Here is a 69,478-nt window from a genome sequence, read left to right as displayed (position 1 = left end):
AGGGTGTAGAGTCCACACAGGCACAAGACCACTCCCCAGCTGTCCTAGATCCCACTATCTATAGGCCTCGGGCTGAGAGGGGTCACTCAGCAGCCATCCTCCACTCTACCCCTCTGCTCACACATCACTTCCCCTTCCTTGTACCCATCCTCTAGACGCATGGCTGGGAGGGACTGCCCTCCACTCAGGAAAGCAGCTTTGAGGCACCTCAGTCTGGGTTCCAGCTGTGAGTGAGGGGTTTTCCCTGTGAGCTCCAGACTTCTCATGCTTACAGTGAGTGCACCAGTCATGTGGACTTTCAGGGATCACTGTGAGATTGTGGGGTGCATTGGGGGGGTATTTAAATTTTAGCTGTTTGTTTGGGTTTTTAAGATTTATTTATTTAGTTATGAATACACTGTAGCTGTCTTCAGACAGACCAGAAGAAGGCATCTAATCTCATTACAGATGGTTGTGAGCTACCATGTAGTTGCTGGGATTTGAACTCAGGACCTCTGGAAGAGCAATTGGTGCTCTTAACCACTGAGCCATCTCACCAGCCCGGACTGTTTGTTTTTCCAGATAGGGTTTCTTTCTGTAGCCTTGGCTGTCTTAGAACTAGCTCTATAGACCAGGATGGACTCGAACTCACAGAAATCCTCCTGCCTCTGTCTCCTGAGTGCTGGGACTAAAGGTATGTACCATCACCACCAGGTTTTTTTTGTTTTTGTTTGTTTTTGTTTTTTGAGACAAAGTCTCATATAACCCAAGCTGACCTCCAGATGACTAAGTGGCCCAGGCAGGCACTGAAGTTTTTATTCTCTGTCTTCTTCCTTAAAAAGCGCTGGGATTTCAGGCCGGGTCCACTACCTTATCCCTCTTGCTTTTATGCCAGCCTTCCTTTTGCTGTATGCTGCATTCATACACACAGAACCTGGGGCCTTGATTCCTTTGTTTGATTCATTTGATTTCTCAAACATACCCCGTCTCTCCTCACTGGGAGCGCCTCTAGCTGAACTACCTCCCTCCGTGTTTGCCTCTGAATCTGTGCCCAGTCTCCCAGCCAGCGTCCAAGTCAGAACTAAGATTCTGGGAGGTGTCACCTAACCTGGTTCACAGCATCAGGCTGAGCCTGCCCACGATTGAATTATTTACAACTCGCCTCTCAGTCTTCCCACTGGAGAGTGATCCAACTCTAGGATCCTGTGACACATCTCCCCACCCCCCACCACCCCCCACGGCCTCTGATATTCAAGCCAGCTTGCTGTAACAAATCACAGCAACAAAGGTAGTTGGCTCATCACTGCCTTGGGAATGCTCTGTCACAGACGATCTTCATTAATGGATTCAATTTACTAACTTAGGAAATGAGTTTGCCAAACTGGATCTCATGGAATATAAGAAAGAAAATTATGAAAAACCAAAAAAAAAAAAAAAAAAAGAAAGAAAGAAAGAAAGAAAGAAAGAAAGAAAAAATGAATCCTGACCACTCTGCTGCATATCTGAAATTCCACTGAACAGTCCTTGCAAGGAAATTAGCTACTGCCCAGGGTTTTGTTTTGTTGTGGGTTTGGTTTGGTTTGGTTTGGTTTGGTTTGGTGTGTGTGTGTGTGTGTGTGTGTGTGTGTGTCTGTCTGTCTGTCTGTCTGTCTGTGTCTATCTGTCTGTCAGTTTGTCTGTGTCTGTGTCTCTCTGCCCCCTCTCTCTCTCTGTTTATCTCTGTCTCTCTGTCTCTCTCTCACACTTTCTCCCTCTCTTTCACACACATACACAGAGAAAGAGAGAAAGAGAGAGAGAGAGGGAGAGAGAGAAGAGATTAAAATCAGACTCTGTGCATGGTATGTATGGTCTGCCACAGAGCTATAGTCTTAGCCTAAAGGCTAACTTTTCAATCCACTGTCAGACATTAAGACGTGAGCAATGGGGTGCTGGGAAAATGTGCAGCAGTTAAGAGTGCTTGCTGCTCTTGTAGAGGTCCCTACTTTAGGTCCCAGCACCCACACTGGATGGCTTACAACCACCTATAACTCCAGTTCTAGGAACCTAACATCTTCTGGCCTTTATGAGCAGAGACACACCGAGATACATACACACATAAATACAGATAGGTAGGTAGGTAGGTAGGTAGGTAGGTAGGTAGGTAGGTAGGTGGATAGATAGATAGATACGTTTTTAAAAAATTAAATGACTCTGTATTGGTAAAGGTATTAGACTTTAATCCAGCATTCTAGAGCTCTAGAGATAGAGGCATCTCTATCTCTGTGAGTTCAAGACCAGCCTGGTCTACAGAGCTAGTTCAGGACAGCAAGGCTACACAGAGAAACGCTGTCTTGAAAAACAATAGATAGATAGGTTAATAAAATTAAGCAATGGGCGAGTAAGAGGACAGTAAGTGAGTAAGGCTCTTGCTGCCAAGCCTGATAACCCCAGTGCCCACATGGTGGAAAGGCAGAACAGACTCCCACCAGTGGCACACATGCAGCCTCTCACAAATTATTAAATGTAATTAATTAATCAATTCAAAACCCTTTAGCAAAAACTAGTGTCTTTAGCTCTGGAAGAACTGAAGCTGAGACCTGGTGCTATGGTCTGAACATGTCTCCCTAAATTCCTATGTTGAACCCCAACCTCGGGGGCTTGATATCAGAAGGTAGAGCCTTACAGCAAGTAAGGCAGTCTAGATGGCTAAGCCCTCATGAATGGGTTAGTGGCCTTCTGAAAGAGATCCAGGAGGGCTGGCTAGCCCCATTACCACAAGAAGACATAGTAAGAGGGTTCCATCTATCAGGAAGTGGACCTCCACCAGATACTAAATCAATCAGTGCTTTGACCTTGAGCATTGGTCTGCAGAACTGTGAGAAATGTTTCCTGTGTATAAGCTTCCAACCCACAGTGTTTTATTACAGCAGCCTGAACAGACTAAGACACCTGATGTGGCTAGTGACACTTGGATAGGCATGCAGGTGATCCCTAGAAGGGGTCAGGAAGACATCATATGCTTTTAAAATAGCTGAGAAACCAAGACTTCACCACATCAAAAGTAACTGGGGAATAAAGATCACAGTCTCCCTGTGCCCACTCTTTTCTTTCCTCTCTCCCCCAGAGGCTGCCTCTGTGCCTCAATGAACTTCCCACGTGAAAAAAAAAAAAAAAAGTAACTGGGTTCAGACCACAGAACCCTTATGACAGGTCAGGTCTCTAACTCCCAGGAAAGTACTCTTTCCAGAACACACTCTACAGCTACAAAGCAAGCCTCGACCAAGAGGCTTCTAACAAAAGTAGCAGTGCCCCAGGACTCCAGCAATTGTGAGATGCACCTTGTGAAGTCAAAACTGCATGCAGTGCAGTCTCCCAGAAGCTCCTCGAAGGAGTAAGGAAATGGTGTCAGACCAGGAGACGAAAAGCCAGGAGGGCAGTCTCCGGATCGAGCCATGCCTGAAGCCATCACTCCCAGGGAAGCTCCAGAAAATAAATCTAAGTATTTTTGGTCTGGGTGTTGGTTGGTTGGTTGGTTGGTTGGTTGATTGGTTGGTTGGTTTGCCTTAGCCACTTTGGATTCACTGTTCTGTTTTGTTTTCTCTTATAAATGATATAATTAGAACTTGGGTCTGGGAGATGGGTCAGCAGGCAGATGTTCTAGCCACACAACCTAACATCCAGAGTTCAATCACTGGGACCCATGTTAAAGTCTGGTTCTCCTATGGTGAGAAGGAAGGCAAGAACAAGACGACCGCTGGCAGCTCATGGGCCAGCCATCCCAGAGAACTCAGCACAGTGTAACAAGAGAAACAAGTGAGACTTGCCCCCAACAAGGCTAAAGGCGAGGATAGACTCCCGGAGCTGACCTCTGACCTCCACATGAGCAATGTCCTTAAGGTCAATGCTCCCTAAAATGCTGCTGGTGGAAGTTAAAAAGTTCCTTGATGGGCTGGGCTGGGTAAGAGATACCTCACCACTTTAATCTCACCACTAGGGAGGCAGAGGCAGGCAGATCTCTGTGAGTTCAAGACCAGCTTGGTCTCCAAGGTGAGTTCCAGGACAGCCAGAACTACAAGAAGAAAGAGAAAAGGAAAGAAGGAAGAAAGGAAGGAGGGAAGGAAGGAAGGAAGGAGGGAAGGAAGGAAGGAAGGAAGGAAGGAAGGAAGGAAGGAAGGAAGGAAAAGGGAGAGAAAGAAGACAGGAAGAAAGGCAGACAGAAAGAAAGAAAGTAAGTAAGAAAGAAAAAAAAGAGCCCGGCAGTGGTGGCACACGCCTTTAATACCAGCACTTGGGAGGCAGAGGCAGGTGGATTTCTGAGTTCGAGGCCAGCCTGGTCTACAGAGTGTGTTCCAGGACAGCCAGGGCTACTCAGAGAAACCCTGTCTTGAAAGAAAAAAAAAAAAAAGGAAGGAAGGAAGGAGGGAGGGAGGGAAGGAAGGAAGGAAGGAGGGAAGGAAGGAAAAGGGAGAGAAAGAAGACAGGAAGGAAGGCAGAAAGAAAGAAAGAAAGAAAGAAAGAAAGAAAGAAAGAAAGAAAGAAAGAAAGAAAGAAAGAAAAAGACAGTTCCTTGTTGCCCACAACCACTGATTGCTGAGGGCTCTACAGACCATGCTTGGCTTCTGCTTGCATGATGCCCAGCAGTACACACAGAAAACATCAATCCAGTCAGTGACTCCCATTGTTCAGATTAGATATGAATTCTGGCTGAGCATCAAGCCCTACTGCTGCCCCCTGGTCCTCTGTCTCAAGCCCAGCTCTACTCTCTCCTCTTCCTAAATCTCAGCCCACAGCAACCCCAACAACAATGCTGACACAAAGCATTTGTACTTTCCAGCCAGCATGTGTCTCCTTCCACCCTATTCCTGCTGAAACATACTATCCATCATCTAGATGGCTTATGGATTCACTTGTTCATTTGTTTTAGACAGGATCTCACTTTGTAGCCCCAGATAGCCTGGAACCTGCTATGTAGACCAGGCTGGCCTTAAACTCCGGGGAATCTGCCTTCCAAGTGCTGAGATTCAATGCCAGGCCAAACCTAATGTGAAATACATGTTTGTTCGTGCGGCTATGCAGCATACTCTGGATAGCCACATACAAAGGCTGAAGATATACTTCTCACACACCATACACAAACTTTCTTTTTCTTTTTTTCTTTTTTTTTTTTTTTTGGTTTTTCGAGACAGGGTTTCTCTGTGTAACCCTGGCTGTCCTGGAACTCACTCTGTAAACCAAGTTGGCCTCAAACTCTTAGATCTGCCTGCCTCTGCCTCCTCCTGAGTGCTGGGATTAAAGCCATGTGCCACCATGCTCATCCCACACAAATTTTAATGTAAGAAAGCCACAGCCTTAAATGTAAGGTCTAGCATTATAAAACCCTTAAGAAATAAACATGAGACTTCATGACCTTGAGGCAAGCATGGTGGCATGCACCCATATCCAGGCCAGGGGACATAAAAGCAGGAAACTTTGTCTCTGGGTGAGAGAGATGGCTCATCAGTTTAGAGTACTGTCGCTCTTGCAGAGCCCAGATTCGATTCCCAGCACTGCCATGGTGACTCACAACCAAATGTAACTCTGGTTCTAGGGAATTTGTACTCTGACTCGGTCCACACATGGTGCAAATATGTAGGTAAAACATTTATACAAATAAAATTTTAAAAAATTTAAAGGAACCTTGTCTCAAAAAAGCCATGGTGGCTCACTCTTTTAATCCCAGGATTCTGGAGGCAAAGAAAGATGGATCTCTGTAAATTCATAGCCAGCCAGGTCTACACAGTGAGTTTCAGGACATCTTGGGCTACATAATGAGACCCTTTCTCAAAACACACACAGAGACACATTCATGGTTTTTATTAATGACAGTAAAAGCTGAAGAAAATTAATAAATTAGGCATCATTAAAATCTAAATCGGGGGTAGAAAGAGGTCCTAAATTCAATTCCCAGCAACCACAAGGTAACTCAAACCATCTACATTAAATAAATAAACAAATGAAATAATCTAAAGCCTTTGGGCTGGGGAGATTGGTTACGTAGGTAAAGTGCTTGCACAGCCATGTAAGGACCTGAATTCAGATCCTGAGCACCCATATAAAAAGCAAAGCTGGGGAGGCTGAGACAGGAGGACTTCTGGGACTGGCTGGATAACCAGCCTAGCCAATATGTGAGCTCCAGTTTTCATGTGCGCCTGTTTGTCTATCTGTCTGTCTGTCTGTCTATTCGTGCTTTGTACTGCAAAGGATACCGGCAAGAAAGAAAAGAAAGTAAGGCACAGTGGCACACCTTGTAGTCTCAGTTACTGAGGAGGCTGAAGCAGGAGGGTCTTTTGAGCCATTGGGGTTCAAAGACAGCCTAGACAGAGCGAAGAGGATCGGGAGTTCAAGAAGAGCCTTAGCTGTCTAGTGAGTGTAGGCCTGCCTGAGCTTCAACAGACCCTGCCCCCAGATGGGAAGCTGACTCAGAAAAGTGCTTGCCAGACCTCACTTTGACCCCCAGAACCCACATTAAAAAGCCAAGAATGTAATCCCAGTTCCAGGGAGTTTGGAGACAGGCCGGTCCTTGAGGCTTGCTGGCCCGCCAGCTTAGCATACTCAGTGTGCTACCCTGTGTCAAAAAGCAAGCTAAGGGCCTGAGAGCCTCCATTCTGGGGGAATCCAGCACCCTCTCTGGTCTCCGTGAGCCTCGGGTCTGCACATGGTACATAGACATGCATGCAGGCAAGACACCCACACACATAAAATAAAAATAAACAAATCTAAAAACTACTTTTGAAAAGTGGGGTGAGCAGTATCTGAGAAACAGAATCCAAGGTTGTCCTTGCACTCAGGAACCTCATTCTCAAATGCGCAACTGTGCGCACACACACACAAACACACACAATGAACAAACAAACAAAAAAACATGGGTAAAGGCACTTGCCACCAAGCCTAAAGACCTGAGTTCAATCACCAAGACCTGTGTGGAAGAAAGAATAGACTGTTGAAAGTTGTTCTCAGACCTCCATACTGTGCCCCAGCATACACATACACACAGACACACACACACAAAAATGTAATTTTTAAGCGTGTACTGCAAAACAGAACTCTATGCTGTCAGTAGCAACCTCACAAGTGTTGTTTGCCGTGTGTGTGTGTGTGTGTGTGTGTGTGTGTGTGTGTGTGTGTATGTGTGTGTGTGTGTGTAAAAGAGGTGTGTGCAGATACCCAAAGAGGTCAAAAGAGGGTGCCAGATCCCGTGGAGGTGGAATTACAGATGGTTTTGAGCCACCTAATGCCTGGCCAGGCTGAGGTGGTGAGACGGTCCAAAAATTAAACAAACAAAAAGAGTAAAATACTTGAGCAAGACCTAGGTCACAATTCTCATTTCAACGCATGTTTACTGTGTGGCCTTGAAGGTGTGCTACTGTCTTCCTCTGAGTCTTAGTGAATAATTGAGTCAATTTAATACCTGAGTTCTGATTACTGCAGAGACGTGGGAAGTGCTCTGAATGCTGCTGTTATTGATCATAATATTTAGGAGTCCCACCAAAGGGGTGGGGGCAGGCCCTTGGCAGCCAGCCCTGAGCATTCAGACATAAGGATACAAGGGACGTGGTTCCCAGGACCACCAGGTTCTGGTGACAGTGAAGGGGCTACAGCACCTAAGAAAACCCCCTCAGCCTGCACTCTGGTAACCTGACACTCGACTGACTGATTTCCTAGTTGAGAACTGTGGTGGGGGAAGGGGGAAGTCCCCGATCTGCACTTGAATTCCTTCCCATTCCCATACCTCCTAGGCCTACTCCTCTGAGCCCGGTCCCCAAAGGGCTCACCCCAGCGAACCTTGTGGAGGTGAGCTGGGTCATCTCTTTGAAGAGAAGGGTGGGGCCATGGCTGGTGACTTCTTTCGGGCTCAGGTTCTAGACTCCACCTCGGCCAGCAGGACTGGAGGTAAGCATGTACCCCCACGGTTCAAATGGGAAAACTGAGGTGGGGTGAAAGGCGAGAGAACCCCACCCGTGTGCCTGTAGAAGGGACTGTGACCCTTCCAACGCTTGGAGTAACCGGCAGGGTCTGACTTTCCTTTGGATCTTGAAGTCCCCCTGAGGCGATCCCGCAAGCCTGAGCCAGGTCCCGCCGCCATCCCTGAGCATCCAGACACTGGGATACTGGGGAACATCAGTTCCGGGGCCCGACTCTAAGAGCACCTAGGATGCTGCCCAGGGACGCTGAGTGGCTTTGAGCTAGCAGCTCAGCACCTCTGTTAACCCGGTCCTATGCCTCTCCGATCGGGAAAAAACTTTGGGCCGGGGTCCCCACTCCCGGACCTCGCGGAGCCCACTCACCAGCGCACCAGCTGCCAGCGGTTCTCCCCCGGCGCCCGGCGGCCCGCCATGCCTTGTCCAGCAGCTCCCTGCGCTACGGAGGCAGCCCCAGCTGCAGCAGGACCAGTGACCAGCGCGCTGGCTGCCTTGGGGACACCGCGGGACCCGGTGGCACTCATTCTCCGGGCGGCCGTGCGCCCCACCCTCAGGAGATCCGCTGGGTCACCGCGCTCCTCTGCAGCAGCGCGCCGGACCGCCCTGTCTCCTTAGCCTCTTTCCTGACCCATGGCCTCGCCCTGCTGAATATCTGGGTTTCTTTGGCGCATCGAGACAGAAGTCAGGTTCTCAGAGTCCCTTAGCCCCGCTGTGCTTTGCCCCATTAAACAATTTGCTCTACTTACCATAAACATTAGGCATTTAAAACAAAAACAAAAAAACTTCCTCAAATACCTAAAATAAAAGTGGATGTGCCCTGTGAACGATTGAAATATTATAATACAGGGGTGATTAAAACAGGACGATGCTATCGAGCCAGACACTGTCCACCCTAGCCCAGCCCCACCCGAGCGGCCAACCTTCTATCCACCCAGATTCTAGTCGTGGTCGGAGAAGGGCAGAGACTAGCCTGGCTGACCTGATCAGAAGCTTCAGGCAACCCAAACCTGGTTTAAAGGAGCTCAGTTAGAAATATCTGTAGAGACAGGTGTTGTAGTTTTCCCCTGTAATTGCAGGGTTCAAGGGGTAGAAGCAGAAAGGTCAGTAGTTCAAGGTCATCCTTACCTACATAGCTGGATAAAGGCCAGCTTGGTATACAAAAGACCTGTAAAGGAAGGAAGGAACAACCCCACCCCACTCCACCCCCATCAAAGAGAAAGAAAAGGAGGAAGAGGAGGGAATGCTTATAGAGATTGCACATTCAGGGAGTCCTACCAATTCATCTGCTTCCCATATTAGGACAAAATTTGTTTTCCTTTGTCTTGTATTTCTAAACTGCTATCTTGTTATATAGGCCAGGCTGCCCCCAAACTCTTGGCAGTGCTCCTGCCTCAGTCTCCAAGTGCTGGGATTGCAAGAGTGCCCCATCACATTGAGAAACCTTTGGCTTTACAGGGGAGAAACTGTACAGATGGAAGTACAAAGTCTGGTTCCCCTGTGAGATCCTGGAGCTAACCTTTCTTGTGCAAACATGCTTTATTGGGATAGATAAAACGTTGGACATGGAGCAGAGAGAATGGAGTTGAACAGTCCTTGCCTAGCATCTGCAAAGCCAGCTCTCCAGAGGCAGGGCACACCTACAATCCCAGCACCCAGGCAGTGGAGGCAGGAGGCTCAGAAATCCAAGGTCATCCTCAGCTACATAGCAAGGTTTAAGTTGAAGCCAGCTTGGGATGTTTAGAACAGAGGGGTGGGGGGAGCAAGGGAGAGGGAGGAAGGGAGAGGGGAGAAAGAAAGAAAGAAAGAAAGAAAGAAAGAAAGAAAGAAAGAAAGAAAGAGAGAAAGAAAGAGGAGGAGAAGGAGGAAGAGGAAGAGGGGGAAGAGGAGGAAAAGGAAGAAGAGGAGGAAGAGGAGGAAGAGGAGGAAGAGGAAGAGGAGGAAGAGGAGGAGAGAAATTTCCAGGGAAAGATGAATATAATGGATCATGCCTTTCATCTCAACACTCAGAAAGCAGAGACAGGGGAATCACTGTGAGTTCAAGACCAGCCTGGTCTATATAGTGAGACCCTACTTCAAACAAAAAAAAATTTTTCCAGGGATTGACCTGCTACTGACCTGTGCCATTCTGTCTATAGGTTCCACCTCCACTGTACATTAAAAACCAAGATTACAAATGTGGGCTCGATTGCATGCATCTGCACTTCTGGGTACTTAGAAGACTGAGACAGAATAGTTAAGCCCAGAACTTCAAAGCCAGCCTTGACAATATGTTAAGAGCCTCTTCTTCTTCTTCTTCTTCTTCTTCTTCTTCTTCTTCTTCTTCTTCTTCTTCTTCTTCTTCTTCATACCAAGATTTCATAAATCCTAAGGATTTATGGCAATCCACCCAGGATTCCCACAGCATCTTAAGTAAGCAGTGGCAGAAAGATCCGCACACCCACGTGTCAGGGCTACAGGAACACCATACAAGGGGAAGAGGGAAAGAGAAACAGACACAGTGATTTGGAACCAAAATGTCTAGCATGGGGCTGACAATTCCTTCTAAGCATCTTTTCTTTAATCTTGTCCAGAGAAATTAACATGCAGACTAAAGAAGCCAATTAGAAAGTCTAAAATCAGCTCCAAAGTAGGCTGTGCATGCATGTGTGTTGAATGTGGATGTGGTTATCCTGTAATCTCAGCACTTGCAAGGCTGAAGTAGAATTCCCTTGAATTTGAGGCCAGCCTGAGCTACTTTAATGAGTTCTAGGTCAGTTTGGGCTATGGTAAGAGGCCCTGTGTCAAAAGAGAAGGGCTGGAGCTGTAGTTCAATCTGGTAATGTTCTTGTCTAACAGGCACTAAGCATTTTAGACATAACTAGCACTGCATAAAACAGGGCTTCATGGCTCATACATGTAATCCCAGCATCTGGGAAGTCAGGGGCAGGATCATCAGAAACTCAAGATGACTCTCAGCTACATAGTGAGTTGGAGGCCAGCCTGGGATGCAAGAAATCTAGTCTTAAAGGGGGGTTTGGGGAGGGACAAAAAGGTTTTGGGAAGAGACATTAAAGATAGAGGAAGAAGGGAATTTTAGTTTTAAATATGAGCACGTCCTACTCTCATGAGTATATTTTAAAATTAGAGCCTGGGAGCATGAGGACCTGAGTTCAAATTTTCAGAATCCACTTACAAAGCCGGGTGTGGCCACGTACACCTGTAACCCAGGGCTTGGGATGGGGTGCAGAGTCAGGATGGCTGCCAACTCAGCTGCAGGTTGGGTGAGGAGCCCTCCTTCAGGGGAATCAGGCAGCAAGGGATAGGACAGGGCACCCTCTACCCAATGTGCATCTGCACACAGGAATGTATGTACACATAGAAACAGTTACACAAAATAATTATTTACAACATGTACATAATCATATGTATTACCTGGCTGGTGGAATTACTGCAAATTCTACCTTCTTTGTTAAAGATGTACAAAGAAAAATAACAACAGCCAAAAAAATGAGCTTCAAGTTCAATAAGAACTTTCCTCAAAAAGATAAGGTGGAGGGCTGAAGAAGAGATGGTTCAGTGATTAACAATACTGGTTGCTCTTCCAGACATCCTGAATTCAATTCCCAGCAATAGCCCTGGTACATCCATTGGCTCACCAAGCTCACTTGGGTGAGAGCACATGGTGGCTCACAACCATCTGTAATGGGATATAATGCCCTTTTCTAGCATACAAGTGCAGATAGAGCAGTCATATATGTAAAATACATAAATAAATACATCTCTTAAGAAAAACACAAGTTGGAGAGGAGACTGAGCAAAGCATCCTGACAACTTCTGGCCTCAGCATGTGCTAGCTCAAGCAAGCACACTCTCTCCCACTCCTCACACACTTAGCCCCTCACACGTAAGTGTGTAACAGTTGTCATGAAGAGGTTGCAGGATTGTGAGGACTCTATGTTGCATGACTTCTCCAGCAGATATATAAATCTCCTCACCCTAAAGAGGACACCAACAGACCAAAGAAGCGATCTCACCCAAGTCTAGCTAGTGAGCCAATAAATGTAGCAAGGCTATTTAGGTGACCATAAGGGTGGGATTACTTACAGATGCATGGGTCATGACTTGTGAAAGCTCACCTGAAGCTCCCTGCATCACTTGCAAACAGCTTGGCTAGTGGGAGAGTTCCTTTTTTTTTTTTTTTTTTTTTTTTTTTTGTTTTTTTGAGACAAGGTTTCTCTGTGTAGCCCTGGCTGTCCTGGAACTCACTCTGTAGACCAGGCTGGCCTCAAACTCAGAAATCTGCCTGCCTCTGCCTCCCAAGTGCTGGGATTAAAGGCATGCGCCGCCACCACCACCCGGCAGTGGGAGAGTTTCTTTGCCAAGGCAATTGTGACTGCTTCTACAACCTTAAGAAGTTTTGTGAATCTTGTAAGTTTCAGGAACTTCCTGAAGCTCTTAAATTTCTTTAGCTTCTTACATTTTATAAGCCTTTCTTCTGGAGGGAATGCTTCCACAACAGTATAAAAACATGAAGAAAAGTCACAGTAAAACTTGAAAATGTCATACTATAAAAATTATGTAAATCATGATGTTCATGAAAACCCTAGAAGAGGTGTTACATGTGCAGCTCAGTGATAGAGTGCATGCCCAAGGCCCTAGGGTTGGTCCTCAGCACCCCCCCAAAAGAAAAGAAAGATGAAACTTAACAATACACAAAGTAATACTACAGTAGCATTAGTGTAATAAGATAGCAGGAATATTCTTGTTGCTGTGCTTTTTAACCTGTCAGGGTAAAATTAGTAGCCATATCTTTTAATCACAGCACTGAGGAGGCAGAAGTGGGCAGGCAAGCCAGTGCTGCCTAGAGAAACCTCCATCTCAAAAGAAATTTTTAAAAATGGAAGAAGTGGTATACCTAAGGAGAAATGTACAATATGTGTAAATAAGTTAGTGGAAATTGGGAAAAGAAAGAAGACCGTATTTATACTGGATCACAGAGAATAGGAACCAGTTGTCCGAGAGCAAAGAAACTGACCTAAAACTGAGAGCTTTCAGGCAAAGGCAGACACCATGGGATCCTTTAAATGGATCTAAATCAAGTGAACTCCAGGTTAGGGAGGGGGTGTGAGTAAAAACAAAGTAAAGTGACGTATAGTGCAAAAATGGGAAAAGGTGAAGTGGGAGCTCCTGATCCTTCTGTCCTGAATGGAGGAGTATGTGGACAGGGTTAAAGTAGAAGGGATAAGTCTGAGGGTCAACTATGACCTAGAATACATATCACCATCATAATCATCACCACCATCATCATCATCGACATCATCACCACCATTATCACCATCATCATCACCATCATCACCACCATCATAATCATCACCATCATCACCACCATTATCATCACCACCACCACCACCATCATCACCACCACCATCACCACCATTATTACCATCATCATCATCACCATCACCACCATTATCACCATCATCATCACCATTATCATCACCATCATCACCATCATCACCACAATCATAATCATCACCACCATCATCATCATCACCACAATCATAATCATCACCACCATCATCATCACCACCATTATCGCCATCATCACCACCATCATCACCACCATTATCACCATCATAATCATCACGACCATCATCACCACCATTATCACCATCATCTTCACCATCATCACCATCATTATCACCACCACTACTGTCATCTCCTATTGACAAGCTAGTGGGCCAGGATTGATCAGAGACTCAGGAAAGTTAGAGCTGAATGCATCCAAGTCCTTGACACTTTGACCGTCACCACTATGGTGCTTTCAACCACAGCTGGGTTCGTATCTCCCGGAGGCCTGATGGTGCTGGAGTTGTAAGCTTTCTTTCCACTGGGTGGGCTAGGGCTGTACCCCTGGCTCTGCTGCTTCCCAGCTGTGGTGTTTTGGGTAAACACCTTTTCTCCATCTGCAGATAGGACTTATCTTTGCCATAGGAATCCTCAGAAGTTTAGAGGAGACTGCATAAAGTGCCTCGCTCAAAATACTGGCTACTCTGAGGTGGGTTATACACTTCTGTGTGCTTCTTCTTTTACTTAGCTACGAACTTAATTTCAAAAGTAGGAAAAAACTAAGTATTTAACAAAATCTCTGGCACACAGAAAGTGCTCCATAAATGTTTGTTATCAATATTATCATCACCAGTGTTGTCATTATTGTCATTGTTGCTGTGGGCACGGTCATCACAGAGTCCCCTTTCGTGATGTTCCCGGGCTTCCTCCATCCTCACCCTGCTGTGCACACAGCTCTGCTCTGTTTCTCTGTACCAACTGATGGGCTCTCCAAGGAAACAGCTCTAAGAAACCCAGCCCTAGAGCCCAGGCCCTGGCTCATCATGATGGTTTCCTGCTCCACTGACTTCAGTTTCTCTGAGGTGCTGCTCATTGCTTGGGTGCTTTTACATGGTATTTAGGACTTTTCAGGTAAATATTATGCAGGCAAATGTGTTGTGAATTTAGAGGGCAGCTATAGAGGACTCTCAAGTCCAGCAAAGAGCTTGGTTGGGTGCAAGGGCTCTGTAAGCAACACGTCTTGTCCCATGACTGCAGCCTCGATGGAACAGGGTTACCGCTCAGACAGCTGTTTGCTTTAGGTGCTGAAAAGCCAGAGTCCCAGGACTCACTTTTATCCAGGACAAGGAGAATATCTTGGAATTGGTCATAGCAATCCCCGCCACATGCCTCACACACATATACACACATACACACAGTACACACACATGCATACATACACACACACATGCACACACTACATTTGAACCTCACCTCACTACATTTTGAAAATTTTTATTTTGTATTTCATTTTATGTGCATGGGGTTTTTTTGCCCGTGTGTGTGTGTGTGTGTGTGTGTGTGTGTGTGTGTGTGTGTGTCTGTGTCTGTGTGTCTGTGTGTGTCTGTGTACCACTTGCATGCCTGGTGCCCATGATATCCAAAAGAGGGTGTCAGGTCCCCTGAAATTGGGGTTAGAGAGGGTTGTGAGTTGCCATGTAAGTGCTAAGAACTGAACCTGGGTTCTCTGGAAGATCAGTCAGTGCTCTCAACCACTGAGCCATTTTTCCAGCCCCTTAAATTTTTATTTTTATTTTTATTTTTATTTTATGTATATGGTATTTTTGCCTGCTTGAATGTCCTTTTCAGCTTATTGCAGAGGTACAATTCAGGATGGGACAGTCACTCGTCCTGTAATTCCAGCAATCCAGAGTTGGGTCGAGATTGCCACAAGTTCAAGAACAATTTGAGCTTCTGGATCAGACTCTGTCTCAAAGAACAGGAGGAAAAGGAAGAGAAGGAGGATCTCAGAGAAGCTAAGAGTTTTCTAGAATTTTCTAGAATTATTCAGCTAGAGGTAACATAGCTAATACCAGGGTTTCAGAGTCTTTCATACCATGTTTTCTGGAGACAGAAAACATCTCTTACACTTCTGATACCTCATACAATTGAGTATACTAGGTAGTTTATCATAACCCATATACCTGAAGGAGACTCTCACAGCTCAGGAATGCTGTCCTATAAGGGCAGGAAGGAGTTGAGAACAGGACCCGATGGCCTTCCCAACTAGGAATTCCTTAGGCATGACAAAAGCCAGCCTGCAGCAGAGCTATAAACTGCAGATGATATGAGCTTCAAACAAAACATAAGCACCTATTAAATACAAAGTGCCAGTCAAAACAGCTAAGACTTTCAATTCTTTGAGGCTTAGACTCTGTCAAGAGAAGCTAAAGTTTTTATTCATTGACGCCCAAGTTCAGTTGAGCCTCAGAGATTTACAAGAGAGCTGAGTGCAGTGGTGCATGCATGCAATCCCAGCACTAAGAAGGCTAAGACAGGAGGATCTGGAGCTTAAGGCCAGCCCAGGCTACAAAGTGAGTTCAAGGCCAGTTTGGACTAAGTGGCACAGCAAGACCATATTAAAAGAAGAAGAGGAAGAGGAAGGAAGAGGAGAAAAAAATCTTGAAAAGGTAACGCATACTCTTATACTCAGAACTCAGGAAACAGAGGCAAGAGGATCTCTGTGAATTCAAGGCCAGCCTTATCTACAAAGCAAGCTAGTTCCAGGCCAGCTAGAGCTACATACATAATAATACCTTATTTTTAAAAATAAGTTGAGGCCTTCTAGAAATTTGGCTCGGGAGGAAAGCAAATATTTGGCTTGTAATGGAGCAAGGTGATCCAGAACAATCTTCAGTCTGAGTCCCCAAAGCCACCTCCCCCTCAGCATGACAAGGTAGGGTTGGAACTGAGTTGCCTTTGGAAGCCCCGAGCCTCCTACCATTCACTCAGATCCCCTGCCATCAACCATCATGTGTCCAGGTGTCTAATGAGTCCCCACACTGTAGTGAGCACTGTACAGGTATTAACCCATTTAATTCCCACAACAACCCAATGATGCACTCCATACACCACCCTCTCTCTATAGAAGAGAAAGATGCTGATGGAGCAGCTAAGCTGAGCAGAGTAACTCTAGAGATCTGTTTACAGAAGAAAGAAGGAGGAGGGGGAGGAGGGGGAAGAGGAGGAGGAGAAAGAAAAAGAAGGAGGAGGAGAAGGAGAAGAAGAAGGAGAAGAAGAAGGAGAAGAAGGAGAAACCCAGCTTAACACCAGCAGTGCCTTACACTTTTTAGGGACTTTAGAATTTATAAAAGATCTTCTCTCGGTTCTGGGTAGCATCATGTAAGAGAGCAAGAGGTGAGGTGATTCACCCAAGGTCACAAAACTAGTAAGAGATCTGGCACAATTTTGCTGCCGCCTGGACCAGAAACAAATTTTCAGACTCGCCAGCAGCTCTGGAATACCCCAGCTCCTGGGTACCCTAGCCCTTCCCTGGCAGGCTGCGGGCGCTGCCTCACTTAGAGGGGCGGAGCGGATCCTGGCCTGCGGGCCTGGGCGCTGTCCACGGTGCTGATCGGTCGCCGCGTCCCGGTTCGCTTAGTCGCCTGTGGTGTCTCGGGCTCCCTCCTCAGCTCCCAGCCAGGGCCAGATCCGAGGATTCGGCTGCCCGCGGGGTGTGAAGGCTCGGCTCCGGGGGCTCCCCGAGATCCCAGGGCTTCCCCTCCCCCGCCCCAACCTCCCCTCCCCCGCCCCGCCCACGGCCCCTCCCCTTGCGCCCCAGGTCCCTCCCTTCCCCCCTTATCTCTCCCGCCCCCCGCCCCCTCCAGCTCGTTCGCCAGTTCCGGTCACGTTGCTGGGTGTTTACGCCCGGAGCCTGCCCCGGGCCCCCCACCTCTGCGCCCCGGAGCCCCCCGAGCCCCGGAGTCCGCGCCCCACAGCCTCGCAGCAGCTGATGGCGCCGCAGCCGGGCCGCGCTCTGCGGATCCGTGAGAGCAGCTAGCGCGGGAGAAGAGCTCTTCCCGAGACCCAGCGAGGCCCGGGCCGGGCCCGGCGGCTCTCTGGGGTCCGCAGGTGAGCAGGCCGACGGTGGGTATCTAGGGTGGGCGCTGGCCGGGTGGCCATGGTGATGAAGAGAGCGCCCGAGCTCCGGCTCCGCCTGGAGGGCTGCGCGGGGTCGGGCACCGCAGCGCGCGGGAGGCTGGCAGGACGCGGGCTGCTGGCAGAAGTTGTCCTCCGCCGCCAGACCCGGGCCCTTCCCGGCGTTGGCGGGGAGTCCAGAGCAGTCCAGACCACCACTCGCACCGTTATGCCTTCTCTTCGTGTCCTGGCTGGTCCCTGTTTTCCTTATGTTCTGTAGTATCCATACCCCTCAACCCTGCCCCCCACCCCGCAGCCCCCTGGCTCTGGGTGTCAAATTCGAGGCACAAACTACAGAGCATCAGGATTGAAAGGGGTGTCCAGTTTTTCCCGACACCCCACTCCCACGTACCTGAATCCTCAACAATGCTTAGGTTGGGGTTGTGGGATCTTCAGTGGAGCGGGGAGCCAGAGTTGAGGGGTGTCTAGGAGGAAGGACTCTGTAGTGCGGAGGATCACAGGTCCTTAGAGACTGTCTCTGCCACCAGCCCCCACCTTGCAGACAGAGTCCCAGACATTTGTCAAAGGCCAGATCTTGGTTCCAGACTCGTCCTCAGGAGAGCCAAGGACTTAGAGGGGGTGGCAGAGTAATTATTTTTTAATACATGTACTTACTTGCCCTGGTGATTCCCAGTAAGACTCAATTCATTCTCTCGGCTTCACTATTGGCTGTGTGGTTTGTTTCTTGCAAGAGATTCCCAGAGTCCAAACTGCCGGCAAGAGGGCTTTAAAATGCAAGGAGAGGTCAGACTTCAGGAGACAGAAACTAGGTGGAATGTAGAAAGCCAGGGGATGACCAGGGGTACAGGGAGTTTGTCTGGAGAGCAAGAGGTAGAATCCAAAAAAAGGGGTATGGGGGGGTTAGGCCGCAGCTGTAAAGTGTGGTTGGTTGCCTTGTGAGAAGCTTTATGTCACAGAGTGCGCACCTCAAAGTGTCTCCTAGGTGTCAGCACAGTTGTGCATGTCAGGCAAAGGGCTTCACCTCTCTGAGGTCCTGTTTCTCCATCCCTAGAGTGGATGTACTAATAGGACCACTGGTGTAGGGTTTGAATGAGTTAATGTGTACAGAGCTGGGAACAGTACTGAGAGGTAGTGTGTGCTGGTATGGTGCCTGAGTCTTCCTGCCTGGACCTAGAAAGGCTTCTGAGATCTGCTCTCCTCTTGCCATGGACCTCTGAGTCAGTCAGTGAAGGGGAATAATGAGTAAGAAAAATAGCCGGGCGGTGGTAGCACACGCCTTTGATCCCAGCACTTGGGAGGCAGAGGCAGGCAGATTTCTGAGTTTGAGGCCAGCCTGATCTACAGAGTGAGTTCAGGACAGCCAGGGCTATACAGAGAAACCCTGTCTCGACAAACAAACAAACAAACAAACAAAAAAGAACATATAGATTCTTTTATTTACTCATCCGTCACTTTGCCTCTCCCAGCTTGTAGATCTGCTTTGGCTTTAGAAAACAACCAAAAAATTTGGCATTTACCTACAGCCAAGGAGCTAAGGAGCCATGTATTCATAAAGAACATTGAGAATGGTACAGAGATATCTGTTGACCCGACAGATGTTTTCCCAAAGAGGAAAAGAAGCAGTAAGAGTGAAATTGAAACTGGGACATCAGTCAAGGCATAAGACAGGGCACATGGAAACTCCATGTGAACTGAGAGGGCTCCCAGGGGCCAGGCTGATCCTTTCCCAGACTGGCTTGAAGGAAGGATGGGACAGAAAATAACTGGGGAACATAGAACAGGCTGAAAGATGGAGACAGATAAGAAGTGTGAGCATCTCAGGGAAATCTCGAATTCACAGTGGTGAACGTATGGTGGTGTACACCTGCAATCTTAGCCTTAAGGATGCTGAGGCAGGAAGATTACGGTGAGTTGGAGATCAGCCTAGGTTACATAGAGTGTTCCTGTCCATCCTGGACTACAGAGTGCGACCATTTTAACAACAGCAGCAGCAAAATGTAATTAGTTAATAAAAATAGTTTCAGACTTTTTATTTAGTGGGCATCTTTTCTTACTTAAAAGGTTACCATAGTAAAGATCACTAAAGGGGGCTGGAGAGATAGCTCAGTTCAAAAACAGTTGGAGTTTAATACCAGATCTCAAAATGGCATGAGAGAGCTAACCCCCCCCCCAAAATCGTCCTTTGATCTCTACATGTTCACAGTGGCATGAGGGGACCTGCACCACACACACACAGTACACCTATGCACACATGTGCAATAAATTTCTTTTCAAAATAAAAGATCATTAAAAACAAAGCCAGCCAACCCACTGGGTGTGTATGTGTTACATACACTCATATTTTTAATGACAGCGCTCGGGAAACAGAGATAAGCAGATCTCTGTGAGTTAGAGGTCAGCCTGGTCTACAAAGAGAAACCCTGTCTCAAGGAAAGAAAAAATGAGAAAGAGAACAGAGCCACCACCCCTACCCTCCGTCATCTGAACCCCTCCCCGATGCCTGATCCTAGGGCTCTGTAGAGCAAAAGTTGCAAACCATTGGCTGAGATGACTAGGGTGGTAAGATTCTGCACTTCCTATGGTAAACTCAACCCAAATAACTATAAGAACTGAGGAGGAGAGACAACTAAGTTCCCTATGCTCCATGACAGTTGTGGGCCAATAGGACGGAGACATAGAGACCAGTAGGAGCTGAGTTGCACACCAAGATCAGGAGGCAGGGCCTCAGGGAGGCAGAATTGTTGGGGCCAGTAACATGGCTTAGCAGATAAGTGCACTTACTGCCCAGCCTGATGATGTGAATTCCATCTCTATCATGTAGGAGATAGCATGAATGTCCCTCAGTTGTCCTCTGATCTCCTCATGTATGCTATGGCATGCATGAACTTGACACATACATAAGTAAATAAAAATAATTTTAAAATTTAAGTCAAAATTGTGCCAGGGCCAGAAGGTTCCTATGCCAGCTGCTTTGCTGATGGTTGATGAGTTTTCTGCCAGCTTTCCCAAAGGGAAGAGATATCTATACCTTTCAGACCCAAGAGATATGTGTCAACAGTGTTTGGAATTAACTATACTGTTTGCACCTTGTGTCACAGATCTTTTTTATTCTTGGTGATTTTTTTGTCTTTTGGTTTGTTTGGTTTTCGGGGTTTTTTTGGGGGGGGGTTGTTTTTGTTTTTTGTTTTTGTTGTTGTTTGGCTAGTTGGTTTGGTTTGGTTTGAGCTTTTTTTTTTTTTTTTTTTTTTTTTTTCTGTTGCCCAGGCTGTCCTGGAACTGGATCTGTAGACCAGACTGACCTTGAACTCAGATCCACCTGCCTCTGCCTCCTGAGTGCTAGGATTAAAATTGTGTGCCATAACCAGCCTCAGTGACTTTTTTTAAAGTTACATTTTGTTGTATTTACTCTGTGTGCAGGGGGTGAGTGGGTGTGCATACATGACATGCGGTGACACGCCTGGAAAGGTCAGAGGGCAGCTCGTGGGAGTGGGTTCTCTCCTTCTACTGTGCTGATTCCAGGTCTTACACTCATGGCATCGAGGTGGGTAGCAAGCACCTTTACATACTTTCCAGCCCCTTGGTGAGTTGTTGTTGTTTCATCAAGATATACAATTAACATGGGAAAGAACTAGGAACACGAGGAGGGGAAATATAGAAGCAAGGCAGACCTCAAAGTGGCCAGGACAGTAGACAAGAGGCAGAGGATGTGAGGCTCAGCTGGGTTCAGGGAGAAAACAGAGCTGACAGCACCAACCCTTCAGCTGCTGCCTGCCTGCCGTGACTACATCTAGGACACAAGCTTCTGGTGCCCAGCGGTTCTAGGACTGCAAATATATCATGAAGACCTGCTGTTTTCCTGCCTCCCTTCTGACGGACTCGTGGCTCCTCAGCTACAGAGTTCCGGCTGTTCCTAGTTCCCTCTCCCCACTCCACCTCCTCCCCTCCCCAAACAATTCTGCACAGTAATGCCTAAGAATGAAGACTTGCCAAGATTGTTTGTGACCCAAATTTCTGCCCTAAGAAGAAAGAGCAGCCTGCCTAGTTGGAAGTGAATGGTCGAGCCCATCCAGGAAAGAACAGCTGGCTGGCTCAACCTCCTTTGGCCAGATTCCAGGCTCCAGGGCTATGTGGGAAGGACTTTCACCCTTCACCGTCATCCGTGTGTTAGTGAGTGGGAGCAGACATTTTCTCTCTTCCTCCTAGGGTAAGCCTTCATCCTGCAGGTCTGCACACAGCATCCACACAGATGTGAAAGTCAAGAAACTTGGGGTGCTGTTCCATGATACAGCATGCGTGAGGCCCTAGAATCACCGGTTCTTAGCCATGTGTGGGTGTGCACTCCTTGAGGTACACACAAGCCCATTCTTGGCAGTACAGACATACAGTTTCAGAGGTATACAGCTCGTCTGGTTCTCCTGCACTAGGACCCAGAGCATAAGTAGTCTACCTGACATCTCTTTCTTCCCTGAGGGCCCTTGGGGATGTCAAACTTAATTGTGTCTGTCTTGTTCTAGTGAACCTGCACTGCCATCAGTCAATGAAGTCCCCCCAAATCCACACACTTGTGCATTCTGCAGATATTTACCGAGTGATTCCTATTTGCTACGTACTGTGCTAGGCACTGGGGAACTGGGGAAAACAAAACAAGATTCCTTCATCTTCTGTTGCTAACAGTAAAAAAGGGAAACAGTAAACAAACGTTCCGTATGCTATATGCCAGGGAGCTCAGGAAATAGTGCAAGGGACAGGAGTGGGAAATGACAGAAGTCTCTTTATTTTGAGTCATTGGAGAAGGGAGGGAATGGGCCATGAGGTGAGACTGGTGAAAGGCATCCTTGCCTGAGAAGACAGTTAATACAAAGACCCACAGATGAGTAGGCTTAGGCCAGCAAAGAGGGCAATATGGGAGACCAAGAGACAAGAGCAATTGACCAGAGGCACATAGTGCAGGGTTTGATTAGAACTTGGGTTTCTGCCCCACTCTGGTGGTGCACACCTACAGTCCCAGCACTGTATGGGTAGAAACAGGAGATCACAAGTTTGAGGTCCTTCTTGGCTACAAAGCAGGACATCAGCTCAAAAACAGAAAAGGGCAGGCCTTCAAGAGGGCTTAGCGGATACAGGCACTGCTTCAAACCCTGAGAGTCTGAGATGAATCCCTGAGATCCTCATGGTGAACAGAGAATCAGGCCTCTGCAGCTTGTCCTCTGACCTCCACACCCATGTTGTAGCATGTATAATCAGTAAATGAATGTAATTTTTAAAAAAGAGTTGGGTGGTGGTGGCACACATCTTTCATCCCAGCACTCAGAGGTGGAAGCAAGTGGATCTCTGAGTTCGAAACCAGCCTGGTCTACAGAGCAAGTTTCAGGACACCCAGGGCTACACAGAGAAACCCTGTCTTGGAAACAAAACAACACATACACACAAAAGGGATGCCAAAGAGATGGCTCAGCTGTAAAAGGTGTATACCAGGTTTAGTTCCCAGCACCCATATCTGATAGCTCACAACTGCCACAGCTTTAGCTTTAGAACAACCAACAACCTCTTCTGGACTCAGAAGTCATCTACACTCCCACGTGCAGAAAGACATATGTGGTTGCACATAATTCCTGTCCGGAGACAGAGGCAGGTGGATCTCTGAGTTTCAGGCCAGCCTGGGCTACAGATTGAGTTCCAGGACAGCCAGGGCTACACAGAGAAACCCTGTCTCAAAAAAAGAGGGAGAAAAAAAGAATAGTGGGGTATGGGGCTTCATGCCTGCAATCCCAGCACTCAGGAAGCTGGGACACGAGTACTGCCGTGAGCTTGTGCCCATTCTGAGCTACATAGAGAGCACCAGGCCTGTCAGGGCTTCATAGCAAGACCCTGAAACCAATAACAACAATAGTCATCGTCATAAGTTAATTAAAATAAATGAAAAGGGATAGACTAGCAAGATGACTCAAGAGGTTAGGGCAATGGCCGCCAAGCCTGAAAGTATGATTTCCATTCCAGAACCCAGAGAGGTGGGAGAGAACCAGCTTCCTTCCATAAGTTGTCCTCTGACCTCACCTCACACACTGTAATGTGTGCACATGTACAAGCACACGAATGAATGAATGCAAAAAAAAAATATTTCTTAAAGAGTAAATAAAGCTATTAACTCACTGTTTCTAAGGAACAGAAATCTGGTAGATTTTAACTGGGTTTTCCATTCTGAGTTCATTTGAATGGCTCATCTGATAGATCAGATCCATCCATATCCATAATTTTAATTAGTTCAAAGTCAGTTGAGTAGGAACTGTAATTACATCTGCAAAACCCTTTCACCTTATTTCCTACCATTTTGTCTTGATGAGGTTTCTCCTGCCATCTTTCTTGGTTCTTATTTTTTTTGTGACAGGGTTTCTCCATGTAGCTCTAGCTGTCCTGGAACTCACTCTGTAGACCAGGCTGGCCGCAAACTCACTTAAGAGTCAACTGCCTCTGCCTCTGAGTGCTGGGACAAAGATGTGTGCTACCACCGCCCAGCTGCAGTGATATGTCTATCACTGTGTCCTCGGCTAATGCTCAGCAACTGTAGACAGATAGATGGATGGACCGACGGACGGACGGATGGGTAAAATAGTTGACCAAGTTAAGACTTAGCCTACTCACACAGAGATGGGCAGAGAAAGAAAAAAATTATATAATACTGAGTTATTTTTATACTAAGCACTTGATCTTTTTTGGTTGGTTGGTTGGTTGGTTGGTTGGTTGGTTGGCTGGCTGGCTGGTTGGTTGGTTGTTTTCTGAGGTATTGTCTAGTATAGTCCAGACTAGCCAGGAGCTCACTGTGTAGCCCAGGATAACCTTGAACTTCTGACCCTCCTACGTCTGCCTCCCTGAGTCTAGGATTCCAATTGTCATGTCCCACAATACCTAGCTAGTACTTCACATTTCTTGTCTCATTTAATTCTCACGGGTATTTTAGGACTGCTAGTTTATTTACTCACTAAAACATTTTTAATTTTATTTTGTGTATGGGTGTGAGTGTGTTTTGCCTGCATGTATGTCTGTGTACTCTTGAAGGCCATAAGAATGGGATCCCCTGAAACCAGAGCTACACACGGTTGTGAGCTGCCATGTGCATGCTGGGAAATGAAGGAATCCAGGTGCCCTGGGAGAACAGCAGGTGCATTAACCGCTGAGCCATCTCTCCAGTCCTTTTTACCTCCATTTGACATCAGGAAAATCTTCTCCCGTAAGTTAGCTTTCATGCTCCAAGCCAACACAGAAGGTAACTGAAAGAGGCAGGATTCAAACTCAAGCCTATGCTTCCCGTGTAAACATGGGTATTTTATTTGAATGGAAGAAACTGGAGATCTGTTCTCCCAGCTACCTGGGAGACCGAGGCTCTAAGATCACATGATCCTAGCTTACAAAGTTGAGACCTCTCAGTATAACATAACAAGACCCCATCTCAAAAATAAAAACCAAATCCCTGGTTCCCTGTCTCAAAACCAAGCAAACAGAGGAAGACTTGGCTGGAGAGCTAGCTGTACCCTGTCTGAGAGCTCTGAGGACTGCCTGATCACCTCAGTGTCAGTAAGCTTGGAACGGTCTATAGAGCTGGCTGGGAAAGTGACTGGCAAAAGCAGGATCAGGTGTCATTTCTTGGACATACACTTGGTCAGAAAACATCGAGTGCTTTCCATAGGCCAGAAGACCCTGTGCTGAAACAAAGACTGGTGTGTTGGGTTAGTGGGGCCAGGGGTGCCAGGGAAGAGGGCCTAAACAGGAGCCTGTGGAATTGAAGTTCTCAGGAGGATGTGCTTACAAATGAAAGTTCCACACAGAAGAGCTGTCTATCTCACTGGCCCCCTCTCTCACCATCCATGGAAATCCTCAGAGTGGGTGGAGTCAGGTCCTTCAGAAGTTTAAGGAAAGCCCAGCATAGTGATTCATGTTTTAATCCCAGCACTTGGGAGGCAGAGACAGAAGGATTGCTATGAGTTTGAGGCCTGCTTGCTCTACATAGTGAGTTCTGAGACAGCCACAGCTACATAGTGAGACTCTGTCTCTTCCTTTAGGAGGAGAGACTTGTGATGTAATTTCATAGTATAATGCTTGTCTAGCAGGTGCATGGTGTCCTGTGAAATCTCCAGCTCAGCAATAAATAAATAAATAAATAAATAAATAAATAAATAAATAAAAACTGTAAAACTTTGGGGGGGAGGGGCACATGCTTGTAGTCTCAGCTGCTCAGAAAGCTGAGGCAAGAGGATCATTTGAGCCTGGGTTTCATAATATAAGCTCGATTACCCCAAATAAACAAACAGCTTAGGGAGTGGCCGGCAGAGAAGAAATGAGCTCTAGGTCTTGGGCCTCAGGGCTCTTGACTCCACCTTTGCTTTTCCAGGATGCTAGCCACCCCGGAACAGTCACTGGGAAGATAAGGCACGGGGAGCTGGGAGGCCGGGCCTACAAGCCTGGCCATGAGTAGGATTCAGGCGCATGCTTCTCTGTCCTCATGTTTCCTTGGGATCCATAGTTTGGGTCTTCTGATCTTAACCCCTATTCCTCTCTATAGACTGACTTCACCTTTGAGCCCACAGGGGCATGTCAGTAAGCAGTTCTCCCTTCAGCTCCCCTCCCCTCTCTAGCCAGGCACAGCAATGCATACCTGTAACCAAAGCATTCCAAAGGCAGAGACGACAGGATTGTGGAGAGTTCAAGGCTGGCCTGGACTACCTACCAAGAACTTCTCTCCCTGTGAATTGAAGGAGCTTCAGGGCTGAGACGCATGTGGGCATCATAACTGAACAGATTTCAGGGTCAGCTCCCTTATTTTCCCTATGGAAAGCTGAGACCTCAAAAAGAGAGAAGGCTGGCCCTGCATGACATATCTAGTTAGTGAAGGCTAGACCCAAAGTCATCTACCTGTCTTTGCCAATTTCTGCTCCATTTGTTTGTCTGTGAGAAGCAGAAGAGGCAGGGAAATGTAGCCAACACCGCCACCTCCGTGCACCTCTGCTTCATCGTCTGTTAAGTGGGAATAACAACGTCTCTGAGGGCATGCTCACTCAGTGTCTGAGAAAGCTCGTACAGAAAACTGAGCGTGGCAGAATCCTCTCCCTAGAGACCAGAGGGCCTCGTGTGAAGGACACCACAAGATCTGAAGGTGGGGCAAGGCAAATAGCCTCTGAAGATGTGCTTCCACATTGTCTTCCACCCAGGTGGGGCCCAGGCCTGGGTTGCCATGGATACCGTGTCCCTGGAGCATCAGATCCAGAGCGTGCAACGCCACATCAGCTTCCTGAAAAAGGAGCAGATGGCCCTGCTTCGAGACCTGCACCTGGAGATCCTGAGGCTGCAGAAACGCTGCTCAGGTGAGGCGAACGCTGGCCCTAGGTGGCTGGGGTAAGGAGGGGTCACCATCACCATCACTGGTTTTGCTGGTGGGGCGCTCTCCTTGAGTTCCTGTGAGCCTAACACCAGTTCTGTCTTGTCTCTTTCCGGATGAGAATTAAGACTTGAGGTGGTGTGAATTCTAGGGATGAGCTGAATGTGACAGCATGTGACTGTAATCCTAGTACCAGGGAAGTAGAATTGGGTCTCTGCTATATCCTGATTCCTAGGCCAGCCTGGGCTATGTAGACCCTGTCTGTCACCCTCTCTTGCTCACCACACCTGAAAATTTTAAGGCTGAGGTAGTGGGTCAGACTTCCAGGAACCAATCCTAGAAGATTCCTGTCCTTTTTGAGTTCATTAAGCACTTATCATCCTTCAGGAATCCCAGGTGGAGAAACACATGTACCAGTGGATATCAGTGAGATAGGCAGAGTATAGCTCAGTGTTAGAGCGCTTGCCTAGCATACACATAAGGGCCTGAATTCCATGCCCAGCATCACAGACATAAAATAAACATACATCCAGCTGGGCGAGATGGGGCATACCTTTAATCCCAACATTCGAGAGGCAGAGACAGGCAGATCTATGTGAGTTCTAGACCAGCCTGGTCTACAAAGGGAGTTCCAGGACAATCAGGACTATTACACAGAGAAACCCTTTCTCAAAAAAAAAAAAAAAAAAAAAAAAAAAAAAAAAAAAAAAAAAAAAATCAAAAATAAAGTAATAAACTAAGCATACATTAGAAAATAAGAGGGCCGTTGAGAGTCCAAGATGATTATCCAGTTTGAGCAGGATGATGGAGACTGAGCACCCCCATGCTAGGAGGGAACATGTCATCTCCTTGCGGGCTGAGCAGCTTGCAGACATCCTGACAGGTGATGGGGAAAAGAAGTGAAGAAACCATTCCAGATATCGGCCAGCATAGCAAAGCCAGGAGGCAGCATAAAGCAGTGCTTAGAAGAGACTATGAGAAGTCCAGCTAGAGCCAGATCCTGGAGACCCTGACAAGTACACTGTGAATTTGGCCTGTCCCTTTGGTCAGTAGAGAATCAATGAATGGTTGGAGCAGCTGGATGCTTCTTCAGCAGCAGCAGAGGTGAACTGTGCCAGAGGCAGTCTGGTACAGACTGATAGGCAGAGCAGATAGGGAGGTCCTGGGGAGAGGTGAAGAGTTAGTGGGAAATATTTTAGAGGAAAGGGGCCCTCTGGTTGATTACATTTGTGAGCAGAGAAGGGCCAGGCAAAGAATGACTGGAAATTCCAGGCCTGGCCTCTGATCATGGACCTCTACTACCCAGGCCTTTCAAAGGCATGACTATGACCCAAGTGCTCATGTGTCTATAAGTGCAGGCCTTATGGGTGTCTGTTGACACGAGGTCTCACATAGCCCAGGCTGGCCTCGAACTCCTTAAGTAACCTAGGATAGCTTTGAACATCTAATCTTTCTGCTTCCACCTGCTGTTTGTTGTTTGTTTGTGACAAGGTTTCTCTGTGTAGTCTTGGCTGTCCTGGAACTCACTCTGTAGACCAGGCTGTCCTGGAACTCACAAGTGTTTCCTGAGTGCTAAGATTAAAAGGTTGCACCCCCAGACTCAATTTTTTATTATGAAAGTGATAAAACAAGATCCAGAAAAAAAATCATACAATATATGTTGGTGTCACAGCCAGGATTAAAACCAACATTGTGCCATTTTCTGATTGTGCTCTACCTGTCATTTGCCCAGAGCCTAGAAGACCTGAGTGACCCAAGACTCTTGGTTTCTCACATTAACACAGAACTTGAACAGTCTGGCCTCAGCCTCTTTGTACATACAGGCCCAGCTGTGGTATTCCAAGCAGACTCCTGGCCATCTGTCTCTCCAGTGACAGGACGGCCCTGGAGGCTGCTTTTTCATCACAATGACAGTATCAGAGGAAAAAGGACTAAAAATCTTACTGCAGGTCCTTCTCTTCTCTTTCTTCACAATTTTCCCTGATTCTAAGAACCTAGGTCCTTCCGTTCTGGACACAGGATAGTTCCCATGACAACATAACAGGCAAGATCATGGGGCTCTATAGTCCCCCTGACTGTCAAGTGAGTCTGGACTCAAGCCTCCTGGTTATTGATTAAGGAGATAAAAATAACTCTGGTCTTGTCTGGAACTGCCACTCTGGGGGCTGAGATGACTGAATCAGGCCCTCCTTCTGTTAGGGAGGTGTAGGGAAAACAGAGGAAATTGGGAAAGGAGATTGAAGGAGGACCCAGGAGGCCAAGCTGTCTGGAAGACAAAGATAAAGAACATGGAGCCAGGTGGTGGTGGTGCACGCCTTTAATCTCAGTACTTGGGAGGCAGAGGCAGGCAATCTGTAAACCTGGTTTACAAAGGAAGTCCCAGGACAGCCAGGGCAACACAGAGAAGCCCTATCTCAAACAAACAAACAAAACAAAAAAAGATGAAGAACATAGGATTTGGAGGTAAAAGTAAGTTCTGGGCTGGTGGCACAGCCTGGACAATGACAAGTGCCCTGTACTTTAATTGCTGGTCTAGCTGTAAACTAAATCCTCTATTTTTCTTCTCATTGCATCCTGGCACCAGCCCCCTGTAAGAGAGACACTGTTTTGTTCCTATTCTCAAAAAAAGAAAACTAAGTCTCAGAGAAGTATCCTTCCTGACCAGGGTCCTACCATGTACTCCTTTTATAGAATATATATAGAATCTACAAGGACTCACATCAGAAGATGGGTGAAGATGGGAGAAGTCAGTGTGGTGTCTCACACCCTTAATCTCAGCATTCAGAAGGCAGAGGCAGGGTGATCTCTGTGAACTTAAGGTTGGACTGGTCTGTACAGTGAGTTCCAGAACAGCTAGGGCTATTTAATGAGATCCCATCTTGTCTTAGTTAGGGTTTTACTGCTGTGAACAGATACCATGACCAAGGCAAGTCTTATAAGGACAACATTTAATTGGGGCTGGCTTATGGGTTCAGAGGTTCAGTCCATTATCATCAAGGTGTGAACATGACAGCATCCAGGCAGGCATGGTGCAGGAGGAGCTGAGAGTTCTACATCTTCATATGAAGACTGCTAGCAGAATACTGACTTCCAGGCAGCTAGGATGAGGGTCTTAAAGCCCATGCCCACAGTGACACACCTACTCCAACATGGCCCACACCTCCAAATAGTGCCACTCCCTGGGCGAAGCATATTCAAACTATAACACATCTCAAAAAAAAAAAAAAAGAAAGAAAGAAAGAAAAGAAAAGAAAAAAAAGAAAAAGAAAGGAAGGAAGGAAGGAAGGAAGGAAGATAGATGAGGCTGTGGATCCCACTTGGGGTTCTGTCTCCTAATCTTAAGCCCTGTGGTTAGTGGTTGAAAGAAATCTTCCCTAGAGAAGTTAGTGCCAAGGCCAAGGTCCCTTAGGCCATTTCATAGGCCTTGGAGGAAGGGAGAAGTTAGTCCCCAAGAGTCCTAGGGTTGGAGGCATCAGAGGACTCCCAGTGGCCCCAGGGAGAAGGTTCAGGCTAAGGTACTCTATTGTGTCCCAGCAACAAGTGGCCTCCCCAGAGAATACAGTTCTAGCAAACTCTGGTCCTTAAGAGCGTTTTGAGGAGAGAAGAGCAGACCAAGGGCACAGGCCTGACTGTAGGTACTGCTGAGCACTGTTCCCAGAGCTGTGCCACTTTCTTCAGGCTCAAAACTTTATCCCTGAAGGTCCATGCAAGTGCTCCTAGTAGGCCCTCTGGATCCCGGCTCCCTGCTGTCCTTTCCCAACATACTGTCTGAATTGAACCCAGAGCTGGAGCACTAAGTATCTGTCTATCACTGAGCTGTAAACTCCTGACCCCTCACTGTTCTGAGCTCTGGGAGTTGGGGCTGAGAATATCGATCACACAGTTTCCCTGAGAGATGGGGCATTGGCGGGGGGGGGGGGCACCAAAGAATGAGTGTAATAAAAATAAGTTCATCATGAGTGCCCAGGAAGAACTTGTTCTTATGTCAGAGACCTTGGTGATGGCATTCGTTAGCTTGGGTGGCCCTGAGGAGTCCCTTCCCTTTAACACCAAACCAAAGCCTGGTACATCTTCCACCACTAGGTGGCACTATCCTCCTTAAGCCCTTCTTGCATGGTGGTCAAACGGGGTTTGATCTTCAGACATTAATACAGGTACAATACTGGCCATGAAGTTAGTGTCACATGCGTTCAGTAAATAGCTTCTGCCTATTTCCGCTGCCTCCCGAGCCTCTCTTGGCTCTGCAGCATTCACCGATGAACTAAGTTTGCATGGGTCAAGACCCTGTGTTTACAAGAGTCCTCCATAAAACCTGGTGGCATATTACCCCTTAGAAAAAGGCAAATATTCCCTCATCCTCAAAACAAGACAGGCTCTTCTGCCCACAGATGTGGTCTCTGTTCCCAATCCTGGGCACAAAACCTTTGCCGGGAAGATCTCAGGGCCTAGAAACCCCAGGCCTAGGCTCTGCCTGTAGTATGGCTCTTTCTTGCTGGGATGTAAGGTAGCTATAGGTGGTGGCGTAGATGGTGCCTAAGGATCTGTCCTTCCTTTAAGGGAGTTGTGATTTCCTGACATGTACACCTACTTGTGCACACACAAACTCCTCTATTCTCTCTTCCCTAGAGCTAACCCACGACCTGGAGATGAGAGAGGTCCAGTCTCACCAGCAAGGTAAGAAAAATAGCTCTGGGCTGTGGTGGGAGGTGCACGAGGCCCAGAAGGTTGCATTTCCCCAAGCACTCTTAAAATGTCTTATATATTATGGGAATCGGACATGTGGAAGCCTCGAGTTTCTGGGTGTCAGTCAGTTCTCTACTTCTATCAGTCGAGTCCCAGGGATCAAACTCAGGTCATCAGGCTTGACAGCAAACATGCTTACCTGCTGAGCCCTCTTGTTGGACCAGGTTTGACTACTTACTGTGTTGTCAAGGATGGCCTTGAACTCCTCAACCCCTTGCCTCTCCCTCCAAGAGCAAGACTCACTTGGGCATGGCATTGTGCTACACATCTTTAATTCCAGCACTCAGGAGGCAGAGGCAGACATATCTGTAAGTTCTAACCAGCCTGGTCTACATAACAAGTTCCAATATATCCAGGGCTACAGAGGAAACCCTGTCTCAAAACAAACAAAAAACGAGGAGGTGCTGTAGCAGAAGTCCCAGTTCTGAGTGCCAAGACTAGGTCCAGACTTAATGTAGGAAAGAGGAAAGGCAGCTGGATGGCCTGGCAGCTGGGTGGCTGGTAGCTGGGAGGCCTGGCAGCTGGGTGGCCTGGTAGCTGGGAGGCCTGGAGCTGGCTAGTCCGGCTACCTCCTTGGTTCTAGCAATGTTCGGAGGATTCTGGTGGAATCACTCAAGAGAAGCAGAGGGGTGCCTGAGTTTTCAGCCAGTTTCTTCATCGTGCTATATCAAACTCAAGGCCAGCCTCAACTACACAGTGACACCCTGGGGACCATCTGTTTTGTGTTGAGATAACTGCCTCACCCTGTAGTCCCAAATGGCCTAGAACTTACTGTGTAGAGCAGGTTAGCTTCAAGTTTGTGGCCATTCTCCAGCCTCAACCTCCCGAGTGCTGATATTACTATCATAAACCACCATGCTGGTGCCAGAAGAATTCATAAGAATTGACAGAAACCTGGACATGATGGTGCATGCCTTTAGGCCCACCATTTCACCAGCAGAGACAGGAGGGACCTAGATGAGCTCCAGGCTAGCCTGGTTTATATAGCAAGTTCCAGGCCAGGCAGTGCTATATTGTAAGATCATTGTTTCGGGAAGGAGGGAGGGGAGGGAGGGAGGGAGGGAGGGAGGGAGGGAGGGAGGGAGGGAGGAAGAGAAAACCAAGAATTGACTCCCAAGAAAAACAAGAATTGACTCCCTGCCATGCAGATTTGTTAAAGTTCTTACACATCAGAGCAAGGAAGACTGGGAATTTCTAAGCTAAACTGTTGCAAGTCCTATGGATTCTTTCCTGCAGCTGAAGATAAGCTAGGGTTCATGGGAACTCTTAGACTTGAACTGATTCTGCCCACTTCTTCATACAGCACTCATGGACACTTCTTGGTGCCTCTGTGCTTGAAGGAAGGGCCACTCAATAATCCCTGACACTAGACAAGGAGGTACATGACTAAAGACATTTTCACAACTACTAGCTTTCCTCTGGAAAGGTTTTTGGGGTCACCAGAGCCCAAGCCACTGCTCTATAAAGAACATATCCCCTTTGCCTCTGAAATCCCAGGGTATAGATGGGGAGGAAGGTCCAGAAGGGGAGGGGCCTCAGCGCTGACCCTGCGTGATCGCCCAGGGATACCTCAGCAGTGCCATTTCCAGGACCAATTCCAGAGGTTCTGGGTTAGACCGCTCAGCAAAAAGAACTCACGAAATGGCATGTGTGCTCTGTGGAGTAAGGGACACCAGCTACCTACCACCTCCTGAGCACCCCCACAGCTACTCAGCCCCTGCTGTTGCCATGTTCTCAGATCACAGGGCTTTTGCACAAGCCGCTCCCCCTCCAGGAGTACCCTTCTGCAGGGGAGGGTCTGTTCATCCTAGCTCTCAAGCCTCTCCTGCTCCGAAGCCTTCCCCGATGGCATAACATCCTCCCCGCCCCCCTTAGAATCAGAATATTAACTTGTCTTTCTGACACATGTCACACTGGCAACCTGACATTTGTTTATGATTACTTACTACGCTGCGCTGTATGCTTCCTGAAAACGTGGGCTCAACACGGGGCGCGGAGAATCAAGGCCCAACAGACTGCTTACAAATTAACGATCAGTTAGGAAGGGTTTTGCGTTTAAAGTGAAGAATTAAACGCAGAGAGTAGAACATGGGTAAAGTCCCTGTGGCTGAATTTTACGCAGAAGAGCAGGGGTGGCTCCTGGGCCAGCTAGGATATGTTTCACGGCCTTAGGGGGGTGCCATCACCTTATTTTCCCTTCTCCACAGAGGAGGCGTCCCGAGAGCTGGAGGACAAGTGCCGCGCTCTAGAGTCGCAGCTGGAGGCACGGGCGGCGGCCAACGCGGAGCTGCGGCGGGAGGTGGCACAGCGGGAGGCGCTGGTGTCTGCGCTGCGCTGCAGCCTGCGCTCGGAGGAGCGCCGCTTTCTGGAGGAGCTGCGGCGCCGCAGTCACCGCGCCACGGTGCTGGGCACCGAGCTGCAGAAACACACCGAGGCGGCCGCCTACCTCTCCTGCCAGCTGCACGTCGCGCGCCAGAGACTCCAGGGCCCCCGCTCCGGCGCCGCAGCTTCGGAGCCCCGGGCCCGCCGGCGTGCACAACGGGCCCGCCGCCCTCCCGAGGCGGCCGCCAAGGGTCCGGGCCGGGACTGGGCGACCTGGGAAGACGCCGATCCCATGCCGGACCCCGCGCTCTTTCTCTACCCACGGAGGCCGCCGCGGCCCAGCGCCCGTGGCCCTCGCCCTCTGCTACGCCAGGAGCTGCCGGACCAAGATGCCCCGCAACCCGTGCCACACCAGGAGCCCCAGTACCAAGGCGGCCTGCATCCGGGGCTCAGCAAGAGCCCAGCCGCCACGCCCAGCGCCCCAGGGGATCCTGAGTAGGCGACGGGTTAGCGGTGGCAACAGGGAAAGCAGGCCTGGCCAGGCGGGATCAGGGATGGGGCGGAGTCCAGCCCGCAGATCCGCCCCAGCTCCGCCACACACTAGAGCCGCCCCCGCTTGTGTGTTTCCCCGAGATGAGTTGTCTTCTCCGGAGAGGGAGCTCCTTTGCAGAGGGAACACCAAAGCAATGCACCTTTTTTTTGTGGTGGACTGGTAGTAATGACCCTAATCTGTGTCCCCCCTCCACCCCAGCCCCTGGTGGTTGGGGGGAGTAGAGTCTTGTATGTCTCTGGAAAGCTGACAATCTCTTGTAGGGCGGGAGAAGGCTAGGTCTGCCTACAGGAAGGAACACGGTGGCACTTGGCACTGCTAGGCCCTCACGCGCCCCTTCCCTGCTTTCTTCTCCCTCTCCTTCCCCCTCCCCCCTCCTCCAGCCCAGTCCTGCCCAGCCTTTTGCTCGGGAGAGGCAAGCTTAGGAGCTGGCTCGTGTACTCGGAAGTAGTTACTCCCCACACCACTGATAAGTCCTTGAAGGTGAGCACCGAACACTTTAGAATCTATTTTAGAAGTCACGTCCTCTCAGAGCCGCTGTGTTCCTGGTGGCAGTTGACTTACAGGAAACAGTAAGGCTAGACCCTGGAAGCCAGTCGTGGAAAAGGAACTGATTGGTTCTTCCCAGGTTTGTCACGCAGAGGTTCAGGAGATTGGAGATAGGCAAGCTGGGGCTCAGATTTGACTTGGCAAGGGCAGAAGGGCCTCTCACCCGTCTGCTCCTGAGGCCGTTTTAGAGACTTCCCAGTCCTGTTATAGGTGCTAATCTTGCCAGCTTTCCGAACAGCTGGCTGCACCCGAAGGCAGGGAGGAGAGCCTGGCTTCTTGGAAGTGGCAGCTATCCATAGAAACTTCATTTTTCTGGGGAGGAAAGTAAAAACTGGTTAGTCCTTGGTGGTATCCATCCCTGGAAAGGCCTCTAGGCCTGTAAAACCTGCTGATAATGGGGTAGCCCTGTACTGTTGGGAGTGATAAACAGAACAGAATGGTGACACCTTCCCCTTCCCAATTCCCCTCAATATCAAAGGCAGGAAGCTTCCGTCCAGCTCCTGATCAGGCCCCATATCAGAGCCCCAGAACCCACTCCACCACTCTTGGTTTGACCTGCTTTGAGTCCTAAGTGCCTGTGAGGTCTTTCCTGGAGCTGCTGAGAGAAGATACCTCTCTTCTCTCAGACACTGGGCCCCTAGCAGGTCCTAGGCTCTGACTAAGGCACCACCCAAGGTCTTGAGGTGAGCAGTCTGTCTCTGTAGTTGACAAACTTCAGTCATGGCCACCAGGAAGAAAGAGAACTCCTGGCTCACATCGTCCATTTTGTAAGAGGAAGCAAAGGCAGTGAGCCCATTCTAACCTGATCCTGCACACAGACCCCTCCCTGCAGGACCGCTGAGGCCACTGAGCAATAGCTAGCCCTGGGCTGAGCTGTCTAGCTTCTGGGAGCTGGATGGCAGAAGTAGAACCCTGGGTCCTCACTAGGACCCCAGCCTCTACTCCTTCAGTCCAGTGGCAATACCTGCCCCACTTATCACTCACTGTCCTGCTACCCTGTCCATCAGGAACCTGCCAGTGTGAGGGACTTGCTGTACTCCCTTGGAGGTGCCCGAAGGACAGTAGGAAAGGAAAGCTGCTTTCTTGGGTCACTTGCATAGACCTACATCTCTTGCAACCATCCTTTTGGGGTGAACGGGGTGACTTTGTCAGGTTGACTTTTCTAGAGAGAGCTCTTTCTCATCCATCCACCCACTAAAAGCCATAGCTACCCCCAGCTAGCTTCCCTTTAAACTATAGCAATATCCCTCTTCCTTTTCTCTTCTGGGCACCCAGGGTGTTCAGCTGGCTCTGTCAAACCCCATCCCCAGGATCAGACAATAACCTGCCTGCCTTTCCTCAAATGACCCTGTCAGCACCTCCCAAATCCTGTTCTTCTGCTGACAGCGGAGATAATGATATCTGTTCGTGAGGTATTTGAAGAGCTTCCAGATGAAAGGGTCTAAGGACATCTGGGTACTAGTCAAGATCTTGAGGTTGGGGGTGGATAATGCAACTCTTCCATCAGTGAGAGAGTGATGGAAAGGCCTAGGCAGATACAGGATTCTGGTGTTATCAGAATACCCTCTCCTTCTTGTGGAAATAATGAAAGACTCCCTTCATTGGTCAACAGGCAAGGACTCCCTCAGGCTCCCGCTCTGGGACAGGCCCTGCCCTTAGCTTCAACTTCTTTTCTTCCTAGACCTGGCTATAGGAATCCACCTGATAGAAGGAAAAGTTCCAGCCACAGCCCAGGAATGACCCAGTGGCCAAGAAGAGAAAGGGCCATTTAATTTCTCTTCTTTGTTGTATACATCCCCATCGAGAGACTGAGATAGTTCATGTGGACCTCAGTCCTTAGAGGAGAGTCCCGCAGTGCAACTGTAGACAGACCCAGAAGGAAGAGCAGCAGTGGTGTTTTACAATCTAGAAGCCATCCAGGAACGAGTGAGTGATGCAGTCCAAGGTTCTGCACCCTTCACCACTGTATCCTTGCCAAGGCAACTTGTTCTTTGGGGAACCAGTTCTGGGCCAAGATGAGGCAGCTCATCCCTATACAGGCAGCAGGATAGATACATCCTGGATGGAGGTGGAAGGGAAAGAGGCCAGAGGGTGTGAAGCATCTTCTCCTTTGGGGGGCCAGGTTCTCCTAAGCACTCTTTCACACTGATGTGCCAGCCTTGAATGGGAGACATGCAGGGCAGTCAGATCCTGCTCCAAATTCTCTGTTGGCTGCGCTTTTTAATCCAATGCTTTTCAGAGTGTATTCACTCACCTACAGAAATAGAGCCCTGTGCTTTAGGGGTGACTGTCATATGCCTTATTCTTAATAAAACGTTTGGAAAACATGTAGTCCATTCTCTTGCTGAGAGTACTGTTGCTTACCTGTCTCTGTTGCAGCAGATGTAGGGTAGGGAGGTACAAGTGTGAGAGCGACAGTAGCTTGGAAATCTGTGGGTAGACTGAGTCAGAGGCCTGAGACCCAACCACTTGCCAACACTACTCCCAGACACACAATATGCTCTTTGGGGCACAAGGTGCTTGCTGAGGTGACCTGGCCCTCTGCCAAGGCCTGCCAGTCCCTCCATCCATTCCCTCCACCCCCAACCTGAGTAAACATTGAATGAATGGGATCGTGGATGAGAGGTTTCTGAGCAGGCTAGAGAGGAATAGGTTGGAAGGATCCCAGGCCTGGTTTTGGCCTGTTTGACCACATTGTTCCCCCATCTGATGGAGCTTCAAGGAGCCCAGCATCCGGGAGATAACCCCTTTCCCATCCTCTGCTAATGGGAGTCATTCAATAGGCACAGCTTCAGGAGTTCAGCACATCTGGTACCACACTGTCAATGTACATCTATGCTGTGGACAGCTAGAATACGCTCTGCATCCTGAGCATGAAAAGGACCTTGTTTCTATGTATAGTCCTCCCCTCCTGATAATTGGAGCCATTTCAGTCTATCTGGGGGATGGGAAGGGGAAGGAACTGATCCCATCATGTGGTGAAAGTAAAGTAGGTTGCATTCTCTGGGTTGAAGATGGGCACAGGAGTCACTCCAAGACAATGAGTCAGTCATGGGACTTTTGTTGAAACTGTCCATTCCATCTTAGGCACTGAGGCTGTAGCACTGAAGCATATAGGATTGTTGGCAAGGAGTTGGCAAGCTCCTGAGCAGCTAAAATGGTAGGCTGTGAACTTTGATGTATAGCGTGTCATTTGCCACAACAAGGGGTAAGGGATCCAGGAAAATAAGGACATAGACTGGGGATATGGCTCAGCTTGTCGATTGCTTGCCTAGCAAGCACAAAGCCCCAAGTTAAAGCCATAGCAGGATGTAAACTGGACATGGTGGTGCATGCCAATAGTCTTAGTATCCAGGAGGTAAAGCAAATGATCACAGGTTGAAGCTCATCTTGCAATACACAGTGAGTTTGAAACCCTCTGCTATACACAGGTCCTGCCTTTAAAAGGGGTTGGGGAGCCAGAGAGATGGCTCAGTGGCTCAAGTCAAGTACGCTCTCCCAGATGCCCTGAATTTGAGTTCCAGCACCCATGTCCCTGGTAACTCCAGCTCCAGGGGATCTGACACCTTTTTCTGGCCTCTGCAAACACAGCATACACACACATAGTCACATACATGAATAAAGATAAATAATACAAACATTTTTTTTTGAAAGTGAAATGAGGAGATTGTTGATAACAAAGTGATCTGTCTCCACAGATCTGAAATCCCTTACACAGGAAGGCCCCTCCCTCACTACATAGCCCTGGAACTCACTTTGTAGTCCAGGCTGGCTTTGAACTCACAGAGACCTGGCAGCCCCTAGTTCCCCAGTGCTGAGAGTAAAGGTATGGGGCACCAGACCCAGCTCATATTTGCTTTTATCTAATCAAGATTGATTTGTGGGTTTTTCTCCTCTTCTTTATCTTTTATTGTACTGGGGGTTAAATATAGGGCCTGGCATAGGTGCTCCACTATTGAGCTGTAGTCCCAGGCCATTTTAATTCACAATTTTTATTTCTATTCATTTTTAATTAGCATTTATTTAATGGTGGGCTTGTCTTGTTTTTGTCTTGAGTCTGGGTGTCACTGTGAAGCCCAGGCCTCTATTTATTCCTGGTTCCTAATCTCTTGGAACGGTGTGGTCTAGGGAAGAGAAGACTCAACTCTGGATAAATCTGCCCAACACTGGGCATCAAGTAGAGTGTGAGAAAATCAGAAAAAGAAAAGGGGGAAAGGAATTGTCTTAGGGTTGATACCTGGCACCACCATGTGCCCAGGCTGCTTGGTTAAAGCCAGTTCAGAGCCTTGGTGTGAGGTAGAGATGTGAAAAGTCAACATCAGATAATGCTCAGATATCATCGTATAAAATGTAACCCTCTCATTTTACAGATGGGAAAACTGAGGCCCAGGACTTATCCCTGCTGACACTCCTCTTTTCCTGGCAGTTCTTCATCTTTTCTTCTTGATCCCCAAGTTCAGAACGAGAGTTAAGGAACTCATCCTGTAGTCCAGGGATTCTGGGGTCTAACCTCACCTCTCCAGCTGCCTGGGGAGCTCCACTGGGAAAGAAGGGGGGGAGTGGGTGAGACCAGCTGAGTAGGTGCGTCTATCATAACAATAATTAGGAAGGTAGGAGGCTTTGAGAAGACTAATTATGTGGGCCAGGCTGTAGCCTAGATAAACTTCCATCTGTATTTCTACAGCAACTTTGTGTGGGCCCCAACACAGGGAAACTGAGGAGCCCAGGCATCCCTAAGGCAACCCAAAGAATGGAGTTGTGCATTAGGACCGAGAAGGACAGAGGAAGGACACCACCAAGGACATGTGGTGGGTCCTAGGCTGCTGACCATGTTTATTCCTGGTTCCTAATCTCTTGGAAGGGTATGGTCTAGGGAAGAGAAGACTCAACTCTGGATTGGCCATGAGAAGGCTAAGGGAAGGGCTGCTGCTGCTTTTTCCTCCTCTTCCTCTTCTTCCTCTTCTTCTTCCTTCTCTTCCTCCTCCTCCTCTTTCCTTCTGAAATAGGGTCTCATGAAGTCAAGGCTGCTCCATCTTGACCTGATCTCCTATCTCCACCTCTCAAGTGCTAGGATCTCAGGTGTGCACACCTGAACACTTGGGCTAGGAAGGGAACTTCTGTTGGCAGCCTGTGTGGACTCAGGCTGGTGGGCCTCAATCAGGCATTATGAAAATTAGCCAAAGCTCTAGTCAAAGGTCAATAACGCTGTAATACACAGAGGAAATATCTGCAAGGAAAGTCAGGTATTATAAACAATGGTGGATCAAAGGTGGCACACTGAGCCAACAACAAAATGCCCCCCTGTGAGTCTCGTAGAGCCTCAGAAGGACTGCTTGGCCTTCCCTACACCTGGAGAATCCACTTTGCCAACAAACATGTTGAGCACTTAACTTGCATCAAACTCAGGGAAGATGCTGGGGATACCCAAAGGCTAGCCTGTGCTGTACCACAAGATCGTGTCTCCAAGGTGGGGTGTGTCTGTATATGCTAAGGGATCCCCTGGTTTAGGACTGGAGAGACAGTTCAAAAGCTTTTTTTTTTTTTTTTTACAGGACTCAGGTTTGATTTCCAGCACCAACATGTTGGCTCACAATCATCTGTAACTTCAGTTCCAGAGAATCAGATAGCAATTCTAATCTCCTCTGGCTCCTGCAAGCATGTGGCATACAGACAAGACATACATGCAGGTAAAATACCCACACACACATAAAATAAATAAATTACAAAATAAATAGTTTAAAAAAATAAATCCCCTGTTTTATTCTCTCAAGAGTCAAACATGTGAGTTTGGCCAAGCCAGTTCAGTTTATGCCTTTGGTCCTAAAGTTATCACTATTATTATTGTTACTAGTTTGAGAGAGGGTCTTATATAGTCCAGGCTGGCCTCAAACTTTCTATGTAGTGAGTTCTGACTCTTGATATTATGCATGTGAGCTTCCAGCCACAGTTGTATTGTATTAGGTACAGTTCTTCAAAATTCTAGAATTTCCTGGGAAATCTGTTCTCTGACATCCACTAGTACCCCTCCCAATAATAGATAAATTTAACAGTTTTTTAAGATCAGAATAGAGATGATGACATATGTTGATCTAACAAAAAAAAATGTTAGGGTGCTGAAAATGTTGGGGTGGTTCAGCAGTTAGGGGACTAGCTGCCCTTGTTTTGAGATAGGACCTCAGTATGTAGCCTTGGATGCCATCAGAGATCCATCTGCCTCTGTCACCCTAGTTCTGGGAGCAAAGGCATATGCCATCATGCCTGACTGCACTGGCTGCCTTGCAGAGGGCCAGGTTTCTTGTCCCAGCACCCACATAGTGGCTCACAACTGTTTATAAGTCCATCCCAGGCAAAACACTCTAAAACATAAAAATAAATAGGTAAATAAATACTATAACTAGCCAGTTGGTGTTGGCACACACCTTTAATCTCAGCACTCTGGAGACAGAAGCAGGTGGATCTATCTCTGTGAGTTCAAAGTCAGTTTGGTATACAGAGTTTGTTCCAGGATAGCCAAGGCTACATAGAGAGACCCTGTCTTTAAAATTCCAAATAAATAAATAAATAAATAAATAAATAAATAAATAAATCCCTTAAAATTAAGAAAGAGAATAGAATATAGAAAAAAGAAAATATGTATACACACTTATGGATACATACTTTATATGCTATATCTCTAGAAAGATATAAGAATTAGTAACTTGAATGGGGTGGTGCCGCCCCATCCCTTTAATTCCAGCCCTTGGGAGGCAGAGGCAGGCAGATCTCTGAGTTTGAGGCCAGCCTGGTAAACAGAGTGAGTTCCAAGACAGCTGGGGCTATACAGAGAAACCCTGTCAAAAAAACAAAAAAAAAAAACAAAAAACCAAATGAACAAATGAACACAAACAAAGAACAAAAAGAAAAAAGAGTCAGTAAGTTGAGTTGTTTGAATGGGAGTGAACAAGAGAGGAAGGAAGGAAGGAAGGAAGGAAGGAAAGAAGGAAGGAAGGAAGGAAGGAAGGAAGGAAGGAAGGAAGGAAGGTCGGTCCTGAGTTCAATTCCCAGCAACCACATGTTGGCTCACAGCCATCTGTAATGAGATCTGGTGTCCTCTTTTGGTATGTGTGAAGAGAGCAGAGAGTGGTAGGACACTCACATACTAAAATAAATCTTTTTAGGAAGAAGACAGAAAGAAAGGAAGGAAGGAAGGAAGGAAGGAAGGAAGGAAGGAAGGAAGAAAGAAAGAAAGAGACAGAGAGAGAGAGAGAGAAGAAAGAAAGGAAGGAAGGAAGGAAGGAAGGAAGGAAGGAAGGAAGGAAGGAAGGGAGGAAGAAAGAAGGAAAGAAAGACAGACAGACAGACAAATTTCCCCTCTTGGTTCTCTTGCCTTTGCCCCTCAGGTGCTGTGATTTCAGGTGTGCACCATCACGCCTGACTTGTGTGGTGCTTATCTCTTATTTATTTATTTTTAGAAAAGTTTTCTTGAAGCCCAGGCTGACCTCTAATGCACTGTGTAGCAGAGTTTCTGATCCTTGTGACTCTGGGATTACAGCTTATGTCACTATGCTCCCTGCTCAGTTAAGAGGCCAGGCGTCGGCATGTGCTAGGCTATCAGTCTACCTGCTAGGCAGCATCCCTAACTCTCTGTTCGTTTTACTTTTGGGATTTTGAACTACATGAATTTCTTATCTGTGTAAAATTTTAAGTAAAGTCAGCTGTGATGGTGCATCTCTATAATTTATGTAGTGAATTCCAAGCCAGCTTAAACTACAGAATAAGACCTCTTCTCAAACAAGCAACCAAAGAACAACCTCTTCCCAGAAGCACCTACTGTGTGCCCTGAGCCTTGCCTGAGGATCTTCATTCTGCAGCTTTGCACAGGACATTGCTTGGAGCTTTCCAGGTCAGCAACTGCACACACACACACACACACACACACACACTCACTCACTCATATACACATGTGCACACATGCCATATATACATACCTATAATTAAAAGTAAAAACAAAAAACACAGGGGAAGGGAGATGGCTCAGTTAGTGAAGAACAAAGCCAGGCACAGGGATAGTCCTCTATAATCCCAGCACCCAGGAGATGGAAACTGGAGAATTCCTGGGACTTGTTAACCAGTCAGCCAGTTTAGCTAACTGCTGAGCTGCAAGTTCAGTGAGAGAGAGAGAGACCTTTAAGAAATAAGGTGAGAGCCGGGCGGTGGTGGCGTACACCTTTAACCCCAGCACTTGGGAGGCAGAGGCAGGCGGATTTCTGAGTTCGAGGCCAGCCTGGTCTACCAAGTGAGTTCCAGGACAGCCAAGGCTATACAGAGAAACCCTGTCCTGAAAAAAACAAAACCAAAAACCAAACAAACAAACAAACAAAAAAAAAAAAGAAAAAGAAAAAGAAAAAAAGAAAAAAAAGAAATAAGGTGAGGTGAGGGACACACACACACACACTCTCTAAATAAAAATGTAGTCAAAGTTTCTAAAAGGAGGCAGACACCTGACCTACACACAGACATGTATATAAGAACACACAAAGAAACATGTATATATACACATAGCAAAACACGTGAGATTCGGTGAGATGGTAATGATTTTCTCAAATTCTCTACAAGGGACAGGAAAAGGTTCTTAGGGACTCACTTCTAGTCCAATTTGGTGTCAGGCCCACACACTACCTTGCTTCCCTGCCGTTTGTTTGTTTGTTTGTTTGTTTGTTTGTTTTGAGACAGGGTTTCTCTGTGTAGCTCTGGCTGTCCTGGAACTTACTCTGTAGATCAGGCTGGCCTCGAACTCAGAAATCCGCCTGCCTCTGCCTCCCAAGTGCTGGGATCAAAGGCGTGCACCACCACCTGGCCTCGAACTCAGAAATCCGCCTGCCTCTGCCTCCCAAGTGCTGGGATCAAAGGCGTGCACCACCACCGCCTGGCTGTTGTGTGTTTTCTTGAGACAAGAGTCTAACCAGGTAGCCCAGGCTAACCTTAAACCCTTTATATTCTTCTCTCCTTGCCTTCTGAGTGCTGGGATGATAGAAGGAAACACTGTGCCAGTTCCTGCCTGATTTCTATGTGCACCCAGGAATAAGGTCTTGGTCATATTTCCAACTTTCTTGTCCAATAACCTGAAATCACTTCTCCTTAGTCCTGTTTGGTTCTCTTTTGCCCTCATATGACAGTCAAGAGGATCTTTCTGACACATAACCACTTCTCTCCTCCCTTTCCCTTCAATGAAAGATTCCTTCTTCTATTGGCTACAGTTCTCACCATCACCTGTGTGACTCTAGTGCAAAGTGGGCTTCCTATTTTACTGTATTTTGACAGTGTGTTACTATGTAGCCCAAGCTGGTCCCAAGAGTCAGGTCCTCCAGCCTCTACCTATCAAGAATTGGGATTACAGGCCCTTGTCCTCACACTGGATCCCTACAAGGAAAGCAGATTTAACTTTCCTTCGCAACTTATACAAGGGTGTATGTAGACTGCTCCCATCTCAGCTTCAGATTGCCAGGTTCCATTAAACCCTAGCAAGTGTAAAGACTGTGCTTAGTGCTTCACAAAGGACTTCTTCAACTGTGCATGAAAGGTTTACCCTGTCCCCTCTCTGCCTGGACAAATTTAACTGTCTAGATAGACCTGATTTAAATATCACCTGAGACTAGGGGTGTCTCTCAGTGGTAGACACTTTTACCATGCCAGAGGTCCTGAATTCAATACTCAGTAGGGCACACACACAAGTAACCAACCCCCTCAGCAATCACGGACCTCATTCTTTATTCCCCACCCAACCAAAAGAACTGAAAAAGAAATAAGAATTACAGTAAGAGCAGATCTATTGATCTAATCTAAACTTGTTCTGTGACCTTGGCCCTCATTGTCCTTCACTGTAAACCAAGATAGTGGCCTGGAAGTGAGAATGTGTGTGTGTGTGTGTGTGTGGTGTGTGTGGTGTGTGTGGTGTGTGTGGTGTTTTATACAGACAGGGGAGAAACCCGTGGTGCTCCGTCCAAGTTTTTATAGTCTGCTTCTGACAATTTATGCTTATTTGCAACCTGCACACCTTCCTCAATAATCCAAATACACTCTAGTCCCTTCCCTTCAGTAGAAAAGAGCCCACTCTGTGAGGAGGACACCAAGGGTCGTGGTAACAAATCTGCCATAACGACGCGGTGTTTTGGCAGATTCTCACTAAGAAGCAGAGGGTCATTGGGGGAGGGGAACAGTGAGCGAAGGCAGTCCTAGACCAGTCTCCACCCAAGGTCACGGCGCCCGCCCAACGGGCGTCGAACCTAGAAAACGTCTCCCGGAAGCCCCGCCTCACCAGGGGGCCGAGGCTTCTCGCCTTTGAGCCCTGACGCGTTGCCTTTAAGGCTTTGGAAGAGTCACTGTATCCGTGGACTGACTACGGAGTGCTTGGTGTTTTGTCCCTCGTCGACTTCCGTGGGCAGGCCGGGCGCGAGGGCGGGGTAAGGGAGCGGCGGCGGGGTCAAAGGCTAAAGCGCGCACCACGTGGGCCGGTGACTCCGTCCTTCCCGCAGCGGCCGCGGCGCGCAGGGCACTTGGGTTAGTGGCGCGGCGTGCGGCGCGGATAGGCGAGCTGGACGCCGGCTCCCGCCATGGTCATCAAGACGGACGAGTTGCCGGCGGCCGCCCCGGCCGACAGCGCCCGGGAGCACGGCTCGCAGGCCGGCGGCAAGGGGCGGCCGAACGCGGCTGGTGAGTGAGTGGGCCGGGGGCAGAGACAGCTGGGCTAGGGCTCGGGCCGAGTCGGGCCGGAGGGCTCGGGACTCGGTGGGAACAACCGTCTTTCCTCCGAGTCAGTGTGGGCGGTGCACTGGGCCGCCCCCGCCCTGAAGGTCACCTTCACTGGCACCCCCGGCTACCGCCCGGACTTCGCACGTGGGGGCCGTGGAAGGGCACCCACGGCGGACACGCGCGCAAGATCGCGGGGACACGTGCGCGCACACGCGGTTTGGTCTCAGGGTGCGCCGCCGCCGCAGACCGAAGGAATCGGCGGCTCCACCCCCTCCGCGCCCCTGCTTGGGGAGCTCTTGGGGCTGGGGGCAGTGACACTTGCGGCCCAGCCTCCTTCTGGTTCTCTTGTCCTAGACGTTCCCGTGCGGCAGAGCTGCAGCACTGTGAGTGAGGCTCAGTTTGGAGCTGCCCAAACTTGGACTATGGGAAGAGCGCAAGTTGGGGTGTGTGTGTTATGGGGGGCGGGTTGTCTCAGTTTCATTCTTAGAGACAAGGGCTTAACCCTAGGTCATCAGGCTGTGGTCTCAGTTCTTTTAGTTATTGGCCTCTACTTGATCTGGGGGGGTGGGTTCCTGCCTATGTGTGAGTGTGTGGGCAAAGCCTAGCTGTTTGTCAGGGGGAGGTGTTTGTGCCTGAACTTGATCATTAACCTGCCTTATTGCGAAAAGTGGGTCAGCCTAGAGCTGCTGTTTTTTTTAAGGCAAAGGTCATTAGTGTGGAGTGGAGCTCCCAGCTCTCCCTCATGGGGGCTGTGAGGCCGTGGCTTTGGGAGTGGCAGAGGCTTGTCTAGGGGTGGGGCCTACTTCTCTTGTACTTCGCCTGTGTCCTTTCTGTTATTTTCACCAAGTCTCCGGCTCCAGCCTTGAAACTGGAAACCCCTTTCTAGGGCCTCCTCACTTTTCCCCATGACCAGACTGGTCCTTCCTACCCAGGATGTCAGTGAGTGCAGACCCACCTCTGCTCTCTGCTTGTCTCAGCTCTTTTTCATCTTTCTTCCTGGCTTCAATGAGGGGACTAGGGCTACCACGGGAGTAAGGATGGGCCTGACGGGTCTAACACTTGCTAGACTGTTATCCATCGCAGTGGGTTTGCCTTGCCCAAGACAAGGCCTGAGCTGTACAGAGCAAGAAATGCTGAAAAGATCATGGCCCTGAATCCATGGACAGGCTGGGTAAGAGAAGCTTGGAGCTGGCTATCTCCCCTCCATCAAAGAGATCTGAAGAGATATGAAGCAGCTTGTCCAAGGTCATAGTGATTTCATTGCCTAGGGAAGCATTTGGATTTCCAGTTTATGGCTAGTATGCCAAACTACCCCAGCCCAACCTAGAGGAAGCTGAGGTGGACATGCTGGTTTATCATGTATGTGATTCAGGGAACCTGGGAACTGGAATGGTAGAGGACTTTTGGTGAATGAAGTTCCCTTCTTAACTATGCTGAGGGACTCTTGTGGGTGGGGTGGAGTGCTAGGTTAGGATCAGAGCATAGTTCTTCATCTTGGGGACACAGGGCTTTCTACTTAATAGGACCTTAGCTTCTGTGTCCCAGAAAACTGGTTTAGATAACTGAGACTCAGTTTATGGCCATCTTGGATGTGTTAAAGAGAAGAAATGTAAATGGAGCCTGCTCCTGCTCCCCCTGCCCCCCACCCCCTGCTGTCCTCTGGTAAAGTTTTGGCATGGGTATCAAAGTGCAGGCCCCTGACCCTCAGCCCCTATTCCTAGAGCTCTCCAGTACCTTTGAGGAGGGGATCAAGGCAGGCAAGGGTCAGTTAGCTCAGGAATAAAGTAACGTTTAGGGGTTAAGAGAACAGGCAGGTTTTTCAAGTTCACAGTGGTGTGTCAAGTTCTTTCTGCACAGGGGAGGGCTCCCTGAGTTGGGCGTGGAAACTGAAGGGGACCTGGCAGACTAGGGGGAATTTAGGGCCTTATAAGCTCTCCAGCAGGATCTGAAAGTTCTTCTGGTTGGTGTCTGAGAAAATAGTGAACTACACTTGGACCTTGAAGACCTGTTTCTGGTCTGGAGAAACAGGAAAGAGGGAAACAGGGTCTTCTATAAGCTGTCTCTCTGCCTCTGTCCACTTGTCTTGAAGCCCTGGGTTCAAGGATGGGACAATGTATCTTTCGGGGTTCAACTTCCTGTTCTAGCCTCACCGGCTGATTCCTTAGCTAGGGTGTGGCCTGGCCCTGACATAGTATCTAAAGACTCTGTGTCAGACTGGAGTGGCATACAGAGGCTAGGTTACTCAGACCCCTTTGTAACTCTTGCCTGTGACCATCTCTGGCTAGTGGAGTCTCTGTTTAGACTAGGGAAGGGCATGTGTTGTCTTTCCACTCTGATCTCTCCTAGAGACTGTAGGAGTAAGTTAGCACATGCACTAAGGGTCCCATTCTGCAGAGGACTGCCTTTTTATTTCATTTCCCTAAAACCTAGGTCCTCAAAGGACCCCTAGGATCTGAGTGCATGGGAGTAGAGACTTCGGTGATCTTACGGCCTTATGCACCACCTGGGCTGAGTCCTTAGGCTTCCAGGAGGAAGGCTCTGCTGTAGCCTGGTCCCTTGGGGAGCATGACAATAGACTGTACTCAAAAAGTAGTACTCAGAGGTTGGATTTGGGATTCTGACACACATAACTTTTCCTAGACTTGTGGAACATTAGTTTCCTTGAGTGAGATGGGGTAGGTGATTTGAGTATGGTCCTTCTGGGGAAATGGCCGGGAGTGAACACTGGCTTAGTGTGAGCTGGAGTGGAGGTGGTGTTGGCATCCTTTAGCATTGTTACCAGGCTGCCTGCTCCCCTCCCAGGATTAAGATGTGTTTTAAGAGGGGGTTAAAAGGAATGGTGCTCTGTCTGGATCTGACCCTTCTTGCCTTAGGTCATAGTGTGAGGTTTAGAACCTGCTAGGGCTGAAGAGAAGCCAAGGGTCTGCTTAGCCATTCCTGGGAATGGAGGGACCTGGAGTGAGAGCCCTGCTCCTCTTTCCACCCCCATGCTGGTTAGTATGGATGCCAGAGCAATCCTTACTGGGCCCTGGCAACAAGTCAGAGGCCCCACGAATGCGCCCTGGCGAGGCTGGGCATGCTGCTTCTCCACAGTGTGATGGCCTTCAGCCTCTTGCTGGCAGCTCTGTTTTTCCCCAGGGGAGACATTTGGTTTTCTCCTGGTGGCGCACAGGCTTCTGGGAAGAGAAGACGTAGTCTGCCAGCTTCTTAGTGCAGTTTGAAGTCCTGAGGCTTGGGTGCAGTTGTCCTCTGGGAGATTGGGGGCCCATCCCCCTCTCACTAGAACCAGTGACTCTCAGGAAGAGGCCAGCTGCCAGGTCACCTGCAAGGGGCAACAGAAGCCAGAGGCCTCAGCCAGTCCTTTGCCCTAAGAGGAAGGCAGGGTGCTCTGTCGGTAGCTGGTGGACCAGGGGTGGCTATCTGATGGCCTGGGCCCAGGTCTGTGCCAGCTGTTGTCAGCAGCTGGCCGAAGCGGTCCTGCCTACCACCCGTGTAGGTGGAGCTGAGGAGAGGACCCCCTTGCTGAGCTCTGTTCCTGCCAGCTTGCCCCCTATGCCTTCTATCCAGAGGGGCTCAGGTACCCCAAGTGCTGGGTTCCTCTGCTCCTCTACTGGCTTTACTAGCAGTGACCCCTTTTCTGAGGTGTGTGGGAAGGTGGGCCTTAGTGCTAGCAGTAGTTCTTTCCAAGGTCCTGAAGCCAGTGGGGCCTCCTGGTCCTCAGTTGTCCTTCTGCCCGACCTTGAACAGAATGAGAGGCAGGGGGAATGTGCCCTTCCTGGGGCTGCCCCAGTAGGCCTGGCCCCACTGAAACATGAAGCCAGCTGGAGCTCCAGCCCTGAGCCGACCAGCTGCATTACCACAAGGATAGAAGCAGAGACTGGAACAAGGGACAGAGGCAGCACTGGGCCTGGGCCTGGTCATGGGAGCTGGCTGCCTTATTGCCATGGCAGTCCTGAGACTCCAGAGTCAAGAAGAATACAACTACTGGCTGTACCAGGTGGGCTGTGGGGCTGTGTGGACCCAGTGACTAACCAGAGAAATCACTTGTCACAAATCCTGTGGTGAAGAAGAGGCTTTCAGGTCCCCCTGGAGGGAAGAAGAGAGCCAGGACTGGCTTTCCTGGAGGAGAGGAAGCCCCTGGGAGTGTTCTCTTAAAATCTGACTATCCCAGGATCCAAGTCCCTTGACTTAGGAAAAAGGGCTGGGGTTTACTTTGCCTTTCCCCTCTAACTCCCTTGTCTTCTACTGCAAACATGCAGAACACAGGCTGTCTATTAAGGTCAGGTTTAACTGCCTACTATGTACCTTCATTGATCAAAACTGGGTCTCTGTATTGAGTGAGGGCCTTTATAGCTCTGCCTCCATTCTAGGAGATTGCCAACTTGGAAAGTCATCTCCAGGGAACCAGTAAGGGGAAGCTTCTTCTATGTGCACCTTAGGTTGCTTTTAGCATTGCTTTCCCCTTGTCTGCTCTGTCTTTAGAGCCAGACAAGGGTTCATTTGGGGTGAGTTGTTCATTTTTTTTTCTTGTTTTCTTGTTTTCTTTCTTTCTTTCTTTTTTTTTTTTTTTTTTTTTTTTTTTTTTTTTTTTTTTTTTGAGACAGGGTTTCTCCACATAGCCCTGGCTATCTAGGAACTTGCTTTGTAAACCAGGCTGGCCTCAAACTCAGATCCACCTGCCTCTGCCTTCCGAGTGCTGGGATTAAAGGCGTGTCCACACTGCTATGCCGTTGTCCATTTCTTAAGGGCTAAGGCCTCCCCACCTGGGGCTGCTGGGTTACTGAAAGGGATATTCTGTGTGTCTTGTGGTTCTTGGGTGATAACTCCTGGTTTGGAGAGGGTATGATGTGGTACAGATACTGTTATTGGAGGTCCATAGTGGCTAATGGCATGAGCTGGTGAACCTGGGGTTCACTTTAAACCTTTCTAGGCCTCAGTTACCTTTTTTGGAGATGAATGAGTTGGCACTATAGCTGAAATCCTAAAGGTCCTATTTACCTACTGTTAAGTTGAGGGATACAGGAAAAGGGCTGAGGCTTTTCTCAATGTCCCTGTGGTGCCTATCTATTTTGAGTCAGTCTACCTCCTTGAGGCCCTTGATTTGAGCCTTTGGGGTCTTGTACCCTGTTACCCTCCTGATGGCAGGATAGGAAAGGGACCCTGGAGTTTGGATGGGCTGGGCTGACATCTAGAACAGGGCTGTTCTGTCTGGAACAGTCCTGTTCATAGTTGGGATGGTGGGGCTACAAGCCAAGGGGGCCATTCTGGCTGACAGGTGTTGGGGCCAAGCTCTCTGTTTACCAAGTGGATATCCAGGCAGACCTGTGTTTAGCTGGAGGGTTTCTGAGAGGAGGTCCTTGGCTTCCCAGGGGTGGAGGAGCATCTCTTTTGTTCCCCTTAGTGCTGGCTGGTGTTGGGGTGGGGGAGTAAGGTTGTCACCTGCTCCTCTTTTCCACAGCATGCTAAATTGGGTGTTGCACACAAATACTGGGCTAGATTGTAGACTAGCATTAATTGATTTGATATCTTTTCATTGAGCTAAAGTAAGGCAGAAAGTAGAACAGAGCTGCTGATGTGAACAGCTATTCACAGTAGCAGAGTGGCTGCTCCTGGAGGCAGTTATGGAGCTGGTACTTCTGCCAGCCCAGGTCATTTGGGAAGGCTGTGGAGAAAGTTTATATACCTAGAACTTAATGAGTTGGAAGGGCCAGGTGCAGGCAGGCAAATCTCTGTGAGTTCAAGGCCAGCCTGGTCTACAAAATGACTTCAGGATAGCCAGGACTACACAGAGAAACTATGTCTTGAAAAACAAACCAAGAGTTGGAGTTTGCCCCGGTGGATCAGTGGATATCATGGGGATAGAATGATCCAGTAGAAGATATGGAATAGTTCAATAGGGGTGTTTGTGTGTGTAAGGGGGCATAATCAAGAACACAGAGGTGAGAGGAAGGCAGCTAACAGAGCAGAGACTGGTCTTAGGTGCCCTAGAATGTGGGCCAGGCCACATTTGAGTCATCAGTGCTTTGTCAGAAGGTTCAGAAATCATGCTTTTGATGTTGAAAACTGTACCAAGGCCATGGCTGCACAGCCCCAGTACCTAGGAGTTGGTTGCAAGGAGAGAACAGGGACTGGTTTGTCTGGGATAATAGATTCTTTTCTAACAAAATGAGCCTTTGGTGCTATGTAAGGGGAAGTTATGTGTTAGTGGTAGTTGACTTGCTTGAGAAGCTTAAACCAGGCTACCACTGGCCATCTGAGCTCACAGATGGAGGGCTTTGAATCCATGTAAGAAGTGAGGTAGGGGGCTGGAGAGATGGCTCAGTGGTTAAGAGCAGTGACTGCTCTTCTAGAGGTCCTGAGTTCAATTCCCAGCAACCACATGGTGGCTCACAACCATCTGTAATGGGATCCTATGCCCTCTTCTGGTGTGTCTGAAGAGAGCAATGGTGTACTCACATACATGAAATAAATAATTCTTAAAAAAAAAAAAAAAAAGAAAGAAAAAGAAATGAGGTAGGAGGGGCTGACGTCAGCCTGTAGCTCAGGATCACTGGAGAGAATGGATCATTGGCTAGAAGAGAAGGAGATGAGGAGAGGCCTTGTTGCTGGTGAAGGTTGGAGTGTGCCATTGTGGCCCTGGAGAGGAATCCTGACTGCTGTGGTGAGGAACAGTGCATGAAAGGGAGGGCACAGAGTGTGGAAAGGAGGTGGCAGTGGTTTACACGTATGCAGTGAGGGGCTGGTCTCTAGTGGATCTGTGGAATAGATTTACTCCCCAGCTGGGTGTGTGAGATAGAAAGCCCCACCCGCCTAGCTAGGCTCATCTGACTCGGCTCTCACCTTTCCCAGATCCCCCCTCGGTCATGCTGTTGAATGGTGACTGCTCAGAGAACTTGAAGAAGGAAGAAGGGACATCTGAACCACCTAGGGAAAATGGGCTAGATGAGGGTGAGCCTGGAGATGAGACCACTGGACAGGAAGTCATTGTCATTCAGGACACAGGCTTTTCTGTGAAGATCCTGGCCCCTGGCATCGAGCCCTTTTCCCTGCAGGTAAGATGGAGGAAGATGTGCTGGGGACCAGGTTTGAGTCTGAGTCTGCCGCTAGAGAGGAGGATGTTGGAAAGCTAAGCCTTGTCTTTGCGTGTGCTGGACCTGTGGGCAGGAAGCTGAGTCCTGCTTAGCACACTAGATGAGGCTAAGTACAGGTCATTGCCTTATGTCTGTCTAGAGGACAAGCACCAGCAGCCACTGGCAAGGCCAGAGCCATTTGCTCTAGAGGCCTTAGTGTTGCTTCCCCTGCTTTTTCCTTCCTCTGGTTAAGGAATTGCTCTTGGTTTCTATACATAGTTTAGGCCTGGGCCAACCTCTGTCTAGTAAGTTCATATATGTATAAGTATGTACATAAACACAGATGCAAATAAATATGGTATTCCTGGATAGGGCTTGGAATTTAAAATTTAAAACCCCAAAAGTAGCAAACTGCAGGATTTATTCTAGGAACCCAGGTACTTGGCCTGCTAGCAAGGAGGTATGCTCTTGTACCTACCATATAGTTTCTTACCAGAGTGACCTTTCTCCCTGGCAGGTGTCCCCCCAGGAGATGGTGCAGGAGATCCACCAGGTGCTTATGGACCGTGAGGATACTTGTCACCGTACCTGCTTCTCACTGCACTTGGATGGCAATATGCTGGACCACTTTTCAGAGCTACGCAGTGTGGAGGGGCTGCAGGAGGGTTCTGTGCTCCGAGTTGTGGAAGGTTGGTCTAGACTGAGCTGGTGGCTGCCAGAGGAGGGCCCCAACCCCAGAGTTAGGCCAGATATCCTAACAGATAGATACCTTACCATTGTCTCTGTGCTCCATCTGGTCGCGTGGAGGTGGTGCTGACTTAGAAGGCGCTACTCAGGCTGCTTAGGCAGTCACACCCTTTCTTTCTATTGCACGGCCCACAGTCTAAAGACTTGAGTCTCCATTTTTAAAAATCTAGCCAGTTCTAAACTAGGATTGAAATAAACCTGTCAAATTCTGGAAAGTTAAGCATTGCCTCTTTTGTAACCCGAGAAAGTTTTGTAGCCCTCCTTTTTGTTTGCTTTTTTGTTTTATGTTTTGAGACAAGGTCTCATGTTGTCCTGGCTGTCCTAGAACTTTGTTTGTAGATCAGGGTAGCAACCTACCTTCCTGTGCCTCCCAAGTACAGGGATGTTCCTTGCTCTTGACAGGAGTATCAGAGGTTTGCAATTCTGTAGCAGCTCAGAGGGAATCCCCAGGAATGTCAGCTCATTAAGAGCATATATGGAAACAGAGCACAGTGCTTATGCCTGTAATCTCAGCGTTTGGGCAGCTGAGGCAGGAGAATTGCTGTGAACTGGAAGTTTACCTGGGCTACAGAATAAAATCCTGTCTCGGGAAACCAAAAGGGAAAATAAAGGAGTAAGGGAAGTTTGGCAAGTCTACCACAGCTGACTCTCAGTCGATTGGAGAATCACTTGTCCTTGCAGAAATGGTTAAAATTCACAAAACACACACTGTAGGGCAGTGTCAACTCTGGGGTTCTTTGGACGTCAGGTCCTTAGACAATCCCTAAGGATCACGCGTCTGAGGCTGTGGAGCCCTAACAGCTCCACAGGACTGGGAGTGTCTGAACAAAAGCCATGGCTTTAATGGGTTTTCCAGGTCCTGAGTAGGCTTCAAGAGCAGATGGTAGAATGTTCTTTGCAAACAAGGATCCCACTAACAAGAAGGGGAGTATGTGTGTGTAAATCAGAAACCCAGCTTAGGTGTTTATCTTGGTGGAATTTTGGGATTTTGTGGTGACAGTTTAAGGCTGGTTTTCAACTTGATATGTAGATGAATTCTTGATCTCCACCACAAGGGTTGGGAGGCTAGTGAGGTCCCACCATACATAGCTGGCTGACAGGAGAATTAAAGATGGGAACCCTAATTAGAAAATTCAGGGTCTGGGGATGTGGCTCAGCAGTTAAGGGCATTTCCTCTTCCAGTGGACCTGGATTCAGGTCCCAGGACCTACATCAGGCAGTTCACAATAACCATAAGTCTAGTTTCAGGGGTTCCAATGTGCTCTTCTGGCCTCCATGGGCACTCCACTCCCCATATGGCATACAGTAACACAGAAACATACAGAGTCACCCACACTTAAAAAGTAAAAACTTGAGCAGACAGTGGTGATCTCTCAGTGTCTACTACTGGCACTTAGAGACTGAGACTTAAGGATCACTGTTAGATCTAGGCCAGCCAGGGCCACGTAACCCTGTCTTAAGCTTTGTCACTTTGCCTCCACCCTGCAAAAACAAAAAATGGAAGTTTTAAGCTACCCTAGCAGCTGTAGATTCAGCTAAATTCTACACCTTTCCAGCACCCCAGCACTGTAAGGAGAGAAAGGCTGGATACATGGCTCTCTGCCTGTGATCTCAGTGCTTGGGGGCGCTGAGGCAGCCGTAGCACTGTGAGGTGAAGGGTAGTCTGTGTTATGTAACTTTAAGGTAGCAGGCTTCTATTTTCAACCAACCAACCCTCCCACCCCCATGAAAACACTGCAAATCTTGTTGCAAGTCAGGTTATTCTAATAGGCCATAGTAACGCTTTCCCCTCTTTCTGGCAGAGCCTTACACGGTTCGTGAGGCCCGAATCCACGTGCGCCATGTCCGAGACCTCCTCAAGAGCTTGGACCCATCTGATGCCTTCAATGGAGTTGACTGTAACTCCTTGTCCTTCCTGAGTGTCTTCACTGATGGTGACTTAGGAGGTGCGGGGAAAAATTGGCACATGGACTTGTATAGAGGGACAAAGGCCTGAAGGGCTGGGGAGTGGCGGGTTGCTGAAGTCAAGACAAGCCAGGGATACATTAAGTAACAGAAGTAGTTGATTCCTGGCTGACCACCAGCCTTGGGTTCCTCAGACAGTGGGAAGCGGAAGAAAGGCTTGGAGATGGACCCCATTGATTGCACACCACCTGAGTATATCCTGCCAGGGAGCCGGGAGCGGCCTCTGTGTCCCCTGCAGCCCCAGAACCGTGACTGGAAGGTAAGACTTTAGAAGCATCAAGGAAGTAAAACCCTGGTGGGAGGATCCCAAAAGTCCTCATGTTTGGCCATTTGTGCAGCCCCTGCAGTGTTTGAAAGTGCTTACCATGAGTGGCTGGAACCCACCTCCTGGAAACCGCAAGATGCATGGGGACCTCATGTACCTGTTTGTCATCACTGCTGAGGACCGGCAAGTCAGCATCACTGCATCAACAAGGGGCTTCTACCTGAATCAGTAAGTCTCTGCTGGTCTTCCACGTGCCATGGCATGTCCCCATATTCTGAGTCTAGTGACAAATTCTTATGGCACCTGCTTAGTGACTCCTCTTCCTTGCAGGTCCACAGCTTACCACTTCAACCCCAAGCCTGCCAGCCCCCGCTTCCTCAGCCATTCCCTAGTAGAGCTGCTCAACCAGATCAGCCCAACCTTCAAAAAGAACTTTGCTGTGCTACAGAAGAAAAGGTAACACCTTTGCCACCGTGCCCTGCCCTGCCCTGCCCTGCCCTGCCCTGCCCTGCCCTGCCCTGCCCTGCCCTGCCCTGCCCTGCCCTGCCCTGCCCTGCCCTGCCCTGCCTCCAGGCACAGGCTGGACCCCACACCAGCACCTCGCCTGAAGAAATGGTGTCCCGGTGCCCAAGAGTCCCTGGTTCAAGGGGGCAACAGCCCCAGGAGAGGTGCCCATTTGCTGTGTCTGACTTCGGGTTGGTCTCTGTGGGTAGGAGATGCCAGAGCAGTGAGGGCCTCAGAGAAGAGGAGCTCACAATTGGGCACTAAGCTTGGAGGGGTATCCCACCTTCCATTCCCCTGCCTGCCACAGGGTCCAGCGACACCCATTCGAGAGGATCGCCACCCCGTTCCAGGTGTACAGCTGGACAGCCCCCCAGGCAGAGCATGCCATGGACTGTGTGCGTGCCGAGGACGCCTACACCTCAAGGCTGGGCTACGAGGAGCATATTCCTGGACAGGTGCTACCTAGACCCGCCCTTCCTTCCTGCCAGGCTCCTATGCACCTCCCAGTAGGCTCCCTCTGATCTCTAGGGGCCTGTCCACAGGGAAGAGGAATAAGGGGCTAGCCCAGAGCAGGTCAGGGGACATAGGCTGAGCCTGCCTCTGCCTCCCTGGTCCCTCCACAGACCCGGGACTGGAATGAAGAGCTGCAGACTACAAGGGAGCTGCCCCGCAAGAACCTGCCTGAGCGGTTGCTTCGAGAAAGAGCCATATTCAAGGTGACTGCAGCCTTAAGCCTCCCTGTCACTGGACTTTTGGGTAAAGAGAAAACTAAAGGCTGGCACTAGCCTACCTTTGTTGGCAACACTGGAGAGGGACTTGCAGGGTATGTCAACTTCCTTCCTCCCAGAAAACAACTTCAGATTTTTCTATGGCTTCACTGAGATTCTTGAGACTGTAGAATGGGGAGTAACCTATCTTTCTGGGCCATCTTCCTGTCCTCCATGTCACATGGTGCTCTCACTAAGCCACGGGTGCACTGCTGGGACACTTATGGAGCAGTAGCACATTGATGAAATGTATGTGCACATGCTTGGTGGCTGTGGCTGTGGGGCAGGGCAGTCAGTTGAGGCAGGTCTCTCCTTTGCCTGTAGGTAGGTCCAGGGATTGAAGTGATGTAGTTAGACTTGGTGGCAGGGACCTTTACCTGCTCAATCATCTCATTTGGCCCTGCATATTCCCTTTTGTTCCTGATTGGGTATTTTTCCAATCAATAGAATTGTTGAGGTTTTTAAGAAATGTTGAGGTTTTTAAGAAATGGTTGAGGTTTTTAAGAAATGGTTTTTAAGAAATGGTACTGTTGCCCATTTCTAAATATGAAGACACTGAGGCAAGGGTTCCTTGGTTCCCAGGACCTGGTTGCCTTTACCATCTAGGTAAGCCGGGCCAGGATAGGATGTACCTTGGTGCTCTCACCCTCCCAACCTTGGCCTCCCCAGGTGCACAGTGATTTCACAGCGGCAGCCACAAGGGGCGCCATGGCAGTTATTGATGGCAATGTGATGGCCATCAACCCCAGCGAGGAGACCAAGATGCAGATGTTCATCTGGAACAACATCTTCTTTAGCCTGGGCTTTGATGTCCGGGACCACTACAAAGACTTTGGTGGGGACGTGGCAGCCTATGTAGCACCCACCAATGACCTAAATGGTGTTCGCACATACAATGCCGTGGATGTAGAAGGGCTGTATACACTGGGTACAGTGGTAGTGGATTACCGTGGTTACCGAGTCACAGCTCAGTCCATCATCCCTGGCATCTTGGAACGGGACCAGGAGCAGAGTGTCATCTATGGCTCCATTGACTTTGGCAAGACAGTGGTGTCACACCCACGCTATCTGGAGCTGTTGGAGCGCACCAGCCGGCCCCTCAAGATCCTGCGACACCGAGTGCTCAACGACCGGGACGAGGAGGTGGAGCTCTGTTCCTCGGTCGAGTGTAAGGGCATCATTGGCAATGATGGGCGCCACTACATTCTTGACCTACTGCGCACTTTCCCACCGGACCTCAACTTCCTTCCTGTGCCTGGTGAAGACCTGCCTGAGGAGTGCTCTCGAGCTGGCTTCCCCCGAGCCCATCGACACAAGCTGTGCTGCTTGCGCCAGGAGCTAGTGGATGCTTTTGTGGAGCACAGGTGAGGAGTGGCTGCTGTTGGCCTAGACTGACAGGGAAGCTGGCTCAGGATCATCTGTTCTGAGGGAAATCCTGGAAGGGAGAAACTCCAGCCTGCTTCATAGAGTCCGTTTATAAATCTCAGCCTTTGCCTGCCTCAGATCTCCAGACGAAGAAACGCAGGGCCTTTGTCAGTTGTAGACTAGCAAGTGGCTAAACCAATGTCCCCAGCAAAGTGGTCCCGAGCTTTTAAGGAGTATTTAGGATCTCCTGGGGTGGTTTAAAATGCCGGTCAGTGCAGATGTGGAGCTGGGGAGCTGGGAGCAGCAGGAGCTGGGAGGTGCTCAGTGAAGTGCTTACGACGGATTCAGATCCTCAAAGCCTCAGCATACAAGGTCGGGTAATCAGCACGCATCTCACCCCACCACCGCGGGAGAGGGCAGACACAGGACCTCGGAAGAGCTTGCTAGCTGCTATGTAGTGCACATTCAGTGAGAGGTTCTGTCTTGAGGGAGGTGGAGGGTAATACATCAGGACAGCTGATGGCTTCCTGTGGTTTCCCTGTGCACATAAACACACCCATATAAAGACACAAAGTCGGGCATAGTGGGGGACACCTTTAATCCCAGCACTCAGGAGGTAGAGGCAGGTGGATCTCTAAGAGTTAGAGGGCAAGTCAGGTCTATACTGAGAAACCGTGTCTCCTGTTAAATGTGTTACTATAGTATAATGACAGGGAAAAAGTCATAGTACAGGGCTGGGAAGTGGGGCTTCAGAGTGCCAGGTTGCTGGCACTGACTGCCCAGCTGCTGTCTTTCACCACGTGAACTCTTTCCAGGTGCCATGGCATTCCTCTTCTTCACTGCTAAGAGTCCTGCTCTGGAGCGTCTCCCCTCCCCCATATGCCCTAGCTCTCTTCTAACTTGAGGACAGTTTAGTGGGGTTTTGTTTATTTGCTTTTTTTTTACACAGGGTCTCGCTGTGTAGCAAAAGCTGGCCTGGAACTCACTGTCTCAGCCTCCCTAGTGCTGGCTGGGATTACAGATGTGCAACATTACACTTTGGTTTTGCTCTGACCTCTCTAGTGGGGTTGCTAGTCTGGCAAGGCATGCATGCACACTCACATGCCGACAGGACAGACTGTCCTTATGCTAACGGGATAGTGTTCCCAGTACCAGTATTTTGGCCCCAAAGACCTGGAGCCTGGCCCTGTCTTTTTGTTTGTTTTGTTTTGTTTCTTGGTTTTCGAGGGAAGGTTTCTCTGGAACTCATTCTGAAGACCAGGCTGGCCTTGAACTCAGAGATCTGTCTGCCTCTGCCTCCTGTTTCCTGCCTCCTCAATTCTGAGATTAAAAGTATATGGTGATACCTGCCTGGCTTTTTTTTTTTTTTTTTTTTTTTTTTTTTTTTTTTTAAAGCATTAATTGCTATAGTTGTGTATATGAATGTTTTGCCTACATGTATGTGTACCACATGTATGCCCATTTCCTGTAAAGGTTACAAGAGGGCATTGGACTCTCTGGAACTGAAGTACAGATGGTTATGAGCCACCATGTCAGTACTGGAAATTGAATCTGTAAGAATAGCAAGTGCTCTTAACCACTGGACAGCCTGGCTACAGTCTCCACAGCTCCCTGCTTCATCATGCGTACTTTGCCGCTCGTAGGTACCTTCTCTTCATGAAGCTGGCTGCCTTACAGTTGATGCAGCAGAAGGCCAGCAAGGTGGAGACCTCCACCTCCCTGGAGAACGGTGGCCCTCCCTCCTCAGCAGAGACCAAATCTGAAGACTCAATAGGACCTGAGGCAGGATGTGAGGAGGAGGGCAGCAGTGTGAGTGGCCTCGCCAAGGTGAAGGAGCTGGCAGAGACCATCGCCTCAGATGATGGCACAGGTGGGGTTGCTGTGCTTGTTTGGAGAGCTCAAGCCGGTCTTGGCAGCTTAGCCATGGGTGGCTCTGAGAGAGGCAGGCAGACACCCCTGGAGTGGGTTGGGCAAGAGGCTCTAGGTAGCACAGCTCTACCTCCTCTCCTCACACATCTCCACAGTAGACCCTCGAAGCCGGGAGGTGATCCGCAACGCCTGCAAGGCTGTGGGCTCCGTCAGCAGCACGGCCTTTGACATTCGCTTCAATCCTGACATCTTCTCCCCAGGCAAGTAAGAATGGATAATCAGTGAGTGAACCCTGCAACCAAACCACAGCATCCTGGCATGGACTCGGGCTCTTCAGCAGCAGAAAGCTGCCCCTGATGTCATCTGCCTGGCTCAAGCCTTCCTGCTTTGTCTCCCCAGGGGTTCGTTTTCCTGAGTCCTGCCAGGATGAAGTTCGGGACCAGAAGCAGCTATTGAAAGATGCAGCTGCCTTCTTGCTCTCCTGCCAGATCCCCGGTTTGGTGAGGGAGGGGCTGAAGGATGGGTTGGGGCTGCCAAAAGGGGCTGTTGCAGACCTTGGTGCCTCATGCTCCTTGGTCTCAAGATCATGTAGAGAACCAACCTTCTTAGAGCTGTCGCATAGCCTCTCCTAGCCTGGCACACTGGCAGCACCCAGTAAGTTAAAGGAGGCATCAGACATGATAGGCTCTGCCCTGCCAAAGCTGAGATTCTGGTCCTTTGGGGCTCAGATAGCAGGGGCCTAGTATTTCCTGCCCAACCGATTCCACTAGCTTTCTGCCTAGGCCCCTAAATGACAGGCTTACTTCCTCTTAGCCACATAGTCCTGGGTCCAGTGCTATTTTTGCCTCCCATTGTGAGTCTCAGGATAACTGGAGAAATGCTGTGTTTTCTTCCCGACTGACCAGATAACCTTGTGCCACCTGTGAGACTTGGGTCTTTACCCAAGAGGTCAGGCTGCTTCCCAATGACAGGGTCACTCTTCCTGTTCCCTCTGCTTGTGTAGAAGGCAGGGATAGGTTCCTGTGCCTTTTTCACACTTTATCTCCTCTCTTCCACATGGAAGATGGGACTTTAGTTCTAGTCTTCCTTTAGGGAGGACCTAGAGGGGTGGGGGCAAAGGGCTGGGACTGGTCTTGACCTGATGCAGCCCCACAGGTAAAAGATTGCACAGAGTATGCTGTGCTGCCCATGGACGGGGCTACACTGGCTGAGGTGATGCGCCAGCGTGGCATCAACATGCGATACTTGGGCAAGGTGCTGGATCTGGTGCTACGAAGCCCAGCCCGTGACCAGCTGGACCACATTTATGTGAGTGGGGCTTGGCCTGGGAGGCGGTGGCAGTTGGAGGCTTGGAACCTACCTGAAACTTACTTCTTTGACTCCCCAGAAAATCGGCATTGGAGAGCTCATCACGCGCTCCGCCAAGCACATCTTCAAGACTTACCTGCAGGTGCCCCACTCCTCCCCAGCTTGGTGGGACCTCCCTGGGTGGCATGGGGCCTGGAGAAGAGCCCTGGGTGGGGTCTTAAGGCCATCCTGACTTCAACCAAAACTTGGCTCAGGGAGTGGAGCTCTCAGGCCTCTCAGCTGCCATCAGCCACTTCCTGAACTGCTTCCTGAGCTCTTACCCCAACCCCGTGGCCCACCTGCCTGCTGATGAGTTGTTCTCCAAGAAGAGGAACAAGAGGAGGAAAAACCGGCCTCCAGGAGCTACAGACAACACTGCCTGGGCTGTCATGACCCCCCAAGAGCTCTGGAAGAACATATGCCAGGAGGCCAAGAACTACTTTGACTTCACTCTTGAATGGTATGGGCACAAGGGACAGAGGTCACCACAGGTATAGGAGACGAGGGGCCAGAGTCGGGCAGCACTAGGGCCTGTGGTCTAAGGGCAGTGGAGTGAAGACAGCAGGCAAACAGGCATAGTTATGTGGGACCAGTGTGGGGAAGGGGGCTGGCTGTGAGGGTTAAATGCTGAGCGGTGGATAGCAGTAGTTATGGGCTCTGGAGTTGAGCAGCTGTCCGGAGTGGCAGGTGGGTGCAGGGCCGCTCAGCCCCTGCTCCTGCCCCCAGTGATTCTGTGGACCAGGCTGTGGAGACCTATGGGCTGCAGAAGATAACACTGCTGCGGGAAATCTCACTGAAAACCGGGATCCAGGTGGGCCCTCCTTTTCAGCCTGGACCATAAAGCAGGGGAAGGGAGCTTTCTTGGGATGGTAGTCTCTGGATGGTAGGCTGGGAGGTACTGTTCTTGTGTACAAGGCTGAGACTTTGGGTGTTGGGCCCTGTCCCCAGATTCTGCTGAAGGAATACAGCTTTGACAGCCGCCATAAGCCTGCCTTCACTGAGGAAGATGTGCTCAATATCTTTCCTGTGGTCAAGCATGTCAACCCCAAAGCATCGGATGCCTTCCACTTCTTCCAGAGTGGACAGGCCAAAGTACAGCAGGGTGCGTGGCACTGTGGGCTGGGGGAAATGGGAGTGTCTCTTGCTCAGTCCTGACCTTGCCACCCGGCTGCCTCGTAGGCTTCCTGAAGGAAGGCTGTGAGCTCATCAGTGAGGCTCTGAACCTGTTCAACAATGTTTATGGAGCCATGCATGTGGAAATCTGTGCCTGTCTGCGTCTTCTGGCCCGCCTCCATTACATCATGGGGGATTATGCTGAGGTGTGTAGGCTCTGGCACTGGCTGTCACGTCTTAGTTGGGCTGCATGAAAGGTCTGGGGACCCCACCATCACCCCCTTGTTAAAACAGGGAGAATGCTCTCCTTTGGGTTTCCATGTAGGGAGCAAGTGGCATCCAGGGAATTCCAAAGTTCTTGTTCCGTGAGCTCATTGACTGTTCTTGCTGTACTTGGGAGAACTCAGTAGCTGCCTGTGCTCTGTAAGGTGGATGTGACACAGCTCAGGGATGGAGGCAGCAGAGCCGATAACACAGTGCCTGGCCTTTGAGTGATCATGGGAAGACCATGGTCACTTGACCATGGTCAAGCCAATGGTCTCCTGTTTTCTTCAGTGTTCTCTGTTTGTATTCCAGCTATTTCAATGGCCCCTAGGCTCTCGGTATGCTTTGGGCCCCCTGCTCTCCCAATCAGGCTGTCCTAGGAAAGCTTTTTAGAACTTAATACATTTTCAGATCTGTTTGGTTTTGCATAGGCTTTATCAGGGAAGAAGATGTAGACTGATGAGAGTTTCAGACAGTCTCCCTCCAGGTCCCATCAGCCGTTATTATCTTTCTGCTGCCTGTGTACAAAGGATAGAAATTGCAGGCTGGCCCATGCTGTGTGGGGCTGCTCAGTTGGGAAGCAGTGCTCACCTGAGATGGGTACCATCTCTTTCCAGGCCCTCAGCAATCAACAGAAGGCTGTGCTGATGAGTGAGCGGGTGATGGGCATTGAGCACCCCAACACCATCCAGGAATATGTGAGTAGCCATGCTGGGGTTGGCGTGTAGGTGTGGGTGCCTGAGGCTGCCCTGACCCACCTACCCACCCACAGATGCACCTGGCCCTGTACTGCTTTGCCAGCAGCCAGCTGTCCACAGCCCTGAGCCTCCTGTACCGTGCCCGCTACCTCATGCTGCTTGTGTTTGGGGAGGATCACCCTGAGATGGCATTGTTGGATGTGAGTGTTGGGGAGGAGAGTTTGGGCGAGCAGACCGTGGATGACCTTTGTGCAGTCTTTGGAGGAGCTGACTTACTTCCTTCCCTCTCCTCCAGAACAACATTGGGCTGGTGCTACATGGCGTGATGGAGTACGATCTGTCCCTGCGCTTCCTGGAGAATGCACTGGCTGTCACCACCAAGTACCATGGGCCCAAGGCCCTAAAGGTGGCTCTCAGGTGAGGCAGTGCTGGCTAAGACCCCCCCAGCAAACTCTTGGAGACACAGAGTGTGTGGTTAGGAAGAGACCCAGTTTGTCTTACACAGCTGAGAAAAGTTGTTTGAAGTTCTACCTCTGCTCAGTGTCCTTTCCTTAAGTGGTCCCTTGGTGGTTCCCGGGAGGGGTCTAGTCCTCTGGTGGTCTCCATCTCTTGTCTCTTTGGCCCCCATATATTCTGTTCCTCCCAGCCACCACCTTGTTGCCCGGGTTTATGAGAGCAAAGCTGAGTTCCGGTCAGCCCTCCAGCATGAGAAGGAAGGTTACACCATCTACAAGACTCAGGTGGGCCTCGGCAGGGGCTGAGGAGGTTGTGCCTGTGGCTGGCTGTGTAGCCCTGATCTCCACTTGCTTTACCTCTCGTCCTTTATAGCTAGGTGAGGACCATGAGAAAACCAAGGAGAGCTCTGAGTACCTCAAGTGCCTGACCCAGCAGGCTGTGGCCCTGCAGCGCACCATGAATGAGATCTACCGTAATGGCTCCAGTGCCAATATCCCACCCCTCAAGGTATAGGCCTGGGCTGAGTGGGGTGGCTGCAGTGTCCTAGCCTCTTGCTAGCCACACTAACCTGGCCTTCCCCATCACCCTCAGTTCACAGCCCCCAGCATGGCCAGTGTCCTGGAGCAGCTCAACGTCATCAATGGCATCCTCTTCATTCCTCTCAGGTGAGGGCCTCCGCCCAGCCCTGGCAGAGCCTTAGGCTCTGTTTAGGTTACATGAGCAGAGCTCGAGTTGAACAGCACACAGCCTGTAGTCAGGCTCCTTGTGACTCCTCCCAGACACTAGAGACATAGCTCTCCAAGGGAGACATAGCTCTAGTGTTGTATTTTCCTTTATTTTTGTTGTTTTTGGTTTTGTTGTTGTTTTTGTTTTGTTGTTTGTCTGTTCTGAGATAGTTTCTCTGTGTAACAGTTTTGGCTATCCTGGAACTCACTGTGTACACCAGGCTGGTTTCGAACTCACAAAGAACCGCCTGCCTCTATCTTCCAAGTGCTGGGATTAAAGGCATGTGCCACCATAGCCTGGCCATTTATTTTATGACAGTTCAGTGCTAGCCCAAGCTAACCATGACCTCATGATGTAGCCCAGGCCAGCCTCAAATTCGTAGCAATCCTGCTTCAGTCTTTTGGGTGCTGAGTTGAGCTGGCCTCAAACACGTGATCCTCTTGCTTCCATTTTTCAAGTTAGGATCACAGTTGACTTGTGTGCCACTACCTGGTTTCTTTTAAATTTTTAGCATACCTTGTTCAAATTTCTTTTCTTGTTTTTGTTTTAGATAAGATCTCATGTAGCCCAGGTTTTCCTCAAAACTAGCTATGTAGCTGAGGATGACCTTGAGCTCCTGTCTTTGTTTCCCAAGTATAGAGATTCCAGGCTGTGCTATTGTACCTGGCTGGGCCTGTTTTCCATAAGCTTGGTGATCTTTCACTTCCAGTCCATATGACGTGACTATTCTAGCTGTCTGCTTTTCCAGTGCAGGGCTATGCCTTGTCAGCTAGTTTTTCGAAAACTCCCTACAGTTCTTGCAGACTGCTTTGAAAGTACCTCCCTCCTGGATGTGGGAGATGCTGTTGGTGGGCCGGCTGGCCATGGGAGGGAGCACCCTTGTCCTGTGTGCTGCCTTTGGTCTGCTGTAGGAGAGTTTGAGGGCAGATTGAACTTAGGTGAAGGGATGGCACTCTCACCACATGCTGTGTCAGGTGTAGGCAACACTCCACCTCTAGGAGGGGCACCTGTTGCATACATCTCCACTGTCTCCAGTGGCAGTGTACTGGAAGCTGCAGGGTGGCAGAGGGTTCAGGCTACTCTGACTCCACCTCCTCCTAATGTTCAGCCAAAAAGACTTGGAAAACCTGAAGGCAGAGGTGGCACGGCGACACCAGCTCCAGGAAGCCAGCAGACACAGGGATAAGGCTGAAGAACCCATGGCTACTGAGCCTGAGCCAGAGAAAGCCCTGGAGGATGTGGGCTCCCCTCAGACTGCCAAGGAAGGTCCTTCTTCCCTGAACTTACAGGGATAAAAAAAAAAAAAAAAAAAAGGAGAGAAAGATGGACAGTCCAGCAGCCCCATTACCCGGTGATGCAGACAGATTCCAGGAGAATTCTGGAGGCATGCCCTGCAGATTGGGAGAGGAAGCTAGTCCTCCACTTTCTACCCCCACCTCACCCCGCCATCTGCCTGGGGCCCTGCCCCGGCCTGCCTGCCCCTAAAAGATGGTTTTGCACTGGTTCAATGAATATTCAATGCAGAGGCCTAATTGAAGACATGAAAATGATGTGTGTAGGCATCAGCTCCAGCTGGGGGGCAAGTGCCTCCCCAGCGTCAAGCAGATGTGTGTGTGTCTGCCTGTGGATGTCTTGCTCCGTCCTTCCTGATGTACATAGCCCAGTCAGTTCTGAGTGGATGACGTGCAGATGCAATTTCTCAGGTCATTTATATGTTTGACATTATGGCTGCTGCTTTTGTTGCCACTACCCCTGGGTCCAGCCTGGCTTAAAGTCCAGGTTTAAGCCAAAAAAGATGGGGGCTTTCATGTTTCCTAGGAGGGGGAGCCAGATGTCTAGTAAGGTGCAAGGTGAGACCTGCAGTGGCTTTACTGTGATTGGGCCTGGCCTACCTATATATAGCCTCAGGGGGAAGGGAAGGGGCCAGCAGTGGTGGACCCCACACATCCATGTGCCTGGCCTTGGCCAAGCAGGAGAGGTCGTCCTGCCACAGGCTTGCCTCCCTGCTCCCTGTACCCAAGGTGAGCATAACCTTGGGGGCCAACAGTCTGAATGTATCTTTCTCCCCATTTAACCTGAGCTGCCTAATGCAAAGTTGGGTAAGGGGTGGGGACCCAGGGCTGAATTTTGGATCCCAGGGAAAGTGCCATGCACAGAAGTGATTGTCACCTCTGTGGAGCCTGGCTCTTTCTTGGTCTTTGCCATATAAGCACTTAAACAAAGAAGCTCTGGGCTGTTGGGGCTCCTACTGCCTTGGCTTCCCTCTTCCCTTCCTGCCTGTGCCGCTTCTCTTTGTCTGCTGTCCCTGAAGGAGATGGCCACCCTTTGAGCCTGAGGGAGCTGTTTTAGGCAGAGCCTCTACTTGGGGCTTTTCTGGAGCTGCTGATGGATAGTATCTGTCCAGGGACCTTGTTCCAAAGGGAATGGGCATGGGCCAGCAAGGCATCCCCACAGCTATCAAGAACGTTTTCTTGTTTTTAAACCATCACGTCTTCATTTCACATTGGAATAAAGTGAGTTTTTGAAACCTGCTGCCCCAGCCTTTCCTGCGTGCTCTGTGGGATGTGTTCCTATTGCTGGAGAGTGGCTGTCAGAAGTACTGCTGGGAGGTAATCATGTATGTATTGGGTCAAAGTCGTGCTCGTCACTCAAGTGGAAGGGGTGCCACTCCAGTTGTTCGGCTGGGTCCTACACAGGAAAAAAGGCTGCAGTGAAGGATGTGTACAAGAGGGATTGATACCGAGCTTTGGATTCTTTTGGAGTCTTCTGAACATCTCACTAGCTAGTCTTGTGCCTTATTCCCTTCTCTTGTAGCTGGTACATGGGGTTTGGCAAGTAGAAAAGAGGAATGAATGCTGGTTTTGTAACAGAGTGGAAGAGCCATCTTACGTAGGGCTAGTGAAGTAGAGGGAAGAGGTGGCCAACTAGTAGACTTGTCACAATGGTGGCTCCTGAACAGTCGTCAGGCCTTATGCATGCTTGAACATGCTTCATTATGCTCAGGGATTCCAAAGTCCTAGAATTACATTTGATAGTCTGACTTTATGAAAAATACCAGCCCTAATTTGTGGTCCTTTTTTCTTAAGCCAGTGGGAGAAAGATGTTTCTGATCTTGGCACTAACATCCATAAGTACCTACCAATGATTTTGACCATAATTTGATCATTTGAGGCAAGGTCTTTTAGAGCCAAGATTGGCCTTAAAATCCCTTTTAGGCTGAGTGTGACTTTGAATTCCTGGTTACAAGTGTGCATGTAATACCTGGCTCATTTTGTTCTAAATGTGTTTTCTGACTTGTTGGACACACTGCTTCTAGAAAGGGACATCACACAAAGTGGAGGCTGCTGCACATGGGTTTAATTACCTTTATAATTCAGATATTGAGGCAGGGCTATTAATGGAATTCAAGGATAGCCTGACATAGTTACTGAACCTGTTTCAAGACTCCCAAAATGAAGGGTTCTCTTACTGGCCTCTTCACACTGAGGAACTAATAAAGTAGCTAGGTATAGTAGATGCCTTTAGTCCAAGAAGCAGACAGGTGGATCTCTCAGTTCTGGGCCAAAGCTTACATATTGAGACCCTGTCTTTAAAAATAAGTAAGTAAATAAATATCCTAACTACTGTCAGTGAAATGGTTCAGTAGAAGACACTTATTCTCAAATCTGACTCCACCTTAAATGGTAGAACCTATTCCCAAATCATCTCTGGCTTCCACATGTGCTTATGCACATGAGGTATGTATGTAAATGTAATTTTAAAAATTTGAAAGCCATTTTCAATGTTCATTGAGAAGGTAGTGACCTGGGCCTGGAGATATGACTCAGGGGTTAAGAGCACTGACTACTCTAACAGAGATCCTTAGTTCAGTTCCTAGCAACCACGTGGTGGCTCACAACCATCTGTAATGGGATTGGATGTCCTCTTCTGGTGTGTATTTTGAATGCAGCTACAGTGTGCTCACATACATAAAATAAATATTTTTTAAAAAGGGCAGTGACCACATGGGAAAGGCTGGGGCTTCCTGATAGAACCCCTGCCTAGCACAGGGAAGGGACAAAGGAGTGGGGGGGGGGGGAGGGGTCTGAATTCAAAGTCCTGCTGTGGAGACACTGGACCTGCAGACATTTGTCCTCAGCCTTGTTAGGCTAACCTGGAGGGCATGTTCAAAAGGCTGCCTGTACTTGGGGGGGCGGGGAAGGGCGGCTAGAACGTGCATTTCTACTGAATTCCCAGGCGATATGCTGACTCAGAAGCAGAAAATTGCTTCTAGCAGTTGAATTCACGTATGCATATGTTCTCATCCGACTAACCAGGAAGGAAGGATTCAGCATCCTGCAGAGCCACTTCTCCCGGCCTTCAGGAGGGAGGCCAATGTGTGATACACAACCAGCTTCCAATAGGATAGGATATTTACGTCAGAACTCCAACCAAAGGGAAAGTGGTCAGCTCTAATGCCATGCTCTTACCAGAGGGAAAAAAAGAGGGGGCCCATAATCAAGAAGGAAAGCTGGCCAAGCACATTCTCACCCAGCTTTTGATTGGGAAAATGTTATCCAACCGGAGGCACCATGTTAACCTGCACTCGTGTATAAAAGGCTGGTGAAGTATCAGCATGAGATGGGGCATCTAGAACAGAGTGAAGACTTCATAAAACTTGACATTAAGGATATTTATCTCCA

The 69,478-nt window shown here is 49.0% G+C and overlaps 3 protein-coding genes across 8 annotated transcripts in view; 2 read left to right on the top strand and 1 right to left on the bottom strand.

Annotated features, from left to right (window-relative positions):
- Window positions 1-8,519, bottom strand: part of Rap1gap2 (RAP1 GTPase activating protein 2) — a 219,898-nt gene extending 211,379 nt beyond the window's left edge. For 2 of the 3 annotated variants that reach the window (XM_076936325.1, XM_076936326.1), the window contains exon 1: window positions 8,283-8,455. In XM_076936325.1, coding sequence (XP_076792440.1) covers window positions 8,283-8,440 — 158 coding nt within the window. In that variant the 5' untranslated portion in view covers window positions 8,441-8,455. Of the gene's footprint in view, window positions 1-8,282 lie in introns of all 3 variants that reach the window. The other variant, XM_034506215.2, reaches the window with a different exon arrangement.
- Window positions 8,520-17,108: 8,589 nt separating this feature from the next.
- Ccdc92b (coiled-coil domain containing 92B) lies at window positions 17,109-37,239 on the top strand. Its single transcript, XM_034507986.2, has 4 exons — window positions 17,109-17,354; window positions 26,582-26,734; window positions 31,375-31,422; window positions 33,699-37,239. Exons 2-4 carry the CDS (start codon window positions 26,605-26,607, stop codon window positions 34,310-34,312), a joined length of 792 nt encoding a protein of 263 aa, XP_034363877.1. The 5' UTR covers window positions 17,109-17,354; window positions 26,582-26,604; the 3' UTR covers window positions 34,313-37,239.
- An 8,148-nt stretch (window positions 37,240-45,387) lies between these two features.
- On the top strand, window positions 45,388-66,118 carry Cluh (CLUH binding protein of NUMT mRNA). 4 transcript variants are annotated; one of them, XM_034507985.2, is made up of 26 exons: window positions 45,388-45,601; window positions 52,490-52,692; window positions 53,228-53,399; window positions 55,260-55,403; window positions 55,557-55,681; window positions 55,761-55,915; window positions 56,018-56,143; window positions 56,499-56,646; window positions 56,815-56,907; window positions 57,628-58,322; window positions 59,967-60,193; window positions 60,351-60,452; window positions 60,592-60,692; window positions 61,348-61,500; window positions 61,580-61,642; window positions 61,755-61,999; window positions 62,266-62,350; window positions 62,488-62,641; window positions 62,719-62,858; window positions 63,534-63,614; window positions 63,689-63,814; window positions 63,910-64,031; window positions 64,261-64,354; window positions 64,443-64,577; window positions 64,662-64,735; window positions 65,905-66,118. In XM_034507985.2, exons 1-26 carry the CDS (start codon window positions 45,502-45,504, stop codon window positions 66,089-66,091), a joined length of 4,050 nt encoding a protein of 1,349 aa, XP_034363876.1. In that variant the 5' UTR covers window positions 45,388-45,501; the 3' UTR covers window positions 66,092-66,118. The 4 variants fall into 4 exon arrangements, with proteins under 4 accessions (XP_034363876.1, XP_034363875.1, XP_076792439.1 ...); XM_034507984.2 differs by having other exon boundaries at window positions 60,348-60,452; XM_076936324.1 differs by lacking the exon at window positions 45,388-45,601 and adding an exon at window positions 46,000-46,023 and having other exon boundaries at window positions 60,348-60,452.
- Window positions 66,119-69,478: the final 3,360 nt, after the last annotated feature.

The sequence above is a fragment of the Arvicanthis niloticus genome, chromosome 6 (assembly GCF_011762505.2).
Source record: "Arvicanthis niloticus isolate mArvNil1 chromosome 6, mArvNil1.pat.X, whole genome shotgun sequence".
Taxonomy (NCBI): Eukaryota; Metazoa; Chordata; class Mammalia; order Rodentia; family Muridae; genus Arvicanthis; species Arvicanthis niloticus.
Note: the sequence above shows the minus strand (reverse complement) of the source record. Positions and strands in the feature narration are given on the sequence as shown.

Excerpts from the sequence above, each read along its gene's own strand:
- Ccdc92b (XM_034507986.2), top strand. The coding sequence starts at position 26,605 with ATGGATACCGTGTCCCTGGAGCATCAGATCCAGAGCGTGCAACGCCAC. Across the intron at positions 26,735-31,374 it reads GCTGCAGAAACGCTGCTCAG|AGCTAACCCACGACCTGGAG; the intron begins GTGAGGCGAACG and ends TCTCTTCCCTAG. Across the intron at positions 31,423-33,698 it reads GGTCCAGTCTCACCAGCAAG|AGGAGGCGTCCCGAGAGCTG; the intron begins GTAAGAAAAATA and ends CCTTCTCCACAG.
- Cluh (XM_034507984.2), top strand. The coding sequence starts at position 45,502 with ATGGTCATCAAGACGGACGAGTTGCCGGCGGCCGCCCCGGCCGACAGC. Across the intron at positions 63,615-63,688 it reads CCAACACCATCCAGGAATAT|ATGCACCTGGCCCTGTACTG; the intron begins GTGAGTAGCCAT and ends ACCCACCCACAG. Across the intron at positions 64,355-64,442 it reads ACACCATCTACAAGACTCAG|CTAGGTGAGGACCATGAGAA; the intron begins GTGGGCCTCGGC and ends CGTCCTTTATAG.